This window comes from Bos grunniens, chromosome 15 (genome assembly GCF_055505025.1).
Source record: "Bos grunniens cultivar Pamir isolate PY7600 chromosome 15, Bosgru_T2T1.0, whole genome shotgun sequence".
Lineage (NCBI taxonomy): Eukaryota > Metazoa > Chordata > Mammalia > Artiodactyla > Bovidae > Bos > Bos grunniens.
Window position 1 is genome coordinate 15,069,225 of NC_141179.1, and position 72,089 is coordinate 15,141,313.

Consider the following 72,089-nt stretch of genomic DNA (forward strand, 5'->3'; position numbering starts at 1 on the left):
ACTAGCTTCGTTCATAGTGATGCTTCCTAAGGTACACTTGACTTCGCACTCCAGGATGTCTGGCTCTAGGTGAGTGATCACACCATCATTGTTATCTGGGTCATTAAGATCTTTTTTGTGTAGTCCAATGCTGTAAAGAACAACATTGCATAGGAACCTGGAATTGACAAACCTAGACAGTGTATTAAAAAGCAGAGGCATTACTTTGCTGACAAAGGTCCATATAGCCAAAGCTATGGTTTTTCCAGTAGTCATGTATAGATGTGAGAGTTGGACCATAAAGAAGGCTGAGTGCCAAAGAATTGATACTTTTGAATTATGATGTTGGATAAAACTCTTGAGAGTCCCTTGGACAACAAGGAGATCAGACCAGTCAATCCTAAAGGAAATCAACCCTGAATATTCATTGGAAGGACTGATGCTGACATTGAAGCTCCAGTGCTTTGGCCACCTGATGCAAAGAGCTGACTCACTGGAAAAGACCCTGATGCTGGGAAAGATTGAAGGTAAAAGGAGAAGAGGGCAACAGAGGATGAGATGGTTAGATAGTACCACCGACTCAATGGACTAGAACTGAGCAGACTCTGGCAGTAGGAGGCAGTATAGGACAGGGAAGCCTGGCATGCTGCAGTCCTTGGGGTCACAGAGAGTCAGAGATGACTTAGTGACTGAACAACAGCAACAAAAGTATATATGCATATATTTTTATCTCCATATGAATATATATATATTTATGGAGAAAGAGAAAAATACAAAATATGACATATGTGAGCGTCTAATATGTACAACTTCCTTATATGGTTTCTCACAGTAAACTGTGAGATTATAGCTTTACTTACAGATGAGGAAGCATGCTCAATAAATCTTAGAAACTTCTTTGAGATCACGCAGGTAGTTAATGGTAGATAAAGATTGATTTTAGTCTATTTGATTTTAATCCCATGCTCTTTGCACACTGCTGTGTCATCCCCTTTCTGAAAACCCACTAAGGAAGCAAGACAAATCTATAAAAGAAATGAATAAGTGATTATTTGTTTTACAAATGAATTCTCACTCTGGATTTTTTTTTTCAGTGATGGGTGTTTAAAATAGCATTTGCTTGTATATGCAATTCACTGCATAGAGTTTTCAGGAATGTAGGTATTACATGTATTATATGAAGTATTTTTTTAATACAAATTTATTTAATTGAAGGCTAATTACTTTACAATATTGTGTTGGTTTTGCCATATATCAATATGCATCTGCCACGGATGTACACGTGTTCCCCATCCTGAATCCCCTCCCTCCTCCCTCCCCATACCATCCCTCTGGGTCATCCCAGTGCACCAGCCCTGAGCATCCTGTATCATGCATTGAACCTGGACTGGCGATTTGTTTCACATATGATATTATACATGTTTCAATGCCATTCTCCCAAATCATCCCACCCTCTCCCTCTCCCACAGAGTCCAAAAGACTATTCTGTACATCTGTGTCTCTTTTGCTGTCTCACATACAGGGTTATCGTTACCATCTTTCTAAATTCCATATATATGCATTAGTATACTGTGTTGGTATTTTTCTTTCTGGCTTACTTCACTCTGTATAATAGGCTCCAGTTTCATCCACCTCATTAGAACTGTTTCAAATGTATTCTTTTTAATGGCTGAGTAATACTCCATTGTGTATATGTACCACAGCTTTCTTATCCATTCATCTGCTGATGGACATCTAGGTTGCTTCCATGTCCTGGCTATTATAAACAGTGCTGCGATGAACATTGGGGTACCTCTGTCTCTTTCCATTCTGGTTTCCTTGGTGTGTATGCCCAGCAGTGGGATTGCTGGGTCATATGGCAGTTCTATTTCCATTTTTTTATGGAATCTCCACACTGTTCTCCATGGTGGCTGTACTAGTTTGCATTCCCACCAGCAGTGTAAGAGGGTTCCCTTTCCTCCACACCCTCTCCAGCATTTATTGCTTGTAGACTTTTGGATTGCAGCCATTCCAACTGGCGTGAAATGGTACCTTATTGTGGTTTTGATTTGTTTTTTCTCTGATGATGAGTGATGTTGAGTATCTTGATGAAAGTGAAAGAGGAAAGTGAAAAAGTTGGCTTAAAACTCAACACTCAACTATATGAAGTATTACAAGTATTGTCAGCCCACAAGTAAAACTACTGAACCCGCATGCCACAACTACTGAAGTCTGAGCACCCTGGAACCCATGCTCTACTAAAGAGAAGCCACCAGTAAGAGCAGCCCGCACACAACACCTAGGTCGCAACTAGAGGAAGCCTGCACGCAGCAATGAAGACCAAGGGCAGCCAAAAGGAATCCTTTAATTAATTAATAAAATGAATGTAATAGACGTGTTCTGGGTTTCAAAAGATCTATGTTGCTGTACTCCATACGTATTACTTACTGACATCTTGACCAATCCTTTGAAGAGAACAGAAATGACCCTGAAAGGAGACCATATATGTGAGGCATCAGGCTTGTCGTAAACACCAAAGTTTATCAAATCCTTAAAGTGTGTCAAATAGTGCTCAGGCCAGGGCAGACAAATGTACAAAACAGTTTTTCTACCGTCAAGTCCCATGAATAGTATGGCTCCAGGGTAATAATCAGAGATTTCTATAGATACAGAGATAGAGAGATACAGTCACAGATTTCTAGTGATGTATTATACATCAGGTTTCCCAAGCCACATTGGGTAAGAGGTAAAAGAAGAGGATCAGAAAATCAGTACAAATTATTATTTCCTTCACTCTGCCTATTCACTCGACTCCTTTAAAACCGTTACAGATTATTTCTGAGCTGTCCTTAGAGAGAGTCTCACTATAATAGACATGCACAAACACCATTCTACTTTTTTCCAGCCACAGCTTCTCTGCCCAGGGTAGAGTCTGCTGCCAACTTTCCCAATGCCAAAGAGCAGATGCTACTGCCCACGGCACTTGGCTTGGCTCCCTCCTACTTCCTGGCCCCAGCTTTTCCCCGTACTAAAGCCATTTCATTGTGCCAAAGTCACCAATGGGGACAGCTTTGGTGCAGAAACCTCATGCTGTGTTCTTCACTGGTCTGTGGAGAATCCCTCTCCCTCTTTTGTATCTCATTCCTAGTCTCTGTGTAACTCATGTCCTCAGGCTTCTTCTGTGGATAGAAATAAAGCTACCTTAGCGTGTGCTTCGCTCAGTCACATCTGACTCTTTGCAACCCCATGTACTGTAGCCCGCCAGGCCCCTCTGTCCATGGGATTCTCCAGGCAAGAAAATTGGAGTGGGTTGCCATGCCCTCCTCCAGGGGATCTTCCTGACCCAGGGATCGAACCCAGGTCTCCCGCATGGCAGGCAGATTCTTTACCATCTGAGCTAAGAATGTCCAAAATTTTCCTTTGTCTTCATTTATTGAACTTCAGTAAATTAGTAGTCCCCACCCATGTCTGCGTATCTTAAGTACGGGAATCTGAGAGTGTTTCTGTACATGCAGAAACAAGTCTGTTCAGATTTTTCTACCGTTTGAGTCCTCTCTAGACCTGCTTTTCTATTCTCCAGTCTCTTCCCTCCAGGCAAAGAATGCTTAAAAATAGAGCCTTCAGAATCATGAGCCCCAAACACACAATACTGGATTCTGTACAGCACCGAGTCCTTGTAATAAAAATGTCCATGTTTGGCTTAAACAAAACTAAGTTAGTGTCTCTTACTTTCAACAAAAAGAATCTCAGCTGAAACAAGCGTGGAAGGAGGGAGTGGTTTGTTTCTCTCTGAACACGGTTACTTTTTCTGTTCTGAACCCTTTCATTTCTTCAGAATTCCCAAGATTATTCCCAAGCTCTCCATTGCTAGTTATATCCTACAAAATGAGTCTCTCTCAGATGAATTAACGTTGAGGGCTTAACTCGTTTTTCTGATGTGATTTGTTGTCAGCATTAATTAACAGAACAGATTGTTGGGTAATTTCCTTTTCCTCTGATACTACGAAGTTTAACATTCTCAGTCTCATTAATATATTTATGTGTTTTATAAACAGTTAAATTGAAAAATGTTCTTTTAATATACAACTCTCAGTGCAGCTGTACTGCAAATAATATGGACTTCTAAAGGTCTAGTCCTGGCTATACACTGAGAGACCTGTAATTTGGTCCCAGGCAAGGAGGCCCATCATTTATTTGTTGCAAGACATTAAGTCAGGCATTTAGTATCCCTAAAATTATTGCACCACCTTTAAAACAGATGACAGATGTTGTGAAAAGGGCACTGTTATGAAAAGGCAAAGTGCAGGGTATTAATAACAGAAACAGTAAACAGAAGACATCGAGAGTACTTTCTCAGTTTCTTTGTAGAAGATGTGTACAACTTTTTCTTGAGAGCTTTTCATAATACGTTTGAAAGTACTACAAGAAAAATATTTCAAATAGTATTAAAGCTAAAATTAGTAGAGAAATAATGATGTATTTGAATGAATAAATATCTCTGGCAGTTGTTCAGTCACTAAATCATGTCTGACTGTGCAACCTCATGAACTGCAGCACGCCAGGCTTCTCTGTCTTTCACTATCTCCCTGAGTTTGTGCAAACTCACATCCACTGAGTCAGTGATGCCGTCCAACCATCTCATCCTCTGTTGTCCCCTTCTCCTCTAGCCCTCAATCTTTCCCAGCTTCAGGGTCTTTTCCAATGAGTCAGTTTTTCTCATCAGGTGGCCAAAGTATTGGAGCTTCAACTTCAACACCAGTCCTTCCAGTGAGTATTCAGGGTTGATTTACTTTAAGATTGATTGGTCTGATCTCCTTGCTGTCCAAGGGTCTCTCTAGAGTCTTCTCCAGCTTCCAGAGGGAAGCTGGAAGGCACAAGCTGGAAGGCAGAGGAACCAGAGATCAAATTGCCAGCACATGCTGGATCCTAGAAAAACCAAGGGAATTCCAAAAGAACATTTAGTTCTGATTCATTGACTACACTAAAGCCTTTGACTTGTGTGGATCACACCAAACTATGAAATATTCTTAAAGAGATGTATTTTAATGAATAAATATTTTTGGCAGTATATAATATATATTTAGGGCTTCTCAGGTGGCACTAGTGGTAATGAAACCACCTGCCAATGCAGGAGTCATAAGAGAACTGGGTTTGTTCCCTGGGTTGGGAACATCCCTTGGAAGAGGGCATGGCAATCCACTCCAGTCTTCTTGCCTGGAGAATCCCATGGACTGAGGAGCCTGGCGGGCTACAGTCCATAGGGTCACAAAGAGTCGAACATGACTGAAGTGAATTAGCACACATGCACGCAATGCATATTTATGAATTCATTAGAATGAACTAAGAATATGTATTTGTCAAAATCTTCTTTGTAGGCTTTTTAGTGCTTGTTGCAGGTGATATCTTCTCTAGATTTATTATAATCAACCTATCTAAACAGTTGCTAACTCAGTCACATTTTAGGATGGGGAGAGGGGAGGCAGGGATAAAGTTTAATTCTGTGTTTGCTTCAGGGCTGCTGATATTAATATGCTCAATTTTTCAATAGGTGCTAGACACCATCATCTGAATTACATTAAAAATTAAGATTAACCAGGCAATGGATTTGGGACTTCTGATGATTGTTCACCTGAGAACATTTTCTTATTTGACATTCCAAGTATTGCTTTCTCCTTTCACTCCTATACTAACAACACCTTTTTTTTTAATCATCATCTTACACACAGCTATTGTATGTTTGTTGAGCCCTTTGGTTCGGTTTTAGTATCCTTGGAATTACTAATGAAACACAACATCACATATCCAGAATATGATTGTGACTCAGTTATCTAATACATGTAAAATGACTAGAAGAGTGTGCTCATATAACATCAACGTAATTTAGTATGGGTTTGTTTCTATCAAGTCAATTAATTTAAATAGAATATACCACTAAACATATTACACTGCAACTACTAGCCTGTATTTTTATTCAGTAGAAATACATGGATTCTTCTAATTATCAAAAAGTCTGAGTTAGTGGTATACAAGTCAATGAGGTAATGTCTCCTACATGCAGTTGTGTCCTCTAATTTTTTCTCTTTCTCTGTAACATCTTCCATGCTTCCAGAAATAAATCAGAAGAAACTTCCTTTTGCCCTCTGCAAGATAAATTGAGCTTCCTTGTGTGAAAGCAAAGCAAGTAGAAAAAATGATTTTTTCCATTTTGGGCAGCTCTGCTGAGTTGTAGTGTCATTGCACAGCAGGCTTTTATAGATAAGAAAGTCAGGTGTGGAGGGACAAGAGTTCTCAAGGAGAAAGAAGCATATTTGGGGAGAAAGGAGAAAGCATACCTGGCAAGACTGTGATCTGTGATCTACTTGAGAAAAAGGAAGACAGCATTATGGGATAGAACATGGACTAAGGGAGCTGACTTGTGCAAGGTTTTAGCTGAGCCTGAAAATAGACATTAAGTGTGCCTTGCAGTTTATAAAATCACACTTAATCTTCATACCAACTCTGAAAAGTAGGTATTATACTCGTGAGGAAATTGTAGTTCAGGGAATTAAATGACTAATAAGGGACAGGATGAGGAATTTGATGCCAGATCATCTGATTCTATTAGATCCATTCAAGTCCTGCCTACCCCACCTTTCACAGAGTCTTCTTTGTCATCAACAGAAAGTGTTTGCTAGCTGAATTAAAAGTCAGCCTGTGGTTGTGGGGCCAGAGTAAAGGATAAAGGGCATGGCAGCCCACCCCAATATTCTTGCCTGGAAAATTCCATGGACGGAAGATGTTGCTTCCTCCTTTGGGATCAGTCTTAGGACATCTTTACACATCTGTAACCATTAGACTTTATAAAATCCTCACAGCATAGTCTCTCTCTCACTCTTTCAGTATTTGCTGAATGTCATCACTTCAAATTAGGTAAGTTCCTGAGGGCATGAAGCAGGTTTGTTTTGCTCACCACTTTATAGGCAACAGCCCAATACAATGCAGGAGCATAGTAACATTTGGATAAATTTAAAATTATCCAATTATCCAACTATGGATAATTTTAAAAATAAATGTTCTTTTTAGAACAGTTTTATTGATATACAGAATTATTGTGAAGATGGTACGGTCTTTCCGTATATTACACTTTCAGTTTCCACTATTATTAATGTCTTACATTAGTGTGGAACATCTGTCACAATTAGTGAACCAATATTGATACTATGCGGAGAAGGCAATGGCACCCCATTTCAGTACTCTTGCCTGGAAAATTCCAGGGATGGAGGAGCCTGGTAGGCTGCAGTCCACGGGGTCGCTAAGAGTCGGACACGATTGAGCAACTTCACTTTCATTTTCACTTTCATGCATTGGAGAAGGAAATGGCAACCCATTCCAGTGTTCTTGCCTGGAGAATCCACGGATGGGGGAGCCTGGTGGGCTACTGTCTATGGGGTCGCACAGAGTCGGACACGACTGAAGTGACTTAGCAGGAGTATTGATACTATGAGCCTCCCTGGTGGCTCAGATGATAAAGAAATTGCCTTCAATGCTGGAGACCTGGGTTCGGTCTCTGGGTCAGGAAGATCCCCTGCAGAAGGGAATGGTATCCCACTCCAGTATTCTTGCCTGGAGAATTCCATGGACAGAGGAACCTGGTGGGCTACAGTCCATGGAGTCACAAAGAGTAGGACATGACTGAGTGACTAACATTTTCACTTTCAGTTTTCAATGATTTCATTCAGAAATCCTTTGAACTCTAGTTTTCTTAAAATCCAATATCCTTTTAATTTCCAGAATCTCATCTGAAAACTGCATGCTGTAGTCCACGGGGTTGCAAAGAGTCAAACATGACTGAACGACTGAACAACAACATCTAGGATACAATATTACACTCAATAGTCAAGTCTCTTTATGGCTGTGACAACTTCTCAGACATCTCTGCTTTGAGGACTTGAAAATTTTGTGGAACACTAGTCATATATTTTGTAGAATGTCCCTCAGTTGAGATTTGTCTGATTTTTTTTTTTTCTCTCTCATGTTTGGATTGGGTAATGTGTTTTGGGGAGGATGACCACTTAGGTAGAGTGTCATTCTCACTATATCATATCAAGGGTACATACTAGCCATGTGACTTATCACTGTTTGCCGGGAGCCGGCATATTGCATATTGAGTGCATATTGCATATTGAGTGCAGCACTTTCCACAGCATCATCTTTCAGGATCTGGAATAGCTCAACTGGAATTCTATCACTGCCGGGAGCCAGCGTGAGGAGCTCCACCCATGACAAAGGTCATGAGGAAGGAGGCTCGGCATATGCAAAGCGGGGACCGAGCCTCAGGAGTCCCCCTGGAAATTCTCGAGCATCTACTCCCAAAACCAGAGTCTGCCTACTTTCTGTTTTGTGCTTTCACCTGCACCTCTGACTTTATGGGGGGCTGTCCCCCACTACCTCTCTCTGAAAAAAAGAGTTAGCTTACAGCTCCAGTTAATAATTCCTGGGTGTGACAGTGTTCAACCTACAAACTCCTTTGGAAATCCTCTAGCCTGCCTGAATAGGTTTTTCTGGCCACATGTGATTGTTCAGAGCCTCCCAACTGTGAGAGGCAGAAGATGTTCTAAACTGTCTAAACACAGATTCATTTGAGTAGTTAAAAGATTGATTAGAAATTGTATTGGTGAAGGGTTTTTCACTTATTGGGCCAATGTTTGCTGCTAAGTCTCCATACTCCTTACCTACTGTGTCCTTGGCAGTGTATTGATTGATATAATGGGTGTATAGAAATGTAAGTAGTAGCCTTAATGTTTGTAACCTTGGACCCTTGAGTTAATTCTTTTCTTGATTGAGCCCACCACACCTTTGCCCTATAGGAATGCAGCTTTGTCCAATGCTTTTTTGGAGGCTTGTGCCTGACTTTGGAATAATCACCTTTAGAGAAAGATAAGTTTCTTAAAATGTTAACAGGCCTCCTGGCCAGAAGATGATGTAATTCACCTGAACTTTTGCATATGATAAGTTTGAAAGCCTGGCTTCAATTAGGACCAGGAACTGCTGTCGCTGCATGACTCCACCTCTTCCCCCATTATCCTCTATGCACAACTTAAGGTATAAAAACTACTTTGGAAAATAAAGTGCGGGCCTTGTTCACCGAAACTTGGTCTCCCCATGTTGCTCTCTCTCCCAAATTCTGGCTGAGTCTCCATCTGGAGCGTGGAACCCGCCATGCTTGCTAATTATGCCTGGGCTTCTAAGATCCGACCGGGGAGGCCTCAGTGTCTCCTCTCCTTTGGGAGAACGGAGGGATGCCTGCGGCCTGCGTAAGTGGTGCAAACTTCTTGTCTTGAAGTTTCATTGGTATCCCACGTAAACCAAGCTACTCAGCCTCTTTTCTCCACTGAATTTCCTCACTAAGCTATCCTCATTCTATTACTCTTTATATCCTTAACGTTTAATTAAGCAGTTGTTTCCTGATCCTCGCCTACGCCGTCTCTCCTTCGAATACCCTGGATCAGCCGGGGCTGGACCCCGGCAACTGTTGATGTTAACTTCGATCACCTGGCTTGAGGCAGTGTTTTTCAGGTTTCTTCACTATAATGTTACTCTTTTGTTTCTCCCCTTCCATTGTACTATTTGGAAGAAAATCATTATGTGAAGCCCATCTTTAAGTACTGGGGATAAGTTGCATTTTCTTTAGGGTGGAATATGTACAAACATTATTTAGAATTTTTCTGCTCAGGAGATTTATTTCTACTCTACTTACTTATTTATCTAATCATTTACATCAGTGTGAACTCATGGATACTTACTTTATGCTTTGGGTTAGAATCCAATGCAACGTTGTTGTTTTTTTTCTGAAATTATTCCAAAGTTTGTCACTAGGAACTGTTTCAGTTGGCTCCTGTATACCTTTGACACTCCCCCATCCCTCATCAGTGCAGGGTTTTGTTTTGTTTTGCTTGCATGCTTTCTGACACTACAAGTTGCTCTAGGTTCATTTTTCTTATTTTATGTGGAAGTCCTAGAATCATCTATTTCTGCAAGGAATTCTCATTCCTTTTCTTGGAGAATGGTGGTAGGAACCAAGATCTGGGCACTAGAAATGCTCATTGCTGTTGAAGTGTCATTGCTTCTGAGTCCTCTCAGATGACAAAGCAAGGAGATATGCGTGTGTATTCTTACCAGTATTTATACACATATCTATAAATATTTTTATATGAAACCATTTGTATCTATGTTGAGATAAATATTAGCTTATACTGATGCCTCCAACTCTAACTTGTTACCACATGGACTGTTCTAGACTCTTCCCATTGCTTGTCTGTAATCTCCCACTCCAATAGTGGGAAACCTGGCTTCCATCATTTGCTATCATTTATGTACTGATTCATTTCCAATATCCATTAGTGGTTTTAGAATTATTAACCTATATTTCACAGGAAACAAGTTTATCAACTATAGAACATGTAGAACCCTTTTAGACTTATAGACTCCACTGATTTCCAATGTTTTTTGGGACAGCACCCTAATTCTTTGCTGTCTTCATTGTGGTTGTTTCATAAATCTGTAATATATTTAGATTCCTTTGTCACAGTCTAAATTCAATGCTGGGATCCTCTGACCTCCAAAACGATTTTTAAAATATTTGCATACATTAAGGTTGCACGTTGTGTTGTAATGTTCTGTGGGCTTTGACAAATGTGTAATGTCACATATCCACTATTTCAGTATCATAGAGAATAGTTTCATCACCCTAAAAATCTTTTGCATTTCACCTATTCAACCCTACCCACTCACCTCCCACCTGAATATCTGGCAACCACTGATCTGTTTAATGTCTCCATAGTTTAGCCTTTCCAAAAAGTCATATAATTGGAAGTACACAGCATTTTTTTTTTAAACTTTACATAATTGTATTAGTTTTGCCAAATATCAAAATGAATCCGCCACAGGTATACATGTGTTCCCCATCCTGAACCCTCTGCCCTCCTCCCTCCCCATACCATCCCTCTGGGTTGTCCCAGTGCACTAGCCCCAAGCATCCAGTATCGTGCATCGAACCTGGACTGGCAACTCGTTTCTTACATGATATTTTACATGTTTCAATGTCATTCTTCCAAATCTTCCCACCCTCTCCCTCTCCCACAGAGTCCATAAGACTGTTCTATACATCAGTGTCTCTTTTGCTGTCTCGTACACTGGGTTATTGTTACCATCTTTCTAAATTCCATATATATGCATTAGTATACTGTATTGCTGTTTTTCCTTCTGGCTTACTTCACTCTGTATAATAGGCTCCAGTTTCACCCACCTCATTAGAACTGATTCAAATGTATTCTTTTTAATGGCTGAGTAGTACTCCATTGTGTATATGTACCATAGCTTTCTCATCCATTCATCTGCTGATGGACATCTAGATTGCTTCCATGTCCTGGCTATTATAAACAGTGCTGCGATGAACATTGGGGTACACGTGTCTCTTTCCCTTCTGGTTTCCTCAGTGTGTATGCCCAGCAGTGGGATTGCTGGATCATAAGGCAGTTCTATTTCCAGTTTTTAAAGGAATCTCCACACTGTTCTCCATAGTGGCTGTACTAGTTTGCATTCCCACCAACAGTGTAAGAGGGTTCCCTTTTCTCCATACCCTCTCCAGCATTTATTATTTGTAGACTTTTGGATCACAGCCATTCTGACTGGTGTGAAATGGTACCTCATAGTGGTTTTGATTTGCATTTCTCTGATAATGAGGGATGTTGAGCATCTTTTCATGTGTTTGTTAGCCATCTGTATGTCTTCTTTGGAGAAATGTCTATTTAGATCTTTGGCCCATTTTTTGATTGGGTCATTTATTTTTCTGGAGTTGAGCTGTAGGAGTTGCTTGTATATTTTTGAGATTAGTTGTTTGTCAGTTGCTTCATTTGCTATTATTTTCTCCCATTCTGAAGGCTGTCTTTTCACCTTGCTAATAGTTTCCTTTGATGTGCAGAAGCTTTTAAGGTTAATTAGGTCTCATTTGTTTATTTTTGCTTATATTTCCAATATTCTGGGAGGTGGGTCATAGAGGATCCTGCTGTGATGTATGTCAGAGAGTGTTTTGCCTATGTTCTCCTCTAGGAGTTTTATAGTTTCTGGTCTTACGTTTAGATCTTTAATCCATTTTGAGTTTATTTTTGTGTATGGTGTTAGAAACTGTTCTAGTTTCAAAGGAAAAAAATCTTAAAAATTAGGGCAGAAGTAAATGCAAAAGAAACAAAAGAGACCATAGCAAAAATCAACAAAACCAAAAGCTGGTTCTTTGAAAGGATAAATAAAATTGACAAACCATGAGCCAGACTCATCAAGAAACAAAGGGAGAAAAATCAAATCAATAAAACTAGAAACGAAAATGGAGAGATCACAACAGACAACACAGAAATACAAAGGATCAAAAGAGACTACTATCAACAATTATATGCCAATAAAATGGACAACGTGGAAGAAATGGACAAATTCCTAGAAAAGTACAACTTTCCAAAACTGGACCAGGAAGAAATAGAAAATCTTAACAGACCCATCACAAGCATGGAAATTGAAACTGTAATCAAAAATCTTCCAGCAAACAAAAGCCCAGGTCCAGACGGCTTCACAGCTGAATTCTACCAAAAATTTAGAGAAGAGCTAACACCTATCCTGCTCAAACTCTTCCAGAAAATTGCAGAGGAAGGTAAACTTCCAAACTCATTCTATGAGGCCACCATCACCCTAATACCAAAACCTGACAAAGATCCCACAAAAAAAGAAAACTACAGGCCAATATCACTGATGAACATAAATGCAAAAATCCTTAACAAAATTCTAGCAATCAGAATCCAACAACACATTAAAAAGATCATACACCATGACCAAGTGGGCTTTATCCCAGGGATGCAAGGATTCTTCAATATCCGCAAATCAATCAATGTAATACACCACATTAACAAATTGAAAAATAAAAACCATGATTATCTCAATAGATGCAGAGAAAGCCTTTGACAAAATTCAACATCCATTTATGATAAAAACTCTCCAGAAAGCAGGAATAGAAGGAACATACCTCAACATAATAAAAGCTATATATGACAAACCCACAGCAAACATTATCCTCAATGGTGAAAAATTGAAAGCATTTCCTCTAAAGTCAGGAACAAGAAAAGGGTGCCCACTTTCACCATTACTATTCAGCATAGTTTTGGAAGTTTTGGCCACAGCAATCAGAGCAGAAAAAGAAATAAAAGGAATCCAAATTGGAAAAGAAGAAGTAAAACTCTCACTATTTGCAGATGACATGATCCTCTACATAGAAAACCCTAAAGACTCCACTAGAAAATTACTAGAACTAATCAATGACTACAGTAAAGTTGCAGGATATAAAATCAACACACAGAAATCCCTTGCATTCCTATACACTAATAATGAGAAAACAGAAAGAGAAATTAAGGAAACAATTCCATTCACCATTGCAACGGAAAGAATAAAATACTTAGGAATATATCTACCTAAAGAAACTAAAGACCTGTATATAGAAAACTATAAAACACTGGTGAAAGAAATCAAAGAGGACACTAATGGAGAAATATACCATGTTCATGGATTGGAAGAATCAATATAGTGAAAATGAGTATACTACCCAAAGCAATTTATAGATTCAATGCAATCCCTATCAAGCTACCAATGGTATTCTTCACAGAGCTAGAACAAATAATTTCACAATTTGTATGGAAATACAAAAAACCTCGAATAGCCAAAGCGATCTTGTGAAAGAAGAATGGGACTGGAGGAGTCAACCTACCTGACTTCAGGCTCTAATACAAAGCCACAGTTATCAAGACAGTATGGTACTGGCACAAAGACAGAAATATAGATCAATGGAACAAAATAGAAAGCCCAGAGATAAATCCACCCACATATGGACACCTTATCTTTGACAAAGGAGGCAAGAATATACAATGGATTAAAGACAATCTCTTTAACAAGTGGTGCTGGGAAATCTGGTCAACCACTTGTAAAAGCATTTTTTTTTTTTTAAACCACTGAATGATATTTCATTGTATCAACGTAGTAATGTTTGTTTATCCGTTCCTATTGAAGAGCATTTTTGTTGCTTGCAGTTTTGGGCAACTATGAATAGAGCTGATATAAACATTCACATGCAGCTTCTTATGGAGAAGGCAATGGCACCCCACTCCAGTACTCTTGCCTGGAAAATTCCATGGACAGAGGAGCCTGGTAGGCTTCAGTCCATGGGGTCGAGAAGAGTCAGACACTTACTGAGCGACTTCACTTTCACTTTTCACTTTCCTGCATTGGAGCAGGAAATGGCAACCCACTCCAGTGTTCTTGCCTGGAGAATCCCTGGGATGGGGGAGCCTGGTGGGCTGCTGTCTATGGGGTCGCACAGAGTTGGACACGACTGAAGTGACTCAGCAGCAGCAGCTTTTTATGGACATTGTTTGCAAATAAGTTGGGCAAACACCTAGAAGCACAACCGCTAGTAAGACTATTAGTTTTATAAGCAACTGTCTTCCAAACTGTATGTACCATTTTGTATTCCCGCCAGCTTTAAATGAGAGTTCCTATTGCCTCACCTACCTCTGTGCACTTAGTATTGTCAGTATGTTGCATTTTAGCTGTTTGAATAGGTATGCAGTGTTATCTCTTTGTTGTTAAATTAACGAAATTTTCACAGGGAAGAGTACCATTTACTCATGTTTCCTCTAAATATGCAATTTACAAATTACCTTCTGGACCAAACCCTCGTTTTACAAATCAGCAAATTGAGGACCAGTTACTTTTCAAAGTCCCAGTGGCATCTGATAGAAGGGAAATCATACCAAGGCTGTTAGTGGGGCCATTTTCTACAATCAAAAAACAAACAAAACAAAAATAATAATATGGTTAAGTTTGTTGGATAGAGTTTGAAGAAGTCACATGGCAAGAGATGTTTTTTGAGAAACAGAGACACGAACTGTGAGCATGAGCTGATCCCTTGTGCCAGGCATTACATGGGCTCAGGTGATGGGGCCGTGTTTCTGAGGCTATGATGGAAAGTCATTGAGTATGCGATCCTGTTAGCTTTATACTGAGAACATTTCTACTTCCTGACTCTATGATTGCATCTTTTTTAAAACCTACAAGGATTAGAGTAAATCCATGGGACACTGGAAGGGGAAATATATCCCTCAGTCCTTTGTGTTTCCTGTTTGTAAAACAAAAATATGGACTAAGTACACTTGCTGTTTACCTAGAATTTTTGTCTGGATATAAGAATCTTGACTGCAGAGTTCACTGAAGTTTCATTATAGTCCAGAAGTCTTGATGTAACAATATATGAGGAAATTCCTTATCTTGGATTTTATTAAGAAAATAGAAGAATTAATCTGTGGTTAGTGAGTCTATATTATAAAATGAAAATTATATGAACTTGACTACACAGCTAATATGAACAAATAGTAGTATATAACAAACTAAAAACCCTGTTCTGGTAGTAATTCTGATTCCTCCATCCCAAAGAACTGTTGAAATCCTCTGCTAGACATGACCAAAGAAAACAAGCATTTTTGTTTTAGTTCTTTATCCAGGGCCTACCTTGCTGTACTGCTGTGCCTCACACTCTTACATCCCAGACTCCATGTGCAGATAGATTACTTTCTTCATCGGTTTTACATCTAATTGCACAGAATTTTCTGTATTTCTATTTGCAATTGCCCAAATTGCAGATGTAGTGTTCTGAGTGAAAGGTGTTTATTATCTCTAGCCATTTTTTTTTTCATGTAATTGCTCAGCCATAATCAAATCTCTACAAGACACTGGATTCAGCTTCCCCTATTGCTTTGCACACGCATGCTCTGATGCGTGCTGTCCTGGTGATTTTTGCTTTGTGGAGGGAAAGAGCTGCTGCTTAAGTAGGGACGACCTGAGAGTGTTCCCCAAAGGTAGAGAATTCGTGGATTCTTTAGACTGATCAAGTGAGCATTAATAATTACCTGGTGTGGCGGTTGGAATGGGAGCTCCCAGTGTTATTTTCCCTACCCAGAACTGGCTGGGGGGTGACCCTGTGTGCCAACCTCCTTTTAACAGCAACACTTCCTAGAGGCAAAGAATGCCAACTGTGTTGAACCATTTTGGGATCTGTAATTTCTGTATACTTGTCTGACCTGAAGGCATGAGATGGATCTCAGGAGCTTGGCTATAAGATTTGTTGATTTTATTCTCTTCTCTTTCAACAGATGGAAGATTGTGGTGGTGGAAGCCTAAGGAGCTCTCCCCCAAGACCTCACTCTTGCTTCAAGATTCTCAGGTCCTTTCTCTTTTATTCCCTGAAAGATCTTCAGAGTTAGGCAATTTAGAGTCACATTGATGTTGCCGCACACCCGCAGTGGTGTAGGATGGATAGAGTGCCAAGAAGAAATTTCCTTAAGGAGGAGGCATTTCTTACTTACAAGGTGTGGATTTAGAGACTCTAAAAATCCTTTTTGACTCCTTTACTCAAGCATTTCCCTTCCTGATCCTGCCAACGTTCTTGGAATGTCCCCAAATCACCTACTCCCTCGGGTTTGGGTGCTAAAGTCTTTTGTGAAGTACGTGTGCTGTGTAGGTGCAGGAACCAAGAAAAATTGAACTCAGATTAATTTATCAGTTGCTATGCTATGCTAAGTCACTTCAGTCATGTCCGACTCTGTGCGACCCCATAGACGGCAGCCCACCAGGCTCCCCCGTCCCTGGGATTCTCCAGGCAAGAACACTGGAGTGAGTTGTCATTTCCTTCTCCAATGCATGAAAGTGAAAAGTGAAAGTGAAGTTGCTCAGTCGTCTCTGACTCTTAGCGACCCCCCATGGACTGCAGCCTAACAGGCTCCTCCGCCTATGGGATTTTCCAAGCAAGAGTACTGGAGTGGGGTGCGAAGCCATAGTAATTTAGCAAGGGGATAGGATACGCCTGAGGGAAAAGGATGTGAGAGAGGTGAGATTTGATATGGGAAGAGAAGTGATTCTTACCTTGGGTGGTTTTAAATTCCTTAGAGAGTATTTCAAAGACCTTCTCCCCAGGAAAAAAAAAAAAAAAAATACACACAATGGAAGTGACTTTTGCACCTGGGCACGTTCAAAAGTAAAAACTTAGAGGCAATGTTTTGTTTGAAAAGCCCTTAGCTAATCTATGAAGAATCGGATAAGTGGTTTAGAGGTATTTTGCTTTTCAGTAGTTTTTACACATATTGGAATTTGATTATCACTGATCTAGACCAAAAGTGGTATAAAAAGAATATATATATTCTGATATCTGGCCCTACACAACATTCCGCCTTTGAAGTACCTATTAAACTTCAGAAGGAGAAAGGGAGTGTCAATTCCTGCCTGCAGGGTATATTCCATTCTGGTTTGGACTATTGAGCCACTATAACCTTAATGCATGCTAATAGGTTTGTTTGTGGTTGAAAGTTAAAAGTAAGTAGTTGCAGGTCTAGATTCTAAAGCCAGAATAGAAGTTAAATTTGCTGTTCCCCTGAAACCTACACAAAAGTGTAAATCAACTAGACTCCAATAAAATTTTTTAAAAAAGGAAAAAGTCTGTATACTCTAGAACCCGTAAAACGAAAACTGATTTGCTAATGTTGCATTCAAAGGGAAACATGAGTACAGTGTCCAATGTTTTAATATAAAATAAAAAGCATTCATCGCCCCCCCAAATTTTTGGACCAAAATGAGGCCCCACTGCACACACACAGGCTAACTCCTGTTTCAGAGCATTTGTTATTTCAGGTGCTTGGGGGGATAGAAAACAGAGCAGCTGGGAAGGGAATGGGAACGGAAGGTGATGAGAACAGGGCAGAGAACAGAGAGCGAGGGGGGAAGAGAGAGAGGTGCAGAGGATTGTGTTAAAGCCCCTCTGCTGACCTTGATTTTTCCTTGGACCAGCCCCAGCTGGAGACATTTCTCCTTTGTAAAATTCCCTTTGCTCTCTCTTTTCTTTGCTTCTCTCCACCCACCCCCACCCCCCCTTCCATATGCCTAGAGTTCTCCCCTGGTCTCTTAGCACTCAGCAAGTGAAGCCCAGAGGAAGTTCCCAGTTGAATAAAGGAAAAGCATCAAGCAGTCTTATCACAACTTCCCTGATTCCTCTGGGTCATCTTGTTATTAATTTTCTTATGCAGTGTTTCTGTGAGACAGCTGTGTTTTCAGCTGGAGAAAAGCTTGTGACCTAAAGGACAGGGAAAAAAAATTGCCATTAAGAAAGGGAGCGGAGAATCTGAAAAGTCAGGATTTCTTTAAATAGCATCAGCTGTAGTCAGTTTCCATATTTTCTACAGCATCTTGCCCAGCTGAATAGAAAGTAGATGGCCATTCTCTCTAGTCCGATGGTTTCCAATTTCTTTTTTTGGCACAGGATCATGAACAACAAATTTCTTAGTATCTGGAGAGACCATTCATTTATTCACTCTTTAAGCAAGTTCATAAATTTATTAGTTGGGAAGTTAATAAGTGATTTAGGAGCTCTAGTCACTGCAAAAGCTATAATCTCTCTACTGATATGTAAAGACACAGCTCTGCTTCTGACCCTATTTCCTCATTATATAGGAAATAAAAGGGAGCCCATATGATTGATTTATTGTTTGTTTATTGTCCAGATTAAATGAGATGATGTAGTATGTGAAAACGTCCATCGTAATTTAGCACCTGCAAATAGCTTGGTACATGTTAGTTTCACCTTCCTTCTCTGGACATATATCTCTGCATTTCACAAGTTTCTATTCCCATCAGAACCTAGGGCCCATTACTCAGAACCCTAATATGTGGCAAGAAACAATAGGACACATGTATTCGTGCTAAAGCCACTGGGGAATATTCTAATGGTACACACGGAAGCATGGCCCTGGCTGGGTTTGATATTCATTACAATACATTTCTATCCGTTTAAGTTATTTCTCAAGTTAAAACTCCCCTGGTTATATGGACACATATCTCCACCCGATCAAGATGGAAAATTTGTGAAATCCTTTGCCACATATGTAATCTGCAAACTTAAGGATTTTGTGGTCAAATTGCTGGATTTTAAAATTTCTATCTCAAATATAGTTATGCTTTCATGCAAGTTCCATGAGTACAAAGTTTTTGTCCCTTTTCTTCTTTTCGTTGTAGAGTCCCAGTCTCCCAATCACTTAGTGAAGAGTCTGACATGTAGTATGAACTAAAAATTATTTGTTGAATAAATGAATGAATGATTTTGTTTAAGCAGCCTAATGAAAGAACCAGTCCAGACTCTGCCTCTCTGGAATGTCTGAGAATATTTAGAGATATTCTCAGGAGTGCTGAGAAAAAATGCTTTTGAGCACCTGCTAAGTGTCTGGCATTGTGTTGGGCCCTTAGGGTTTTAATAAGGCAGCCATATCCCCTGCCATGAAATGAGCATATAGCTTAGCAGAGAAGAGATAGTGTATTACAAACTGAATACTAGAGGACTGGTTTATGAGGAAAAGAAGGTACAGTGTGTGGGGGCACTGTAGAGGGTCACGCTCTGTGAGCAAAGACAAAGTTTCTAAAGCAAGGGTTAGAAAACGTGAAAACATCTTGAAAACTTAAAAACGTATTTCAGGTGAAAGGTACTATTATTCAAGTCCTTGTGATTCTTAGCTATCTGCTCTGTCTATTTCTTGGGATACAGAGGGAGGTACATAGTTGTTCCAATGTATATATGACCCTGAGAGGCAGCTAAAGAACCAAGCCTGAATAGGACTGCAAGCCACTTGTTCTAAAATTCTTCTTTTGAGGAAACATCTGTCTCTCTTTCGGGATGCCAACGATCACGTGGGCCTTCCAGCATTAGCATCTTTTCCAGCCATCTGCAGTGTTTGCCTTGCCCACACACAGGCTTCATCACTGCACACAAACACTCCTCTTTGCCCAAACTTCAGTACCAGGCTTTACCATGAAAAATTCTGCAAAACCTCCTTGAGACCACCTCAAAGTTTCATAGTCCATGCATCTGTTCCCACGACATGGCATTGCAATTACTTTATTTACAATATATCACCTTTTTAGTTCATGTGAACGCAAGGGAAAATACAGGAGAAAGACACTATGGTTTGTAGATGTTTTTATTTTTTGGTTGTCATTGTTTTTCTCTAGAGTCAGAGGCTAGAAGACAGCCTGAGATGACATTTGGTTTCATTTCCTATTAAGCAATCACATAGGCCCACTTTTAAATCAAATCTCCTACTTTTAAGTCACTTAGAGAGGATGAAATTCTGTAGGTTTCTCTGGTAAATTATTCCAGGGTAAATAAAGCTTGTTTTCAAAAATGTCTTTTATATTTAATTCAAATATTTCCCATCACCTCTGAGGATAAGTGTTAAGTTTCAGAGGTGTAGTACAGAGCTAAGGTCTTGGAATCAGGCAGATCTTGGTTCAAATATGACCCCTGCTTCAGATGAATTGTGTGACTTGAGACAATTACATGACCATTTTGTATCCTGGTTTTCCCATATGTGACCTGAAGAAAATAACACTTAAAGAAATAATGTCTGTATCCTGACATTGGCCTAATTTCTCTCACATAATGAATGTTTGATAAATAGTACTTATCATTTTTTTCTGTGTCAAGTGTCTAATTGTATTTGGGAGCAGGAATCATGACTTGTCTGGGTTTATATGCTGTACAGCCCTTAGACAGCACTGTGGATACAATAGATACTCAGGAATTATATATAAATGATTAAAAAAAGAATGATAGTAAGTGGAAGAAACAACTTGCTCTTCTCTTAACTAGGTCCATGACAGGGCAAATCATTTGTACTTTCTGAATCCTAATTTCTTCATTTGTAAAATTGTTGCTTCATAAAGGACCTTTTGCAGTTGAATATTTCTGAGGAGTATTTATTCTGCTTTATCAGCACTCCAGAGAAGGATTGCCGGGGACCAGCCCCGACTGATCCAGGGTATTCGAAGGAGAGACGGCGTAGGCGAAGATCAGGAAACAATTGCTTAATTAAACGTTAATTAAGGATATAAAGAGTAATAGAATGAGGATAGCTCAGTGAGGAAATTCAGTGGAGAAAAGAGGCTGAAATAAGGATAGCTCAGTGAGGAAATTCAGTAGAGAAAAGAGGCTGAATAATTCAGCCAGAAGGTAAGAGAAAGAACGACATGGTGAGACCAAGTTTCGGTGAACTAGGCCCGCACTTTATTTTCCAAAGTAGTTTTTATACCTTAAGTTATGCATAGAGGATAATGGGGGAAGGGGTAGAGTCATGCAGCAAGCCAGGCTTTCTTCCTGCAAACTTATCATATGCAAAAGCTTAGGTGATTTGCATCATCTTCTGGCCCGGATGCCTGTTAACACTTTAAGACCCTTTCTTCAGAAAACTTATTTTTCTCTAAAGGTGATTGGTCAGGAGCCACCCTCCAAAAGCATTAGATTAAGTTGCATTCCTACAGAGCAAAGGTGTGGTGGGCTATAACAAGAAAAAGAATTAACTCAAGGGTCCCAGGTTACAAACATTAAAGCTACTACTTACACCAATTATATTAATCAATACACTGCCAGGGACACAGCAGGTAAGGGGATATGGAAACTTAGCAGCAAACATTGGCCCAATAAGTGAAAATCCCTTCACCAATACAATTTCTAATCAATCTTTTAACTACTCAAAAGAATCTGTGTTTAGACAGTTTAGAACATCTCCTGCCTCTCACAATTGGGAGGCTCTGAACAATCACATGTGGCCAGAAAAACCTATTCAGGCAGGCTAGAGGATTTCCAAAGGAGTTTGTAGGTTAAACACTGTCACACCCAGGAATTATTAACTGGAACTGTAAGCTAACTCTTTTTTCAGAGAGGTAGTGGGGGACAGCCCCCCGTAAAGTCAGAGGTGTAGGTGAAAGCACAAGCAGAAAGTAGGCAGACTCTGGTTTGGGGGCTAGATGCTCGAGAATTTCCAGGGGGACTCCTGAAGCTCGATCCCGCCTTTGCGTATGCCGAGCCTCCTTCCTCATGACCTTTGTCATGGGCGGAGTTCCTCATGCTGGCTCCCGGCAGTGATAGAATTCCAGTTGAGCTATTCCAGATCCTGAAAGATGATGCTGTGGAAAGTGCTGCACTCAATATGCAATATGCTGGCTCCTGGCAAAGGATGTTGTTTAGGCAAAATTTCTGAGCCTAAGAATGAATTTTTATTACTAATATGATTTTTAAATACTTTCATGTATTTTATATAGCTACATTTTAAAACATCTTTCAGGGGAAGTGTTAGAAATTTTGTCATATTTTCTTGATTAGATTTGAGATAAATGGAGGTAAATGTTGAGTTCCTGTTCCCTTCAGTATTATTTCACGAACAGAGTAGAACCAGTATTTAATACTGGTTGCCAAAATGAACGGAGAAGGCAATGGCAACACACTCCAGTACTCTTGCCTGGAAAATCCCATGGATGGAGGAACCTGGTAGGCTGCAGTCCCTGGGGTCATGAAGAGTTGGACCCTTACTGAGTGACTTCACTTTCACTTTTCACTTTCATGCATTGGAGAAGGAAATGGCAACCCACTCCAGTGTTCTTGCCTGGAGAATCCCAGGGACGGGGGAACCTGGTGGGCTGCTGTCTATGGGGTTGCATAGTGTCGGACACGACTGAAACATCTTAGCAGCAGCAACAGCAGCCAAAATGAAAGTGGAGGTGGGGGAAGGAGGTCTAGGAGCAAATTCTAGAACAATCAACTTTATCTGTTGTTCCAGTGACTAATGGCTTCAGCTTTCTCCCTAGAGTGTTTCCAAAGCTCTTTGCAGGATGTTCACCTTGACTCTGCCCAATATTCTCAACCTCAGCTAAATGAAACTACATTTTATGACAGCTTAGAAGGTGCAGAATGTAGCTTGTAAAGCCTGGGTACAGTTCTTAGACAATGATAAATTCACACATATTCATTTAACTGTATTGATTTCTCAATATTTTAGATGGACAGAGGATCGAGGTGTGTGATGGGGAGAAAGAGGAAAATTCCTCCCCATTGCTTCTTAAATAGCCTTTGGAGTTTCTTTCTACACTTGACTCTTTTCTTAAATGTTGAAGGTTCTAAGATGAATATTAACTACATCACAAAATTCTAAGAAAATGAATTATTTTGTCAGTTTTACCTAGAACTCTTATGGATTCCCAAAGAAAATGGTAACCTTCATTTAAGTGGATAAACCATTAGGTGAAGAAAGGAGCATGTTGGTCTCAGCATAATCTTCTTATCTGATCCACCAAACTGCGAATCTCATGGAGTTCCCAGTATATACACCCATGTTGACTGAAAGTGAAAAGTGAAAGTGAAGTTGCTCAGTTGTGTCCGACTCTTCGCAACCCCATGGACTGCAGCCTACCAGGCTCCTCTGTCCATGGGATTTTCCGGGCAAGACTACTGGAGTGCGTTGCCATTGCCTTCTCAGACAGAAATACTAGTGATACATAAATAGGAACAGGTAAATAAGGCTTTATCCTTATGCGTGTAGACTTATATAAATCTAGTTTTGTGATATTCTACAATGGAATTATGCTAGTATTTATTTCTTTGACAGGTAGGTGGCATTTCATAGACTTTTGGATGGACTAACTTGTAATCTGGGAAAATTATTTGTCCAACTTCACATTAATTGATAACACCAATGAGAATAAAATGTAGGTTACTTGATAGAATTTCACAGCTTTGTTCCATAAACACTAGATTCATATCTTTATATTCAGCAGTTTGATTTTATGCCAATGAAATCAACAGAAAGAAATCCAAACTTAAGGAAATTTCCATGTTGAATCAAATAATTGTAAACAAGTTATTTTTTCTTAACTTTCTAAATACTATGCCAGTGATTTCATTGGATATAGAGGAGAGTCTTTCCTTTGAGAACTTCCTTTCCCACAAATTGATTAAAAATGTACAATCCAGGAAATCCTTCTGGTACAAACCGGGGGAAGTTGATATAAATGAAAATAGGTAAAATGAAAACAGTGGGTAGAATATGACATATTTATTGATAAAATATCATAAACAGTCATGAAAGGCACAATATAATTCAGAGTCCACTAACATTTATTTTGATATCATTATTGCATATATTATCTTATTTAATGTTTACATTAAACTAGTAAAGTAGCTTTGACTACCCCTCAATGCTCTTTTTTGAAGACAAGGAAATGGATTCAGGGAGAAGTTACTTAATAGCCCTAAACAAGTATCTGGTATGTGTGGGAACCCAAATTCACTTCTTGTTCCATCCAACTCAGTGGTTTTCCTCTTTTTGCTGATGACTGCCAACCTTTTCTCAGTTAACACACCTGATGACTTCTGTCCATCCACAGCAGTCTTCCTCTCTGAGCTGGGAAGGGAAAAGTTTTCCCTTGAGATTCCATCAGAAACTATGTATGGGTAGATGTGTGTAGCTTGCAAAAGATGCCAGAGATAATTCTACTTCCCTACCGCACACTTCAATGGACATTCTCTGTGTTATCTCACATGTTATACCATGATGGTTTTATTTAAATCTATTGATTTCAGAATAAAATGTCTTCCAGATCTCTTATTTAATAACTCTGCATTAATTTTTTGTATAAATTTACCAGGCAATAAGTTTCATAGACTGTTTTTGGGTTAACATATTTCTTTCTCCCAGAAGTAAATCTTGAAATATGTGGGGCAAGAAACTCTTAACATATAGTTATGTTAAGGCTTAAATAGGGGAAAAAACTCCATCAATTCAGAGGTTATAATATACAACTGGAAATCTCTGCTTATTTCTCATCTAGTGAGAGTCTTTGACCTTGCCTAGACCAACCTAGATAGCATATTCAAAAGCAGAGACATTACTTTGCCAACGAAGGTCCATCTAGTCAAGGCTATGGTTTTTCCTGTGGTCATGTATGGATGTGAGAGTTGGACTGTGAAGAAGGCTGAGCGCTGAAGAATTGATGCTTTTGAACTGTGGTGTTGGAGAAGACTCTTGAGAGTCCCTTGGACTGAAAGGAGATCCAATCAGTCCATTCTGAAGGAGATCAGCCCTGGGATTTCTTTGGAAGGAATGATGCTAAAGCTGAAACTCCAGTACTTTGGCCACCTCACGCGAAGAGTTGACTCATTGGAAAAGACTCTGATGCTGGGAGGCATTGGGGGCAGGAGGAGAAGGGGACAACAGAGGATGAGATGGCTGGGCATCACTGGCTCGATGGACGTGAGTCTGAGTGAACTCCAGGAGTTGGTGATGGACAGGGAGGCCTGGCGTGCTGTGATTCATGGGGTCGCAAAGAATCGGACACGACTGGCGACTGAACTGAACTGAACTGAACTGAAGATGCATTAATGTAGTAGGAATCATTCCATTGAAGCTCACTCTGATACTCACATGCTCCCTAATATGCTGACAGGATTGGGGTGTAATTCCTTTCCCCATCCCTGTACACACAGGGCCTTTATTTCCTGGCCATGGTCATCATTGGTCCCCCTTGAGGCTCTCCACCCCAGCCACGTGCTGCATCGCCCACAATCCCCTCCCTTCGTCTATGGCATGTTGGCCAAATTACATCCGTACTTAATGTTCTGTTGTGTTTTTTACTGGTTGCCTTGGGATTCCGTCACAGTTTCCTCCATAAGTTGTTGTTGTTGTTTTTTTTCAATTTGTTAGCAAAATGAAGTGGTGAGCTTTATGCTGTTGAACTGGGCATAGGAGGAATACAACATTAGAGGATTAGGACTATGTTGTTCATTGAATGTAGGTGCCCTGAGCCATCTGGAGGGCTTCCCAGGTGGCTCAGTGAGTAAAGAACCCACCTGCAATGCAAGAGATATGGGTTCAATCCCTGGGTGGGAAAGATCTGCTGGAGGAGAGCACGGCAACCCACTCCAGTATTCGTGCCTGGAGAATCCCATGGACAGAGGAGCCTGGTGGGCTACAATCCATGGGGTTGCAGAGTCAGACACAACCGAAGTGACTGAGCATGCACACACGCCAGCCATCCGGAAATAACGTAGTTTGAGTTCTATAGCTTTATCTTCGGTCTTTATGACTCATACTGCCTGCTAAAAAGAACATTTCTACTTTCTCTCCATGTTGGTGGTTTCAGTATCAAAATGATATCCTGTCAAAATCTTTGGCCAATTTGGATTTCACAGAGAGCACAGCCATTTCAGGTTTTACCTGAGGGAAAGGAGCTGTTACTTTTTGTAAAAAAGCTGCTGTTTGTCAGGAGCCAAATCAGGAGAGGCTTTTTCACAGCTGGCCTTGATTGTTCTAAAACTCTTGTTGGAGCAGCTGTGAGTCAATGGCTCTGGTTCTAACCTCAGAAATCAAATGAAAGAAGGGAGTCCTATATTTTATATATTCATCACTATCTTTTTACTATTTACTGTCTGTTCTGTCTGGGCTCTAGTGTTAGCGGGATGATGGAGTGACCGAGCCCACAAATGATGTAATTTTAGGAACCGATGTAATTTCCAACCTTTTTCAAGACATCTGAAATCTTACACTGAGAGCCCTTCTCCTGGGACTTGCCTCAAGAGTTCCATATAAAAGTGCAAATACCACTGGGAGGTATTGTATTTTAAGACTTATACGTCTTTGCACTTAGAACACCTTAAGGCAATGTCAATCCACACCTGAGGGATATTCATTGACAACTAGCTGAAAGCAAAATAACAGGAAAAACAGTGCATCTCACAGTTTGCCAGGAAATGGTGCTAAAACAAACCAAGGACAAACTTTGTCAAGTTCACACATTCTTGGTCTTGCGTATGTGTGCAATAATCATCCTATTGCAAGAGGTTTTGGCACATCACATTTGCAGGACACGTATTTATAGTTTATTGTAAAAATTAACAATGGTAAGCATTAATCTCGAGCAGTAGACAGGCTAATGTACAATGTTAAAATGTGGAATACATTATTTTCCTGCAACTGGTCAAAATGTAATTGAAAAATTGAGAGTGTATTCATCTTTCAAGTAAATGACAGATATTGTTGCTTTTGTTAGTTACTCATTCAGATAATGGTGGCCCATTTCCCTCCCTTGATGAGGTCAGAAGGGATTCCCTGGAAGGATGGGAAGCAGAAGCAACCTTTACGGAGTGGAGAGTATGTGGACCCAGACTATGCTTCTCAGAGGGGTCAAAGAGCATGGGGGTCAGCTCACAGGGGCATGTCCCACTGGGTCATCAGCACAGAAGGGCCAGAAGTAGAAACTGGAAGAAGAGTTCAGAGATTCAGAGGAGACGAGAGCAGAAAGAGAAGACTGTAATAAATGAACTGCTTGGACAAGTACTGGATGCTGAAGACAGGGCCAAGAGTGGATCTTTGTGGATTTGCATCATCTAGTGGAGAAGGTAACGGCACCCCACTCCAGTACTCTTGCATGGAAAATCCCAAGGATGATGGAGCCTGGTAGGTTGCAGTCCATGGGGTCGCTAAGAGTCGGACATGACTGAGTGACTTCACTTTCATTTTTCACTTTCATGCATTGGAGAAGGAAATGGCAACCCACTCCAGTGTTGTTGCCTGGAGAATCCCAGGGACGGCGGAGCCTGGTGGGCTGCTGTCTATGGGGTAGCACAGAGTCGGACACGACTGACGAGACTTAGCAGCAGCAGCAGCAGTGGTTAGTCAGGTGTCTGGGGTACTTGTTCATAGTGTCTGGGATAGGATGAATCTATTCTCTGTTCTATTTACTTAGATGTGTATGTGTGTGTGGTGTGTTGAGTATTTCCTGGGGGCCAGGTTCCTGTTAGACCTTGTGAATATAAATACCATCACCACCAACACTTACTCTTATGCACTGCAATAAGTGATTTATGTATATTACTCATTTAATTCTCATAAAAATCCCATTAGGTGAATGTTATCTTCTTTTACATATGGGGGAACAAGTTCTATGATATCAAAAAATATGTCCAGGGTTACATGGGATGCAACTGATAAGAGCTGGAAATTGAGCTTAGTTTACACATTTTCTAAAATTTATGATCTTAGCTACTATGCTTCAGAGAGGGCTATATACATTAATCTGTTTATAAATATTAATGAAAACAAGGAATTCAAGAATTTACGTAGCATTGGCTGGGTAATTAAAATTAAGCTTGTTAGGTTATTGGGTCATGAGGAACCCCTAAAGCAAAGAAAAAATTATTCAGTCTTCAGCTTTGCAGGTACTTCTTTTCCACTTTTGCCCATCCTCACTCCATCCTCTCATCCACTGTGTTGTGAAGATAAGAGAGTACATGATTAACAACTGGATTCAGAACTCTCTCACAAAGATAAGTTCTTATGAGGAATTATGCAAAGCACAGTGAAATAAGTTCTGAAGAAGAAAGCATAAGATCAAAAGAAAGCGCCTATCTGGTTTAAGGCCCCACTCTGAGTGCTATGTGATATGAATGAATATCTTGCATCACCACTGCCCTCCAGGAGCAGTTACCCCAAAGCACACGATACCTAGTGAACCAGCAAAGAATTAAATAAAAAAACCTCCAAGAGATGTCACTAAGCAGTTTAATTGAGAAATAATTTCTCTTTGTGTATGGTATGAGGAATCATAGAGACTGGAAAGAAAGCTTGCATTGAAGTTAAAAAAAATTAGTAATCGAAAGATGCACAGGGTTTGACTTGGAGGTGAGGCTGAGGGAGTAGGAATGGAATGAATGAAGCCATGGAAAACAATGTAAGAGATGAGGAGGAATTCAGTTTCATGCAGACTTGGATCCAAGGACTGGTGGCAGGTAAGGCCAAGAAAGTGGGCTGGTGCAGAGGGGGTCAGACTGGGTGTGTGGGCGGTAAGAAGAAATCTAAAACTGTCCCTCCACACTCCAAAATACTCCTCTTTCTAATCTTCAGAGCTGGCCCTTCCTTCCTCTTTCTTTATTCTACAGTCCAGGACACATGTGTCCCCCTGATGCTTATAAATATTAGCGTTGGCCCTGGGCTTTCAAAGCCTTGGGTATTTGGGATGCTGACCAAGAAGGGCCTTTGTGAGCAGTGTAGTGGGGTAGATACACTAGGTGGAGCTCTCCAACCAAGGCAGGAAGAGCCTCCACTGACTAGGCAAAGTCTGACTGAGGTCTGCTGCTGCTGCTGTTAAGTCGCTTCAGTCGTGTCCGACTCTGTGCGACCCCATAGACAGCAGCCTACTAGGCACCTCCATCCCTGGGATTCTCCAGGCAAGAACGCTGGAGTGGGTTGGTCTACCCTCCCCTAAATCTGAAGTGAGTCACTTTCCTACTCAGTAAAGGAATTACCATGACTTGTTTTAGTGAATCCCTCATCGCTTTAATTTTAACTATTTAGCTTTTTCATGATATTGTTGAGGTGTGGGGCCTGGGAGATTTATTTCTTAAAGACGTTTTTGAAGCTTATTTTGGCAGAGGGAATTGAGAGCTGCATTAAGAGCTGGTGCTATTCTGCCTGGATATCAGGTAGACGATGATCTTTTAAATGCAAAAAACTTTCTTGCCATTGAGTGTCTGCTTTGTTTCTTTCCTAGTACTTAAAGTTTTCATATTATTGCTAAGCTTTATGGCAATAAATAACTAATCAGTAAGTACAACCCTTTTTCAGAAGTGTGAAGGAAACTCTATTTCTGCTTGAGATAAGCCTTGAGAATATTTAGAACAGAAGCTCAGTGTAAGTGGGGCAAGAGGCGTTTTCAGTGGTGGGTCACTAAGGGAACACGCATTCCACCACCTGGTCCTTGGCCCCGTGGGGAGAGTCAGGGGTTGGCCCAGCGTAGGGACTCAGGAAACCATGAATTGAGCACCCATTCTATCCATATTTATCTTTGTCCACTTTTACTTCTTCTTTCCCTAAAGACTAAAGCAAAAATTTCAAGGGCTAAGTGGAAACATTAGGGCCACTCAGAGCTGCCCTGTGACTTCATCTTTTCAGAGCTGGTGATTCCCGTTCCTTTCCCATTCTCCCATTCCTCTTGTGACTGCTGTGATCTTCTCTGGGACTGATGGCCCCACACTCTTCCATTCCACCTGGACCTATTGCATGTCTTTCTCTTACTCAGTTAAAATGACCCTATTCCATGCTTGTGATGACTTAATAGCTTAGTCCTTACAGTACAGTTATGATTTCAAAAAATTTAAAGTTCACAACTACACTTATACTTTTGTAACCCCTTGACCCAGCTTTAGACTTGTAAAAATATGCTCACTGTATTTGAGATCCCTTGCTAGTTAATCTGAAACAATGGCCTTAGCAGTGCCTGAGTAGAAGCAAAGCATGTCAATCACCCCTTCCCCTCAACTACATGTTAACATCATGCTTGCCTCAACAAAAGGAGTGAAGAATTTCAGGCACATGTCAGGCTGATGAAGGAGATGGCTTGTGGGTGACCAGGTCATCAATTTCTGTCAAATCACACCTCTATGGGGAGAATTTTATATTACACAAAATCTCTTGGATCCCTTCTTCTGCAGCTCTGTACCCTGCCAGTATGTTGGTATGGCACATCCAGATAGGAATAATCTTGCTGGAGCAACATTCTGGAAGGCTTGTTACTAATGTCTGCTCACTCAAATCACCAGAATCTGATTATAATTGTCCACTGGGCACAGACATTCCAGGTAATTATTTATTATGATATTTTCTGTGGAGTTTCACACTGGGTCTAGTAATGAAGACAAGAAGAATTAAATGAGGATAATTAAACAACATATACTAGGTCCCACTTACTAAGTAAACAAGCAAATATACACACACATAGGTACACACCAAATTACCAAATCTTACACATTCAAGCAATCACAAGATTTCCCATCTTAACTCCTTAGAGAACTGGTAAAGATTTGGTCAGGAATGCCTAAGGGAAATATCTATGCCCAGTTCCCCTCCCCATTTTCATCTCGTTCTAGGATGTGATTTTGTTATCTTCTGTATGCCACACTATTCCTTATTCCTCACAGGTCTGTGTTGGAATGATTTACTTCTTGAATCAGAGCTCTTATTCTACTTTAGAATTCTCAGGCTCTCTGCAACTGCTCAGAATTCACACTTTGAGTTTCTATCAGCTGTATTTCAGCAGTTAAAGAATCTGCCTGCCAGTGCAGGAGACACAGGAACTGCAGGTTCGATCCCCGTGTCGGGAAGATCCCCTGGAGGAAGAAATGGCAACCCACTCCAGTATTCTTGCCTGGAGAATCCCATGGACAGAGGAGCCTGGTGGGTTACAGTCCATAGCGTTGCATAGAGTCTAGTGTTGCACACAGTCGAACACGACTGAAGTGACTGAGCATGCATTCATGCACTCATGTGTTTCTTTAATGACCCTGCTTCCAAAGTACTACTGCCCAGGTCTGTGTAGTGTTGGAACTTCTGGAGATTTTCCTTTTTTTTTTTTCCATCAGTGTATAGTGCTGGAAATGATGTAACACTCTCCTATGCTTCACTTTTTTTTCTTCAGCCCTCTCATTTAGTGGAGGCATTATGAGTAGCTGTAGACATAACTGGCTGTTAATTGAAAAGAGAACAACTTGTAGACCAACTAATACCTTTTATAATGATCAAACCAAAGTCTTAACTGTTATAAAAGTATCATTAATTTTAGACTACTTCCCCCATCAATCTGAAATATGTGGAGGTCTTTAACGATTTTTTTTGCCTATTCAGTTATGAAAACCTAAGTCTGATACTTGGGTTCTCATCTTCATTCCTGTCTTAGGGCCAAGACAGCAAGCAGTGCAGCCCGTGGCACTTCTGCTGAATGTCTCCAGCCTTCTTCCACAGCGAAACCAGTCCAAAGAAAAAAGACAGTGTTACTAAAATCCTCAAACTGTGATTGGTGGGGCAGGTCATGGGAAGGAGAACAGCTTTGGTGCTCCTCCTCTCCAGCAGAAAGGATGCAAGCCCTGAGACTCTCCTAGCCTTATAAACCCTTCACTACCTTAATGGCTAGTTGCTGGGTGCCCTGGTTGTAGAGCCTGGCGGGCTTTCAGTAACCAAGCTACACCCAGTCTTCCTACTTTCTCTCTCTCAAGACAGCGGCAGAAACCTCAGTGGTCAGTACTGTGTTGGTTAGGAGGTAAAATTCTAGACTGAACTGGGGATCACAGAGACTTTTTCATATTCTTTTCCATGATGGTTTATCACTAGATATTAAATATAGTTCTCTGCTAAACAGTAGGACTTTGTTGTTTGTCCATTCTCTATATAACAGTTTGCATCGACTAGCCCCAGACTCCCAATCCATCCCTTCCCTTCCCACTCCACATGGGCAACCACACAGGTGTTCCTTATGGATAGAATGTAAGTTTTTAATTGAACTATAAAACACCTTTATCATTTGAACACTATTGGTTAGAAAATGGCATGATTCAAGCTGATGTGAAAATTGTGTGTGTGTATATTTGTGTGTGTGTATTTGTGTGTGTGTATTCACATGACTCCTTTCCCAGATCCTAAAGTCTTACAGTGACTCACTGCTTTCTTTCCTCCCAACAAATAATTATCATTATGGATTGAATTAACTGGAAATGACATAGCGCAATGTTTGATTTTATGATTACTATAAATCAGTAGTACCAGAAAAATATTGGCTTGATAGATCTGGACTCTTTAGTCTGAGTTCCCTGAAGGTCAGAGTTTCTTCAGCATCAGTAGGGTATGTAGCCTGTCTTCAAGTTGCTTTTCTGTTTGGAGCAGAATAGACAAGGGAGAATACTTTTAAAGCCCTCTTATAAAAATGCTTCTCCTGGTTACTGCCTGAATAAGTGGCTTAACCATTTGGGTTCTTTTTATGGGGAAGTGTTTCTTTATTGGAGTAAAGAAAGTTAACATGCTTTGAGAACAGAGGCTGCTTTATGCAACTCTTAACACAGTAGTAAGACGGTACTCAGGTTGCATTTGCTGATTAAGTGATTGCAAAGTCAACTCTAATCTGCTGCTCGACTCCTCTATTAATGAAAACAAATGTAATCCTGGCACACAAACTTTAATCTGGAAATGGCTTTTAGAAATCCACTCTACTGAATAAATGGTCCATTAGAGCCCATCAATATTAAGGTTAAGAAGGTACATTAGACTAGATGGAAGTGGGAGTCAAAGGGGGTGAGGTATATTTATTTCAAGATATTAATAGAGAAAAAGTTGACATCTAAATTTTTACTTGTTTTCTATTCTTACTGTCAGTCTAAAATATTATAATGTCTGGAAATTATTAAGAGCTCAAAAGGGTTAAGGTTTTACTCTACCTGTAATTTAATACATTAGTCTGCTACAGTTCAATCCCTGGGATGGGAAGATCTCCTGGAGAAGGGCATGGCAACCCACTCTAGTATTCTTGCCTGGAGAATTCCATGGACAGAGGAGCCTGGTGGGCTACAGTCCATGGGGTTGCAGAGAGTTGGACGTGACTGAAGCATCTTAGCACACAGTGTCATAGATATCGGCAGAAGACACAAGACTTCTGGGCCAGAGGCAAAAGACTTTATTACTCAGTGACATAGAAGTAGAGTATCAGGATTTTCTTGTGGCAGTTCCTTGAGTCCTGGTTCTCACAGGGTGATACAAAGAGGTCTAGATGACAGCTGCACATGCAGAGTGTTTCATGACAGGACAGCTACCCTCAGCTTGGAGAACTCAAATCCATTACAGTGATCAATGAGGAAGCCTGCCCTTTGCTCCAGAGGAAAATGCTCTATCTTCCAAGGCTGCTTTCTATACAGACATCCTTGAAAAGCTACTTCAAAACTGAGGAAGTCAGTGCCTTTGCTAACGAGATGTGCAGAAAAATGAGTCCAATGGAGAAACTGTCCTGAAAGAACGTGATCTCTATCTATCGATCTAACGTGATCGCTCTCTGCAGTGCAGAGAGCCCACTGCAGCTCTCTATCCCTTTTGCACTGCTATCTTTAGGCTGCCGTCTTAACTGGAATGTAGCGGTCCTCACTGCCTCTAGTTTCTACTCTCAAACTGGCCTTGGAATGATGCTGGGTATTTTTATTTTCCTTGGTTCTGAACACCTGAGGATTCCCAGGGATCTTTGTAATCCATAAAGATGATTGAAACACACACATTACCATATGTTGAACAGATAGCCAGGGGAAATTTGTTGTATGATGCAGAGAACCCAAAGCGGATGCTCTGTGACAACCTAGAGGGGTGGGATGGGGTGGGAGGTGGGAGGGAGGTTCAAGAGGGAGGAGACATATATATCCCTATGGCTGATTCGTGTTGATGTGTGGTGGAAACCAACACTATATTGTAATTATCCTCCAAAGATAAAATTTTAAAAATTAATAAAACTAAAATTAAAACATTGAAAATAAGGTGATAAGTCCACTAAACCTCTGGCAGGAGGCAGTAATGTTTCTGGGGCCAATGCTGATACCTGCTTGGCCTAGGCATAAGGAAGGAAGAAAAAATGAAAAGGAGAGGAGAGAGATACAGTGCAGGAGAGAACGGACAAATGAAGACTAACAGGGAGATAAAGAAGAGGACTAGAGATGCCCCCCTACCCCCATTTTAATTAAAGGGGCTATGCATTCAGGGGAATGAGAGATAACGAGAGCAGACTTATCTGACAGGATTTGACAGCCACAGATTATGACAGGCTGATGAGTAGAAAACCCAAGAGAAGGAGAGAAAAGAGGAGAGAGCGCAGAATCCATGGCATAGTTCAAATCTAACTGCATTCGTTGAGCTTTTTTCTTTGAGTATTTTTATCTGCCATTTCCAATAGAACCAGGGACAGTATTTAGCATCTATTTATGAAAAGTAAAGCAGTGAGTCATAGAATGATGGTAAGGCTAAGGCCCCAGAGGAAACTGTGGGTAGCAAAGAAATTAAGCTTTCACATATTGAACTTGCTGCAAAAGATAAAGATGCTTTTTAAAAAAGTTCCTCTCTTTGGTAGAGTGAAAAATTTAAGGGAAATTTGAAGAAAACATGTTATGTAAGTTAGAGGCAAATGGTTACATTTTACAGAGAAACTTAAATTAATCCAGAGTTCTCTAAAGCTGGGAATGTGGACTCCACTAGTACCAACAGCCTTTGATGGTGAAGTGTGCCTCTGCCTGTAAGGTACCATCTTGACTGAGCTTCTTAATCTCCTCAACAACCATCCATGACTTTACTAAATCTCTTTGATAGCAGATGAAACACTGGCACAAAGCTTAAATGACCTGCCCATTAGTGGGCCAAAAACATGGACTGAGTCACCTGACTCCAAGCCCAGACTTTGGTCCATGGTGTTAGACTGTAATGGAAACTAATAAAGAGAAAAAGCAAGGGAGAAAGCATGCCATTTCTTCCTCTTTCCTTTTGCTTAAAGTTGATCCTCCTCTCTAAGACAGACAATATGGCAGGCTACTTTGCCACACTCTGCTCATGCAATGAACAGCAGCAGCAGCAGCAAACAGATGCCTGAATCATGGCATGTGCTGGTCCAGTGGGCAGAGATGAGCAGCTGCCTCCTGGGACCGTTCGTGCAGAAGGGCCTTAGTTTCTAAAAGGTAGAGAAGGAGAGCTTTCCAGAGCAGCTGCCATCAACAACAATGTTTTTGGGTTCTTATGTTCTGATTTTTTTTTTTTTTTTCAGAAAGTAGTTGAATTTCCTCATGAAATACTGTGGTCTTTCTCATCATCATTAAAGTGGTTCAACCTGCTGGGCTGGAAATTTGTTTTGTTCGAGCCCAGCTTTTTTTGGAACTGCTGTCCTGCACAAGTCCTGGAATCCATGGAAACGAGGAGTTAATGGGTACAAAGTGTTAAGTCCTGGGTGAATGAAAATTACAACTATCATCCAAGCAGCATCCTAAATCGATGCTTCTTTCCTAAGGAGATGATGACTTATGTTAGCCTTATCCAGAAAAGAAATTCTAGCCAGTTTTCTCTTTTACCTCCCCACCAGTTTCCTACCTGGTCTTGTCTAGCCCAGTGCCCTTCTGCTTCCCTTATTTCCTCCTGTAGAGCATGAATACTACTTTTAATCTCAGGGAGGTATTGTTCAATGATCACTACTCTATTCTGTGTGTTATCTATGCATTGATCCTATAAAATATTGTCTGTCATAGCGCAAAATTGTCTCAAGGGCATGGAGTTTGTTATGGTGAACTCTGTCTATAAAAGTGACAAACACAAATATGTGTTGAATAACACTTCATGTTAACTTGAAGACAAAGTTAACAATGATAAGGGTGACAAGCTTTTTCACGGTTTACTGAAAGTGTGTAAAGTGAAATCGCTCAGTCGTGTTCTACTCTTTGCAACCCCGTGGACTGTAGCCCACCAGGCTCCTCCATCCATGGGATTCTCCAGGCAAGAGTACTGGAGTGCATTGTCATTTCCTTCTCCAGGGGATCTTCCAGACCCAGGGATTGAACCCAGGTCTCCCACATTGCAGGCAGGCGCTTTACCACCTAAGCCACCAGGGAAACCCAAGGAAAGTGCTAAATGTATTCCCAAAAGTCTTCAGAAAAAGAGCCTCAGATGCACTCAAAATCATGGAGAGTGAACAAAAAAGGAGGAAGAAGGAGAAGGAGGAGGAGGAGAAGGCAAGAAAGAAGGGGAAAAGAAAAGTAAGAATGTTACTCTAGTCTTGCCCTTTCAAATCTGTGGAGAGCATTTCCACTTACACATTCTGTCATGATGTGAAATTCAACTCGCCTTCACCCAAACTCTCTGTCTTCCCTCTCAAAGCAGCCCTCTTGATTAGCATCGCCATTTCAGATTTATTCTCATAGCTTCCAAGCTCAAAACCCCTGAGTCCTTTTTTATTGCCGCCTCTCTCATACACTCATGTCCAATCAGTAATCAAGTCCTGTTGTTTCTGCCTTCAAAATAATTTCCCTATCTTTCCCTTTCTGTTTCCATGGATACCATCAAATCTCCCTTTTCGCTTCATGCCTGGACAACTACAGTAACTTCCTGAGTCTCTTGGCTCCAATCTACCGTGAATACAGCTGCTATGGAATAATTTGTTTGGTCATATCACACCACTGTCCAGAAACTCTCAGTGGCTGATCATCCTTCAAGTCTAAATCCTTTAAAGTAGCTTGCATGGTCTTCTGTAATCTGACCATATTTCAAGGATTTCTGCTCATTTACGTGATGCTTTTGTGCAAAACTGAGGAGGCACCCACTGCAGGCATAGAAAGCCTGGTGATGTAAGCTTACAAAGAGAAGCAAGTGTTTGTGTGAACACCCTCTGAAGGGTGGTTGCATCTCAGGAAGCATGCCTTTTGCTGTGGGGTACACAGAAACCCTTGGAAAGTAAAGGACATGCAGTGTTTCAACCCTCAACCTCTCCAAGTCCCTTGCAGGTACAATCTCCACAACCATTGGCAGAGCAGCCTTGCAGTCTACTTGTTCCAGCTGACTTCCTTTGCTCCTGACTTCACACAACTTTGATTTCCTTGAGCAAGCTGTACTTAGTTTGACCAAAGTACCCTGACTCGTGTTTTTTGCATTTCCTGAAATACACTTCTGCTTCCTCATAGCTGGGTCATTCTTGATTGCCCTTCAAAATTCTCCTTTAGATGTTATTCTTCTGGGAAGCGTTTTCTAATTCCACAGTCTGAAAAAAACTCTGACCTCCTAGATTCCCAGGCCATGATGCATAATCAATCATAGTGCAGAGAGGTCAAGAGTGATGACCCACAACTCAGATTGTGGGCCAAAGCAAACACTTTTCAATTCTATGATAACTGACTTTATCTTGCCCTGGACTTCTCATTTCTGGAATGTTGGAAATCTTTAAACTTGCTCCTGAAGTAATTCTGTCCCTTTTGCGTAATCAGACAATGCAAATGTTCTAACCCCCTTCTCAAGGGAGTTGGTGTGCGAGTGGGAGAATATTTGCATGGACCAGTCTATCCAGGAAGAGGTGAATGGTTTCTGTGTTGTCCTTTCTGCTTCCTTCTGATTCTCTGTTAAGCTCATCTCACCTCATATTTGGGAGGCAGCCTCTATGTACATTAAAGCTGCTACTGAGCATCTGACTGTTGGAACTCAGAGTCTGTTATCCCAAGGTGAGTGATGTACGGTGATCCCTCCTGAAGAGCTCAGCTGTTACCTCCTGCCAGTTGGTGACCATGTGGTGCTTCAGATTCCCAGGGACTCCATTTCATATCCTGTTTGGCTTGCCTTTGCCTCTAGTCAGTTCACAGCCAGCATGCATGGTTCACATCCCAGGAGGCATCCAGGAGCTTCAGGGTTCCTTCCACATCTGGTAAGTACCAAGGCAGAGTCAAGTGCATCACAACAGTCCTGTCTCTGCAGACACCTCCTCCACTCTTTGCTGCTTCAAGGTCAGTTTGGATAGCCTGGGAGAACATAGCGCTAACAGGGATGCTCTAAATTTCTCCCTCAATCTGTCTGGGGTTTTTGTGGCAAACTCTCTTACCAAAAACCCCTCCCATTTCCCTGTTCTGGGGATAGACTCAGGGACCCACGACCATGCTCTCTGTGCCCTGACCTCCTTAATTTTTTTTTCAGTTGAGAAAAATGTTAATCAAGCACTTTTAGCTGAACCACAGGTTGGTAAAATTTACTTTCTCATTAAGACCTCTCAAGAAATACTTTCTCTCAAAACACGTGTCCTCATAGCACAATCTCTAACTAAAAAAGAGAAATTAAGTGTGAAAAACACCAGCATCTCTCATACACAGAAAGTCTTCTTTGAAAACTCCCATATATGACAATAAGGAGTATTTTCTGTGGGCTCTGACCTCCTTCAAATCTCCTTATCTGACCTCTGTTTCTCAAGTCAGGAGTTCTTTCTTTCCCTTTCCTACTCCTTAGGTGAATGGTAATTTCCCTCTAGTTATAAGCTTAAATTTATCTCTATTTAGAGCTTATAATAAAGTCATATGTTTAACACTTCCCCTTTTTTTTTTTTTTTTGCTCCTGGTATGGAAAGGTCAAGTTACTGAACTTTAGAGATACCTTTATTTTTTAGCAAGCTCTGGCTTATGTCACTACAATCTTGCCATGAGCTTCAAGATCCTCTCTTACAAATCAAAAGCTGAACAGTAACTCTTTCTTTGTATTCAGCTATAACAACAACAAAAAAGATCCTCCCAGAAGTAACAATGCATCTGGTTTTGTAGAGAAGAGTTTCACACAAGGAAGAATGAAAAAGGAAATTAGTATATTGCAGAAATGTTATCTACTGCTGTACAAACACCTATACTGTAATCACAGTTTCCCTGGTCTGTCTTCCCTTCAGTACTAAAAATCTACCATGGAATGTGTCCTATTCAATTTTGCATCCTACTATAAATAAAACAAAAGCAAGGTTTAAGACTACCTCCTAGCCATCCCTGGTCCACTGGGAATTACAGGGGAGAATCTCAAAGGAAAATAAATTATTACAATTTCAACTCTCAAGCATGGAGTAGCACATGTATGGTGGAGAAGATGAATAAGCATCATTCTGGAAGTTTTTGGGCTCTTAACCAACTATATCCTACATTGATTGGTTGGTCACATGAGAATTTTGAAATCTTGTCAATGGGTCTTCATAGGGGAAAAAACCATAGATATATGCTGTGTTGTTTTAGGCTTCTTTTAAGAGAATACCATAGGTGGCTCAGACAGTAAAGAATCTGCCTGCAATGTGGGATACCTGGGCTCGATCTCTGGGTTGGGAAGATCCCTTGGAGAAGAGTGTGGCAACCCACTCCAGTATTCTTGCCTGGAGAATCCCATGGAAGAGGAGCCTCGTGGGTTACAGTTCACGAGGTCACAAAGGGTTGGACATGACAGAGAAACTGAGAATATTTTATATTTTAGGCTTACACTCTTCAACAAAGGTAGAGGAGAATCTGTTGACCAAAAGGAGGAAGATTTGTTTCAAGTAGAAGATGTGCAAACATCATCCAAAAGGAAATTCTCCCAAAGGAAAATTTCCTGGGGAAATCCACTAACACAGAGTCAAAGAAAATTTACTTTCATAATCTAAATGTTTTTCAAACTTTATTTAATGTAAAACATTTGTTTTCCAAATAAAGTCTACAAGTCTAATAAGTAAGATAAATCAAAGTGAAGTAACAAAGTTTGCATTATCTCAGAGACTTAAATCCTCATCGGTCTTCAGCATTTCTCCCACGGCTCTTCTTTCACCTGCACACTATGCTGAGGACAGATGGAGCTTGGTAGAGGATCTGACAAATTCACCATACCCCTTCCATGTAGCAGGAGCTTTGTTACCTTCTGCTGCAAGCTTTTATAAACCCAAATGTGGTTAAAAGAAAGAACTACTTTTCACAATACATCTAGTCAATCTGCAACTTGCTTTCTGATGAGCTATTTGAAAACACACATGTGTTAGAAGGGCTGTGAGGTTAGCTATTTGCTTACATGACCAGGTATGCGCATCAAATTTGGTTGGGGAAAAAAAGAAAAAAAAAATATTGACTTCATTTTTTATTATGGCTTTGTTTTCATATATTCACTGTATACAGATAGCATGACTGAATTTTCTGAACTAGAATTTGGATTTGGTATCTATTTCTGCTTTATTGACTATGCCAAAGCCTTTGACTGTGTGGATCACCATAAACTGTGGAAAATTCTTCAAGAGATGGGAATACCAGACCACCTGACCTGCCTCTTGAGAAACCTGTATGTAGGTCAGGAAGCAACAGTTAGAACTGGAAGTGGAACAACAGACTGGTTCCAAATAGGAAAAGGAGTACGTCAAGGCTGTATATTGTCACCCTGCTTACTTAACTTCTATGTAGAGTACATCATGAGAAATGCTGGGCTGGAGGAAGGACAAGCTGAAATCAAGATTGCTGGGAGAAATATCAATAACCTCAGATATACAGATGACACCACCCTTATGGCAGAAAGGGAAGAAGGACTAAAGAGCCTCCTGATGACAGTGAAAGAGGAGAGTGAAAAAGTTGGCTTAAAGCTCAACATTCAGAAAACGAAGATCATGGCATCTGGTCCCATCACTTCATGGCAAATAGATGGGGAAACAGTGGAAACAGTGGCTGACTTTATTTTTCTGGGCTCCAAAATCACTGCAGATGGTGATTGCGCCATGAAATTAAAAGATGCTTACTCCTTGGAAGGAAAGTTATGATCAACCTAGACAGCATATTCAAAAGCAGAGACATTACTTTGCCAACAAAGGTCTATCTAGTCAAGGCTATGGTTTTTCCAGTGGTCATGTACAGATGTGAGAGTTGAACTATAAAGCAAGCTGAGCACCAAAGAATTGATGCTTTCGAACACTGGTGTTGGAGAAGACTCTTGAGAGTCCCCTGGACTACAAGGAGATCCAACCAGTGCATCTTAAAGGAAATCAGTCCTGTGTGTTCATTAGTAGGAATGATGTTAAAGCTGAAACTCCTATATTTTGGCCACCTGATGCGAAGAGCTGCCTTGTTTGAAAAGATCCTGATGCTGGGAAAGATTGAGGGCAAGAGGCGAAGGGGATGACAGAGGATGAGATGGTTGGATGGCATCACCAACTCAATGGGCATGGGTTTGGGTGGACTCTGGGAGTTGGTGATGGACAGGGAGGCCTGGCGTACTGTGGTTCATGGGGTTGCAAAGAGTTGGACATGACTGAGTGACTGAACTGAACATTGTCTGACAATGGGAATGAGTCTTTCAAAATCTAGGTTATCTATATAGTTCATTATAAGGTGGCAGTTTAGTGTAGTCAGGTCAGAAAGGCCTGGTTTTGAATCCTGATTTCATATATTTTGAGCACATCTCTTGACTTCCCTATGCCTCCATTCCCTCACCTAAATATGGGATAACTGTACTATGTACAACTCTTAAAGATGTTCTCAGTGCAAATAAAATCACAAAGGTAAAGTGGCATAGTACCCTGCATGTAGTAAATGTTGGCTATTATTACTATTACCGGGCTGGCAAAAATATTTTCGTGTTGGTATCATTTTTTGAATATGGTCAGCTCTTAATGAGTAATGAGCAAAGGACAATTCCTTCCTGTATACATCTGTATATTAAGATATACTTGTACTGGTTGGCGCTAGAAGCTGTGGTAGACACTAGGAGTACAAGGCTAGTAAGACTCATCCTCCATCCTCAAGGAGTGTGCCTTCTCATGGTGGAGCCAGAGAAGGCCAATGACCACTCTCAGTAGACCTGTGGAAAACATAGTTCTACTGATTTACACAGGGTGTGATATAGATGGATAAAAGGAAGACACCTCAATGCAAGTGTGTCATTAAAACAGGTTTTCAAGAAGGTTGGAAGTGAGCCAAGATTTGAAGAATGAGTTGCAAAATTGTGGACACAAGGAACAACATGTCCAAAAGGACTAGAGATGAGAAACATCTTGACATATTACTCAACTTGTAATAATTTAGTATGATCCAAACGGAAGGTACGGAGAAGAGAGGATGAGTTGGGGAGTTGAGTTAAGCAATTGCAAGATCTTGTGGGGTGTTGCACGCTAAGAAAAAGAATTTGGACTTTATCAAGAAAAATGAAGAGTTGTTAAAGGAGTGTAATCAAGGGAAACAATATCAGCTTTGCCTTTTAAGAAGTCATTCTGGGGTGGAGAATGACTTGTATGGGGATGAACTGATAAAAGGATGATCAGTTAGGATAGGAAAGCAATTAGGAAGCTATTGCTATAATTAAATATGAGGAGGTCGAAGAAAGAACTAAGGACTGAGAGTAGGTATAGAGAAAGTTGTGTGGTGGGGCAGATTCAAGAGATATTTAGGAGGTAGAATCTACTAGGACCAGGTGAGTGTTTGGACTGGGGCCCTGTTGGCAAGGGAGGAAAGAAAGTATAGACAACGTCTATCCTATTCTACTTTGGGTGATATTTATCTAGATGGCAACTGTAAGAAAAAGGCACTGATTTGGTAATGAAAGAATGAGTGGACGTAATGAATGTGAAGACTTTTTGGGTTTTAAAGACTAGCTGTTCCATAAGCAGTTGGATTTGGGATCTCAAGTTTAACCAAGAGGTACAAGCTGGAGAAATGGGCTTCCCAGGTGGCACTATCAGAAAAGAACCTGCCTGCAATGCAGGAGATAACGAGATGTGGGTTTGATCCCCAGGTTGGGAAGATTCTCTGGAGGAGGGCCTGGAAACCCACTTCAGTATTCTTGCCTGGAGAATCCCATGAAGGGACGAGCCTGGTGGGCTACAGTCCATAGGGTCTCAAAAAGTCAGACACAACTCAAAACACCTAGCATACATGCACAGGCCAGAGAAATATGTTTGGAGTCAATGATACATGCATAAGAAAGAGGTGATATTCTCAAGGAGAGTACACAGAGTAGAAAAGCTAGGGTAAAAATAGAACCCCAGGAGGCAATAAATGTAAGATTTAATTAGAGACAGTAAATTCTACACAGGAGATTGGAAAGAAGCAAAAACAGGGAAACCAAGCAAGGACAGGGTTATAGAATCCATAGGAGGAAATGGTTTCATTAAAGAGAAAGTAAGTGCATCAAAACCCACAAAAGTCAAGAGAGAAAACTTTGGAATGTCCACTGAAACTTGGAACCAAGGGAAGTCACTGGCATTTTGCAGGAAAGTAGAGTCAGTGGAAAAGTCAAGTAGACATTGAATGTCTAATTGTATGGCTGTAAAGGAAAGGAGACAGAGTGGGATCTTATGGAAGTGGGAGCTTGAGGTTAAAAAAGTAATTTTGGGGGGCATTTAAACCAGTCATTCACTTTCTCCCAGATTTGTATTTGAGAAGTCTGGCGTGACTCAATGGATCCTCTGTTTGGGGGTCTCAAAAAAACAACAACAACAACAACAACAAAGTGTCAACAAGGCTGGCTCTTATAAAGAGGATCTGGGGAAGAATCCAATTTCAAGTTCTTTCAAGCTGTTGGCAGAATTCAGTTCCTTATGGTTATAGGACTTAGGTTTCTATTTTCTGGCTGAGTCCTTCCAGTAGAGGCTACCTGAATTCCTCATTAAGTGGTCTTCTCCAGCTTCAAAGTGACAACAAATTGAATCATTTTCATGCTTTATATATCTTTTTATTTTCTTACCACTAGCTTAAATTTCTTAAAATTCTTAATTGTAAAATACACACAGTATAAAATTTACCATTGTAAACATTTTTAAGTGTACAATTCAGTAATGTTGAGTATATTCACAGGGTGCAACGAATCTCCAGAACTTTTTCATCTTGCAAAACTGAAACTGTACCAATTAAACAGAAACTCATTTCCCCCTCTCTCAGCCCCTGGAAACCACCATTCTACTTTCTGTTTCTATGAATTTGGCTATTCTAGATATTTCATGAAGTAGAACTATACAATATTTGTCTTTTTGTGACTGGCTTACTTTGCTTAGCATGATAGTTTCTTTTCTTTTTTTTTTGTTTTGTTTTTTTTTCTTTTTTAAATTTTATTTTAGTTTTAAACTTTACAATATTGTATTAGTTTTGCCCAACATCGAAATGAATCCGCCACAGGTATACCCGTGCTCCCCATCCTGAACCCTCCTCCCTCCTCCCTCCCCATACTCGCCCTCTGGGCCATCCCAGTGCACCAGTTTCAAAGTTCATCCATGTCATAACATGTGTCAGAATTTCATGGAGAAAGAAAATTTTAAGATGGAAAATATGAGACAATAAATGGATGGAACAGGCCTTAGGAAAGGAAACAACCCATGTATTAAGATTGGAGAAATCCTGCTTGAATTCCTACCACTTGAGAGTTATTGCTTGTTCTTCAAGATCTTTCATTCTTTCAATCTCCCAGGTAAAAATCAAATATATCTGGAGATGAGTAAGCCATTAAATAGCCGATAATTGATCAGTTGGCAATTGGTTGAAATCTAGACACTACAAGAAATGAGAAGACAGTGTCCAAGGATCAGACTGGTGGTCAAAAGTCATCCTTCCTAAGAATCCTACAAAAGTCTTGTAGATTGTCTTGGAATGGAAATTATGGCTTTACCAAAGAAGATTTGCAATTTCATTTAGTTTGGTTTAGGTGGGTATTATTCTGTTTTTGAACAAGAAGTGATTGTTGACAAAGGAACAGAGACCAGAAAGACCTCAGTGAGTGGGAAATCAGACTGAAACTAGAATTTCCATAGAGAATCACTTTTTCAGAGCAAATCAATTGTACCTGGAGCCTTGGAAATGACTATATTGCAAAGGGTTCAGCTCTCAGGGGCCTTATGAGACACTTTATATCTCCAGCTATGGCCCCCTCCTCTGACCTCTTGTATACTCAGCTACTACTTGACAAATGGACTGGAGCCTGCCAGATTCCTCTGTCAATGGAATTTTCCATGCAAGAATACTGGAACAGTTTGCCATTTTCTACTACAGGGCATCTTCATAGCCCAGGGATTGAACCTGCATCTCTCGTGTGTCCTGCATTGGCAGGAAGATACTTTACCACTAGCACCACCAGGGAAGACCTTAGATGACTAAGGAATCTCAAAGTTAACATGTCCAGCACTGTACCCTGGATTTCCTACTTCTCTCCCAATTCTGTGCCTCTCCTATTTTCCCCCAGTTCAGAAAATGTCTTCAGTATCAATCCATTTGTTTAGGCAAAATTCTGGAGGTTTTTCCCATTTCTTTCATGCAATCTATCAGCAAATTCTGGCAGTTCTATTCCAAGAAACTTTTACTTCTTTCCATCTTCCTTGAATCATCCAGTTCAAGCATCAGTACTTCTCATCTATACTGAAAGACCTGTTAGGTCTATTGCAGTTGACGTAACAGGTCTTTCTGCCCCATTTCTGCCAGCCTTAAATCAATTCTCCAAACAGCAACCTCAAAATCTCTAGATGTTTTTTCACTGCACTTGGAGTGAGATCTTAAGTTTTCTATCATGGGCCCTGGAGCCTGTTAACATGCTGATCTCATCTACTATTTTCTCTTTTCTAACCACTCTGCAGCTGCTTCTGCCTCCTTTCTATTCCTCAAACTCTCAAGTTTTGTTCTCCTCTGAAGGCTCTTCTTTCCACCTGGAAACACTCTTCCTCCAAATCATGTCATCACTGTCTCCTTATGGGTATTCTGCTCTCAGGTCAAATGTTGCCTCCTTAGTAAGTCTATCTAAATCTACAGAAACCTTTCACTCAGTCACTCTGTGGCACACCACCCTCTTCATAGATATTTTCTGTGTCTGGAAAGATCACTTTTATCTATATGCTTATCATGAGCGTACAACCACCAAGGAGAAAAGATCTAGTCTGTCTAACCACCGCCTTCCCAGAATGTAGAACAATTTCTGGTACAAGGTAGGTGTTCAATAAATGTGCATTGATTGAATAGGTGAATCCTTTGCAATCCTTTACAAAAATTCTTTGAAAATGCTGGTGGATTAAACAGATGGCAAGCAGGGCACCTTGTTTTCACAATGGATTTCTGTTCTTGTGAAAGATGAAACAAGAACATATTATTCAACGAATTAACAATAACAGTTCTGGATTCTTCCGGTTACAGGGTAAATGTGTTTGAAGGTGAAAACAATGTGGTGTTGATCTCCTTTCCTGGCTTTGCAGAGAACCAGGAAGATGAAATCAGTGATTTCAAAATGAGTCACTGGAAACAGCGGTTTTCAAAGAACACACCTTGAAGTTTAAACCAGGTGACACAGAGGGAGGAAGAAAAACATGACAATCATTTAGACTTTGTAACTTTTCAGCAGTTCAGTATAGGTTCATCTGTTAAAATATGTGCACTAAAGCATGGGCTTTGGCACCCTCAAGCAATGAGTTATCCTGGGTCCTCATGGGTGGCTGTTTTCCTGATAGTTGATGGTTAACTTGTAATTGCTGTAACTGATCTTTAAAAAAAAGGGAAACATTCTAAAATTTTCCCCTAATTAAGGGAGGCAATGGAAAAAAACATGGGCTTTAGAAAAGCAGGATAGACTTGGTCTCTGTCCAAGTTCTGCAACTAAAAAATTCTGTGACGTTGGCACTTAACCCTGAGCTGCAGATTCTTTATCTGGAAGATGAAACTAACAATCTCTCATGGATATGTTATGTGGATGAAATGAAGCAATGGTTATAAATATGTCCTTATTCAAGATAGGAACTTCAGAAATGATAAACAGTTTGAAGACTGTTAGTAAAACATATTCTTTAAAGATATCCAACAACCTGTATTCTTTTCTAATGCCTTTGTTAATACTATGAGCAGAATATTTGTGATGTTAACATAACTAGAAATGTATGTGGTGTGAAATATGAACACAAATATATGTCAATACCTCCTGCAGCATTAAAATTCTCCTTTTCTGAAGATGTTCCTGATTTCAGATTACTTTGACTTGTTTGACCCCATCTCATGAAACAAATGAAATAGGGCAAATTTGTAAGTTCCAGGGAAGACTAAGATGGCCACTTTCCTGCAAAATGAATTAGTTCAGTAAAGGCTACTCTCCCACAGGTGGACCTCAGATCTTCCAGAAGCCCTCCCTTCTTGGGCTTTAAGGCAGTGTTTTCTAAGTTCCTTCCATAAGACTCTGAACCCAGGAGATGTCCCTCTGAAAAAGGTTCTGCGGTGAAATACATTTGGGCTGTAAGGCAGTGTTTTCTAAGTTCCTTCCATAAGACTCTGAACCCAAGAGATGTCCCTCTGAAAAAGGTTCTGAGGTGAAATACACAGTGATTATCTCCAAGACTGTAGAGGAAGAAAGTGTCCTAGGGGAAGAAAAAAGCATTCAAATCTATTTAAACTATTGTTTGTTAAACTATTGGACTATACTTTTTTTCTTTAAATAACATAACACTAATTAACAGGAAGTTTGCTTGCTATAGAATACATTGGTAGTAATACTGCTTTAGGAAAGGGCTATGTTTATTAATAAAATAAAACTGCCAAGACCGTCATGATTGTCCCTGTAGGGAAAGAAGAGACATCATTCCCACCCCGAAGTTTTACCACTTTTCATGGTAACAGTTGCCTGGGGAACATTTTGAAAATGTGGGGGCACTTTTGTCTTCCAATGTGATCATACTTGAGCACTTACCTGGGAAAAACATTATCCTTACTTTATTTTTCTTTTATATTATAGTTTGAGGATTATAAATTTATATATGCAGATCAGTTATATTATCTCTGAATTGTATTTTAAGGTAGCAAAGAGAGGACTACAAAAATTTGTTCTAGAAAGATGTCACTGGTTTGATAGCTATGGGAAACATTCACTGAGGATTTCTCACTAATTTTGATTGTCATCTCCATTTAGGTGTAGAAGTGTCAGAACGTCCTTTCCTCAGTTTTGTCCCAAGCATGGATAAAGATACTTGCCTCCATTCCCTCTGAGCCTGAAAAGTCTCAAATGAAAAGGAACAAAACAAAGCAAAACTCTGATAGCAGGGAAATAAGCAAAGAAAGTTGGGAGGATCCAAAGTAGGAGAAATCTACACAATCTGGCTTATAAGATATAACTGTGCAGGGTCTTGCAGACTCTGTCCCAACCCTTTGGTGGGCTAGGGATAAAGAAATGACTGACCTGAGTCTTTATCTTTTTAGCACTTCAGCTCCATGATGGACGGGTCATGGTGGAGAATTCTAACAAAATGTGGTCCACTGGAGAAGGGAATGGCAAATGGTATTCTTGCCTTGAGAACCCCATGAACAGTATGAAAAGGCAAAAAGATAGGCACTGAAAGATGAACTCCCCAAGTCGGTAGGTGTCCAATATGCTACTGGAGAAGACTGGAGAGATAACTTTGGAAAGAATGAAGAGATGGAGCCCAAGCGAAAACAATGCCCAATTGTGGATATGATTGGTGATGGAAGTAAAGTCCAATGCTGTAAAGAACAATATTGCATAGGAACCTGGAATGTTAGATCCATGAATCAAGGTAAGTTAGAAGTGGTCACACAGGAGATGGCAAGAGTGAGCATCGACATTTTAGGAATCAGTGAACTAAAAGGGATTGGAATGGGCACATTTAATTCAGATGACCATTATATCTACTACTGTGGGCAAGAATCCCTTGGAAGAAATGGAGTTGACTCATAGTTAACAAAAGCATCTGAAATGCAGCACTTGTGTGCAATCTCAAAAATGACAGAATGATCTCTGTCCATTTCCAGGGAAACCATTCAGTATCACAGTAATCCAAGTCTATACCCCAACCAGTAATGCTGAAGAAGCTGAAGTTGAATGGTTCTATGAAGAACTCCAAGACCTTCCAGAACTAACACTCCCAAAAGATGTCCTTTTCATCATAGGTGACTGGAATGCAAAAGTAGGAAGTCAAGAGATACCTGGAGTAACAGGCAAATTTGGCCTTAGAGTACAAAATGAATCAGGGCAAAGGCTAACAGAGTTTTGTAATGAGAATGCACTGGTCATAGCAAACACCCTCTTCCAACAACACAAGAGAAGACTCTATTTGTGGACATCACCAGATAGTCAATATTGAAATCAGATTGATTATATTCTTTGCAGCCAAAGATGGAGAAGCTCTATAAAATCAGCAAAAATAAGACTGGGAGCTGACTATGGCTCAGATCATGAACTCCTTATTGGCAAATTCAGTCTTAAATTGAAAAAAGTAGGGAAAACCACTAGATCATTCAGATAAAACCTAAATCAAATTCCTTATGATTATACAGTGGAAGTGAGAAATAGACTCAAGGGATTAGATCTGATAGATAGAGTGCCTGACGAACTATGGACATTGTACAGGAGACAGTGATCAAGACCATTTCCAAGAAAAAGAAATGCAAAAAGGCAAAATGGTTGTCTGAGGAGGCCTTACAAATAGCTGAAAAAAAGGGGAGTTAAAGGCAAAGGAGAAAAGGAAAGATATAAGAATCTGAATGCAGAGTTCCAAAGAATAGCAAGGAGAGATAAGAAAGCCTTCCTCAGTGATCAATGCAAAGAAATAGAGGAAAATAATAGAATGGGAGAGATCTCGTCAAGAAAATTAGAGATACCAAGGGACCATTTCATGCAAGGATGGGCACAATAAAGGACATAAATGGTATGGACCTGACAGAAGCAGAAAATATTAAGAAAAGGTGTCAAGAATACACAGAAGAACTGTACAAAAAAGATCTTCATGACCCAGATAACCACAATGGTGTGATCACTCACCTAGAGCCAGACATTCTGGAAGGTGAAGTCAAGTAGACCTTAGGAAGCATCACTACGAGCAAAGCTGGTGGAGGTGATGAAATTCCAGTTGAGCTATTTCAAATCCTGGAAGATGAACCTGTGGAAGTGTTGCACTCAATATGCCAGCAAATTTGGAAAACTTAGCAGTGGCCACAGGACTGGAAAAGGTCAGTTTTCATTCCAATCCCAAAGAAAGTCAATGCCAAAGAATGCTCAAACTACCACACAGTTGCACTCATCTCACATGCTAGCAAAGTAATGCTCAAAATTCTCCAAGCCAGGCTTCAACAGTACATGAACCAGGAACTTCCAGATATTCAAGCTGGATTTAGAAAAGACAGAGGAACCAGAGATAATTGCCAACATCTGTTGGATCATCAAAAAAGCAAGAGAGTTCCAGAAAAAACATCTCCTTCTGCTTTATTGACTATGCCAAAGCCTTTGACTGTGGAACACAACAAACTGTGGAGAATTCTTCAAGATATGGGAATACCAGACCACATTGTCTGCCTTCTGAGAAATCTGTATGCAGGTCAAGAAGCAACAGTTAGAACTGGACATGGGAAAACAGACTGGTTCAAAATCGGGAAAGGAGAATGTCAAGGCTGTATATTGTCACCCTGCTCATTTAACTTCTATGCAGAATACTTCATGTGAAATGCTGGGCTGAATGAAGCATAAGCTGGAATCAATATTTCTGGGAGAAATATCCACAACCTCAGATACTCAGATGACACCACCATTATGGCAGAAAGCGAAGACAAACTAAAGAGTCTCTTGATGAAGGTGAAAGAGGAGAGTGAAAAAGCTGGATTAAAACTCAACATTCAAAAAAATAAGATCATGGCATCCGGTCCCATCACTTCATGGCAAACAGGTGGGAAAACAATGGAAACAGTGACAGACTTAATTTTCTTGGGCTCCGAAATGGCTGCATATGGTGACTGCAGCCATGAAATTAAAAGACTCTTGCTCCTTGGAATAAAATTTATGACCAACCTAGACAGCATATTAAAAAGCAGAGACATTAGTTTGCTGACAAAGGTCCATCTAGTCAAAGTTATGGTTTTTCCAGTAGTCATGTATGGATATGAGAGTTGGACTATAAAGAAAGCTGACCTCCAAAGAACTGGTGCTTTTGAACTGTGGTGTTGGAAAAGACTCTTGAGGGTCCCTTGAACTGCAAGGAGACCCAACCAGTCCATCCCAAAGGAAATAAGTCCTGAATATTCATTGGAAGGACTGATGCTGAAGCTGAAACTCCAATACTTTGGCCACCTGATGCGAAGAACTGACTCATTTGAAAAGACCCTGGTGCTGGGAAAGATTGCAGGTGGGAGGAGAAGGGGACAACCGAGAACGAGATGGTTGGATAGCATCACCGGCTCAATGGACATGAGTTTGAGTAAGCTCTGGGAGTTGGTGATGGACAGGGAAGCCTGGCGTGCTGCAGTCAGTGGGGTTGCAAAGAGTCAGACAAAATTGAGTGACTGAACTCTCTCAGCTCCACGAGTTTACTAGCAGTTATTAAACTTGTGACTCAATAAACACTTTCTTAGGAATCTACATGCTACAAAGCCCAGGTTACAAAAGAAAGTAATTTAGTTTTCCTCTTGAATTTGTTGGAACCCTGTTCAGTGTCTTGTGGCAGAAAAACCAAACTTGTGTTAACCCAGAATGTTTCATTACCTCATGTAACCACACTAGATGTTTTTTACTCTAGAGGTCAGCATCCAGGGTTGACATGAATTTGTCAGGAATGTGGCATCCTCCAGCTTTCTTCTCTGCTGTCTCTCAGGAGCACTGAGTGTTATCTATGATGGCTACCAAAGTCCCAGTTATTTGCCCACATCAGCCATCAGAAAGGAGAAAAGAAAGAAGAATCACATTTTATCCCTGTTAGGATATTTTCTAGAGTTGTGCACGCCATTTCCATTTCCATCCCATTGGCAGGAACTTGGTCATATGGTTGCATATTGCTGCAAAAGTGACTAGGAAATAGAATCTTCATTAGGAAACCCCTGCCTAGCTAAAATCAGTGGATTCTTCATTAGTTATTAATGACATCATACACGTTGGGTGTGACCTTAGGAATGATATCATATACTTTGAGTGTGACCAGCTACATTTACAGATCTCACAGTCATGCATCTCTTATTTTAATACAACAATGATATTCATATGATAGAAAATTTTCACATGCATTAGCGGGGAAATGTTTTCTATGAGGAAATGTTTTCTCAGGTGTGTACAATTACTTTTCTTCTCTGATTGCTGCATCACTGGTAGCTAAAACACCTTCAAAATACTTTTCTTCCATATTTGTTATGAGGTGTAATTTAATGATTCTCTTTTTCCAACTATATTTAGCTTTCTGATACCAGTTTGGTCTGAAATATCAAAATTATCCCTTATAGAAATGCACATGATGCAGTCAGCTTCAATTATTTGCATGACATTATGATTTGTCATTGAGCCAGAAAAATGATAATTATGATGTTGCATGGTTGAGAACTAGAGAAAGTAGTGTAAATTCTTCAGTTTATGGAAGGGGCATCTTATTCTATCTCTGTAGGCTTATATGAAACCTGTTCATCTGTATCACAGAGAGTAGATAAATAATTTTGTCCAGATTAACTGGTATGCTTCCCCTTGCTTTTCTTTCTTTTTTTTTTAGGTTTGGTGTGGGACCTGGGATCCTGAATTTCTAAACTCACAGGTGGGTGTCAGGGGCACTGATGCACCTCATGTTGAGCAGAAAAATATCAGAGGTACTATTTCTGAGCTTGTTTTTTTCCTTACTTTTTTTTTTACCACTTTATTTACCTTTTATTACTGAATTTTGTTGTTTTCTTTTCAACACCAACAAGAATCAGCTGGGTGAGATGAACAGGGAGAGTAACATGGAAACTTACAATATTATATGTAAAATAGACAGCCAGTGGGAATTTGCTGTATGACTCAGGGAACTCAAACAGGGGCTCTGTGACAATCTATGTTTAGATTTTTCAATTTAATTTTTAATTTTATATTGGCATATGGATGATTTAAAACATTATATTCATTTCGAGCGTATGGCAAAGTGATTCAGTTATACATGTACACGTACCCATTCTTTTTTAGTTCCTTTGCTTTTCAATGTAAACTTTGGGTCCTCATGTTCTACAGCCTTTAGGAGCCCCTTACTCTAAATAATAATAATAATTAGAGAGGAAGAAGAGGCAGAGAGGGAGGGGAAGGGGCAGAAAGAGGGGGATGAATAATGTAAGAGTTCTTTCCATGTGCACAGAAAATGCAGTATTTTATTTTAAATTTTTGTAACTTTAAACTTTTTATTTTGTATTGGGGTATAGCCAATTAGCAATATTGTGGGAGTTTCAGGTGAACAGTGAAGGGACTCAGCCATACATATGCATGTATTCATTCTCCCCCAAACCCCACTCCCATCCAGGCTGGCACATAACATTGAACAGGGTTGCATGTGCTATACAATAGGTCTTTGTCAGTTACCCATTGAAAATGCAGTATTTTGTTGTAACCCCTCCCCATGTGTTACTGAGAATCCCCAAGGAATGCTCACATGCCCCACAAATCTATCCTGTTTGTGACTTGTCCCCTTAGCTGCTCATTCTGTTCCAGATGACTCCTCTGTGCTCTGGGCATCCCTTGCTAGCTCATAACCAACCTCTCAAAGCAGCTACTGCTTTCGTTGCACTGATTGGAGAAGGAAATGACTACCCAGTCCAGCATTCTTGCCTGGAGAATCCCATGGACAGAGGAACCTGGCAGGCTACAGTCCCTGGGGTCCCAAGAGTTGGACACAACTGAGTGACTTAGCACACAAGCCCATTCCTTAATTCCCAAAAGCACTGGTGGGGCTGAGCTGTAATGGTTAACAAAAGTGACTCTTGGCTTGGGAAAGCAAAGGAAAGGCAAAAAGGGTGAGCTTAAGCTTTTTCACCAGCTGCTGATAACTCCTGGAGCCTCCTGCTCATTGCCAATCCAGAGGGGAAATCCCGTCTTGAGTCACTTTCTCAACAGAACTTCAGGAGTTCTTTCTTTCCCACAACAGTGCCTTTGCCCACGTTCCTCCCCGCCTCCCTCCTCCCATAGCAAACCATGAGGTCCAGCGCTGGTTAAGGCAACTGAGAACATGGAGTCTATTTATTTTCTCTTTTTGTAAGATTATCAACTACATTTTACATTTGTAGACTTTTGCCTTTCATTTAAAAATAAGGAAATTTAAATCAAGGAATGGCTTCACTGAGATGCCACACTTCTGTTTACAATCCAGTGCCAGCAAAGTGAGTGTTAAGGCTGGTTTTGTCTCGATGCAGTGAACAGAGAACACCTCCACTTCCTGCTAAACTATATGCCAGGTGTCATGGCTTCGATGGAGCCCCTGGGTGTTTCAGTGAGAACGGGGCACAGTGCAGGATGGGGCACAGAGCTGGTGGCTGTTGGTGTCTCCTCTCTGCCCACTCCCTGTAGATAAGGCTCTGCTGTGTCCTCTCCCACGGTGCCAGGGCAGCTGCTGCTCACCACTGCTGGTCCAACCCCTGAAACGCAACTCCACCACCTTCATGTTGACTTACATTTGTCATTCTCTTCCTTTGTTCCCACTTTCCATCTTTCCAGCCTCTTAAATTTCCTATCCTTTTACTCATGTATCTTACATTTTGCCATCTAATGAGAATTTTTTCCTTCCATCTCACAGCCAGGTGGCGCTAGTGGTAAAGAACCCGCTTGCCAATGCAGGAGACACAAGAAACTCAGGTTCCATCCCTAGGTTGGGAAGATCCCCTGGAGGAAGAAATGGCAACCCCTGGAGGATTCTTGCCTGGAAAATTTCAGAGACAGGGGAATCTGGAAGGCTTACAGTCGATGGGGGTCACAAAGAGTGGGACATGACTGAGCAACTTAGCACACATGCATAGCACAGAAAGTCAGCATCCTGTGTCTCCCTCATTGGGTGCTGGGTGTTCTCAGAAACTGCTTCTCTATTGCTGAGAGCTGTTCACCTTTTGTTCAAGTTTCTCAGGCATTTTTGCACCTGTTCCACAAGTCTAATGGCTCCCAAGGACTTCAGGTATGACAGCCAGCGTGTCCTGTTCATGGATTATTGAAATGTTCCTCAGAATTCCCCATGCACTGCATACTAGAATGTACAGACCTAAAACAGAGACTGTATTTTCCAGGAAGGCCCATTTCAGCCTTGGTATGTTTTCCGGTTCTTGATGCTCTAGAAAGATACAGTTCTATTCTACCCATTATAGGTTTGAAGGGATTGTGAGTTGCTTAAAAGATGATTTGGGTTTCAAAATTAGCTGTAAAGGAGAAATTGCTCCAGGATGATATAATATGGATATGGGGCTCCCCAGGTGGCTCTGTGGTAAAGAATCTGCCTACCAATGCAGGAGATGCAGGAGACATGGGTTGATCCCTGGGTCAGGAAGATGCCCTGGAGAAGGAAATGGCAATCCACTCCAGTATTCTTGCCTAGGAAATCCTGTGGACAGAGGAGCCTTGAGGGCTATAGTCCCTGGGATCGCAAAGAGTTGGACATGACTGAGCAACTGGGCACACACACAATATGGATATATGAGAAAACAAAAAGGGGGGGAGAATAGGATTCTATTAGTTGGGCACTTTTTGATTGTAAGTAACAAAAACCCTACTAAAATTAACTTAAAGAAACAGGGAATTCATTGGTCTATGCGATTAGAAAGAATGGGGTGGAATTGGCCTTCAGGGCAGCTGGTATCAGGGCTCGCTCTACTTCTCTGCATCTGTGCTCCCTTTTGCCTGGTGATGCTCTTCTCTTCTGTTTCAGAGAGATTTTTTCCCCATACAGCATGGCTAAGGGGGCACACTTGATTTATTCATCACTCCAGGTTCTTGGCTTGAAGAAATTCTTCCTAGCTCAGTGACCGTAGAGGATCAGGTGGACCTTTCTCCCCCTGCTTCAGTGCATATAAACCACAGGGAAAGATTTTGTGCAGCTCAGTCACAGTCTTGGGCCTGCCACATTGCTGTAACTGGCTCTACCTGCCCTGTTCCTAGTCCCTTGCCCAGGCCTGCGACAAGTGGTGTGTGTGTGTGTGTGTGGTGCATCAGGGTGGTGGGGGCTGTAATTGGCAACCCCCTCCCAGTATCATGTTAATTTTTGAGGGCAGTAGCAACAGTTACTCCCAAAGAAGCAGTTACCTGAAAAAGGAATAACTATCAGACAAAACAATTGACATTTACTACAGGGATGAAGAAAGTAATTAAGATTTTCCAACTTTGGAGAGAAAGTAAACAGAAAGTAGAATACTAATAGAAAAAATATGGAGGAAAAAGGACAAATTTGTAGAGAGAATATGAAATAAAAACTATTATGACAATGATAAAATATTTGACAGTAAATATTTGAAGTTTTTAGGCATTGTAGGATAGTTAACAGTAGGATGTATGATTTTGCTGTGCAGTTGCTCAGTTGTGTTGACTCTTTGTGACCCCATGGACTGCAGCACACCAGGCTTCCTTGTCCTTCACCATCTCCTGGAGCTTGCTCAAACTCATGTCCATGGAGTCAGTAATGCCATCCAACCATCTCATCTCTGTCTTCCCCTTCTCCTCCTGCCTTCCCAGCATCAGGGTCTTTCCCAGTGAGTCAGCTCTTCCAGCAGGTGGCCAAAGTATTGGAGCTTCAGCTTCAGCATCAGTCCTTCCAATGAATATTCAGGGCTGATTTCCTATAGGATTGACTGGTTGGATCTTGCTGTCCAAGGGACTCTCAAGAGTCTTCTCCAGTACCACAGTTCAAAGGCATCAATTCTTTGGCTCTCAGCCTTTTTTATTGTCCAGCTCTCACATCTTTATTGCAAAATTCAGACTCAAGTTAAAGAATGTGGGAAAAACCACTAAGCCATTCAGGTATGACCTAAATCAAATCCCTTATGATTATACAGTGGATGTGACAAATAGATTCATGGGATTAGATCTGATAGAGTGCATGAAGAACTATGGATGGAGGTTTGTAACACTGTACAGGAGGTGGTGATCAAAATCACCCCCAACAAAAAAGAAATACAAAAAGATTGTCTGAGGAAGCCTTACAAATAGCTGAGAAAAGAAGAGACACAAAGGCAAAGGAGAAAAGGAAAGACATACCCATCTGAATGCAGAGTTCCAGAGAATAGCAAGGAGAGATAAGAAAGCCTTCCTAAGAGAACAATGCAAAGAAATAGAGGAAAACATGGAATGGGAAAAACTAGAGATCTCTTCAAGAAAATTAGAGATACCAAGGGAACATGTCATGCAAGGATGTATGATTAAAAGTAAGATAAACTAAAGTTTGGAAATGATTTGAGGACTAGAATAATGTCTATTGGTAGAAAGATCAGTGGACTCAGTTACTTGGCTTACGTTTCATATACTTGTTGGTTTAGAAAGGCACTGGGTGAATTCCCTGGAAGACTTGGACTTCAAAGTGGATTTGTAGTGAGGAAGAAAGAAGGAACAGAGGGGGGAAATTTCTCTGGAGTGAGAGGTGAGTGTGTTTCAAAGCTTGAAAGAGCAGGAAAGTGTAATAGTGACCTTAGCCAGAATTCCCATCTGTGAACCAACACGGCCAAGCACAGGCAGCCTGAGCACCAGAGGAAATTTCCAGCGAGAACACGAAACAGTCTCATCTGGATGGAGGCTTGTGCCAATGTCAGGAGGGACAGAAACAGTACAATACTGGGAAGTGTGGCCTGTGTTTGGCCCTGTAAGGTCCACGAGTTCATGAATTATTCTTTCCTTAGGAAATAAACAGTTGGAAATCAAATGAGGTAAAAGGAAAATTACTCGGTAAGAGCAAAGCGTCACCTCCTTAGGGTTCCTGATTAAGTAAATCCACACACGTAATCTCAGGAGAAACACTGTTACAAATACCTAGTTCTTCCAATCCTTTTATCAGCTGTATGATGCTGATCAGAAACCTCGTATAGTAAAAACACCCTGTGTCTAGGTTGATGATTTGGTGTACTACCAGGAGAAGAGTAGGTTTCGATCCCTAGCTTTACCACTTGGGTATGACAGTCACTCAACTGTCTGAGTTTTGATTTGCCCACTTGGAAATGGGGAATCTGGAACTAAGAACCTTGACCTTTTATTTCTAATTTAGTACAGCACTTTCCCCTAAAAATCAACATTTTCCCCCTCAAAGCGTGTAGTTGTGCAAACTGAATGAAAAGAGAATACATAAAAGCACTGTACAAAGTGGATGTACAGAGAGGATGATGAATGTTGATTGAGCACAGACTATGATCTGGGAATTTGGGATACACAGATGACTGAGGCATAGACTTGCCCTTGAAGGGTGAGGTAGAGAGAATAAAAGCCGACCCCAAATTCCACATCCTGATCTTCCCAGTCTGTGAATATGCTACCTTCCTTGGGAAAAGAGATTTTGCAGATGTGGTTAAGTTAAAGATCTTAGAAAGGTTACCCAAATTATCTGGCAGGTCTAGTGTAATTGCAAGGGTCTTTATAATGGGTCTTCCCTTATAATGGTGGCTTAGATGGTAAATGATCTGCCTGCAATGCAGGAGACCCTTGAGTTTGATCCCTGGGTTGGGAAGATCCCCTGGAGAAGGAATGGCTACCCACTTCAGTATTCTTGCCTGGAGAATTCCATGGGAAGTCCACGGGGCTGCAAAGGGTCAGACACCACTGAGTGACTAACACTTTCAATTTTTTTTTAATAATGGAAAGATGCAGCAGTAAAATCAGAATCTGAGGAGAGGAGATGTGATAATGGAAGCAGAGATCCAGGTGATGTGAAGACCAAGTGTCAAAGTCGAAGTCAAGGAGTGCGGACAGCCTCTAGAAGCTGAAAAGCAATGATATGGATTCTCCCCTAGATCCTCCAGAAGAACCGTTTTGCCAACAACTTGATTTTAGCCCTTAAGACCTATTTGGGCTTCTGATGCTCAGAACTGTAAGATAATAAAGTTTTGTTTTAAGCCACTAATTTTGTGATCACTTATAATAGCAGCAAGAGCCTTACAGTGTATGTGATGAGAAGATCCATAAACAAAGACTTTCAATCTAGAAAGATTGTTGCTGTGATAGGGGTGTGCACAGTGTCCTGTGTGACACGCAATGCCCTCTCACCTAGTTTGAGCATGTGTGGAGGGTTGCTCAAAGAGGGATTTCTCATGTAGATGAGCTTGGTCTTAAAGATGGCATATCCCTTGCCTATACTGTCAGTGTCTCAATTTTTTTTTTTTCCTATCAAACACTATCCTAAATATTTAACTTCCTAAAAACTTTCATTGTTTATTTTGGCTTTCTCTTGAAAGTCAAAGTATTGCTTCTTTTCATCTAATGATTAAGTTACTCGACAGTTGTCTGCTGAGCTGTCTCTGCTCTCCATTTCTGCTTCATTCGTCTATGCTATCAGAATTCTTTGAGCTTCTGCCCCCATAATTCTTTGAACTGTTCTCTTTGAGGTCACTGGTGCGCCCTAGCTATCAAAGCATTAAAAAGAAAAAAAAAAAAAGGTATTTCTTGGCTCTACTGAGCACTTCCTCAATTTGACATACTCTTTTTTTCTGTTTCCTTCTGTTAGCCCCCTCTCTCCTTTTTCTCCTTGTACTTCATGATGTATTTAGGGAGAATCACAAATGGGCTGGGGTTGCTAAAACACTCTTTATGGGGGAGAAGCAGTGGGTAAGAGGCTGAGTGGGTGGTAGTAAGGTTTTCCAGGCCATGATAAGGTACTTGGGCTTTATTTTTGTAAGCAACAGGGGCCACTGGAAGTTTTGGGTAAGAGATAGATGTAGGTATCCCTTGGACTTTTCTCAGTATGCCAGGGCTTCTCAGGCTGTTTTGCTCAGGTGGTAAAGAACCCGCCTGCCAATACATGCTAGATGTGAGATGTAGGTTCGATCACTGAGTTGGAAAGACCACCTAGAGGAGGGCATGGCAACTCATTCCAGTATTATTGCTAGGAAAATCCCATGGACAGAAGAGCCTGGTGGGCTACAGTCCAAGGGGTTGGAAACAGTTGGACATGATGGAAGCAATTTAGCTCATAAGATTTTTGTTGTTCACTCACTCAGTCACGTTTGACTTTTTGTGACCCCCCCCATGGACTGCAGCATGCCAGGCTTCCCTGTCCTTCAGCAAGAGATAATGATGGAGTGGAGGGAGACTCCATCGTCAAAGATTTGGGGAACATAAGGAAAGAAAATGAAAAAAATTGAGAAAATGCAAAATGTTGTATTTTACTTTTTGTGTGCTTTGGCATCTTAAAGTTCCTAGGAAATCCTGGAGTAGAGAAATTTGTTGACCTTTGTTAACTTACTATTTCTCAAATTTATTTGACCATTGGAAACCCCCTCTTCATTTCCATATAAGATCTATTGGTAGGTTCTAGTGTTACTCTTTGGGTAATCCCTTCTTCCCTTCCTCACTCTTTGGGTAATCCCTTCTTCCCTTCCTCCATGATTTCTTAATCTTCTCTCTTTTTTCTCTTTCATTCTTTATAATTGTTTATCCACATAATTCCCAATGAGAATTATGATTCTGTAATTTGTTCTTCAAAGAACCTAAGTGAGGAAGATACGCGTCTACTTATAATGTTTATTAATCTCATTTTACTAATGTGATCTTTAGCTCTAGTTTATTTAAAAAAAAATCAGTGTTGATTATTCTCACTTTTCTCTCTTCAGGCACAGTGCAGAATTTTCTCCATTGATCAATTAACTGGAAAAACACCAGTCAGAAACTGATACTCTTAAGAATCAAATTGGACAACTTTTTCAAGTCATACACAGAAATAAATTAAAAATGGATTAAAGACTTAACTGTAAGACCTGGAATCATAAAACTGCTAGAAGAAACCACAGGCAGTATTTGACATCTGTCTTGAACAGGTTTCCTCAGGCAAAGGAAACAAAAGCAAAAATAAACAAATAGGAAGGACTACATCAAACTAAAAAGTTTTACCATGACATAGTAAATTGTCTACAAAATGGAAAAGTCATCTTCTGAACGGGACAAAATATTTGAAAACAATGTATGTGATAAAGGGTTAAAATAAAAAATACACAAAGAACTCATACAACTCAACATCAAAAACCAAAAAACCCAACTGAAAAATGGGCAGAGGACCTGAATAGATATTTTTCTAAAAAAGACATGGAGATGGCCATCAAGCACATGAAAACATGTTCAATCAAGGAAATGCAACTCAAAACCGTAATGAGATATCACCTTGTGCCTGTCAGAATGTCTATTACCAAAAAGACAACAAATAAGTACTAGCAAGGATGTGGAGAAAAAAGAAACCCTCTGGCACTGCTGGCAGGAATGTAAACTAGTGCAGCATTTTGGAAAAGAGTTTGGAGCTTCCACAAAAAGCTAAAAATAGAACTACCATAGGATACAGCAACTCTACTCCTGGGTATTTATTGGAAGAAAATAAGAACACTAATTACAAAAGATGCATGCTAAAATCTTTGACTGTGTGGATCACAACAAACTGTGGGAAATTCTTAAAGAGATAGAAATACCAGACTACCTTACCTGCCTCCTGAGAAATCTGTATGCAGGTCAAGAAGCAACAGTTATAACTGGACATGGAACAACAGACTGGTTCCAAATTGGGAAAGGAGTACATCAAGGCTGTATATTGTCACCCTGCTTATTTAACTTAAATGCAGAGTACATCATGCAAAATGCTGGGCTGGATGAAGCACAAACTAGAATCAAGATTGCTGGGAGAAATATCAATAACCTCAGATATGCAGGTAACACCACCCTTATGGCAGAAAGTGAAGAGGAACTAAAGAGCCTCTTGATGAAGATGAAAGAGGACAGTGAAAAAACTGGCTTAAAACTCGACATTCAAAAAACAAAGATCATGGCATCCTGTCCCATCACTTCATGGCAAATAGATGGGGAAACCATGGAAACAGTGAGAGACTTTTTTTGGGGGGGTGGGGCTCCAAAATGACTGTAGATGGTGACTGCTGCCATGAAATTAAATGACCCTTGCTCCTTGAAAGAAAAGCTATGACCAACCTAGACAGCATATTAAAAAGCTGAGGCATTACTTGGCTGAAAAAGGTCTGTCTAGTCAAAGCTATGGTTTTTCCAGTAGTCATGTAGGGATGTGAGAGTTGAACCATAAAGAAAGCTGAGCACTGGAGAACTGTTTCTTTTGAACTGTGGTGTTGGAGAAGACTCTTGAGAGTCCCTTGGACTGCAAGGAGATCAAACCAGTCAATCCTAAAGGAAATCAGTCCTGAATATTCATTGCAAGGACTGATGCTGAAGCTCCAATACTTTGGCCACCTGATGTGAAGATCTGACTCACTGGAAAAGACCCTGATGCTGGGAAAGATTGAAGGCAGGAGGAGAAGGGGCTGACAGAGGATGAGGTGGTTAGATGGCATCATCGACTTGATGGACATGAGTTTGAGTGGACTCTGGGAGTTGGTGGTGGACAGTGAAGCCTAGTGTGCTGCCATTCATGGGTTCACAAAGAGTCGGGTACAGCTGAGCTACTGAACTGATTTTTGTTTTTTTTTTAATTTTATTTTATTTTTAAACTTTACATAATTGTATTAGTTTTGCCAAATATCAAAATGAATCTGCCACAGGTGTACATGTGTTCCCTATCCTGAACTGATTTGAACTGAACATGCATACTTGTGTTCATTGCAGCATTTTTTGCAATAACTAATGGAAACAACACAAGTGCCTAGCAATAAATGCATGGATAAAGAAGATGTCATAAATATAATATAACATAATATAATATAATATGGTATAGTATAAAAGATATATATTTGCCATACGATTTTGCTCATTTCACATCCTTGCAAGGTTATGATCAAAATCCTTCAAGTTAGGCTTCAAGAGTGAATCAAGAACTTCTAGATGTACAAGCTGGGCTTATAAGAGGTAGAGGAACCAGAGATCAAATTGCCAACATTCCTTGCATCATGGAGAAAGCAAAGGCGTTTCAGAAAAACATCTACTTCTGCTTCCTTGACTACGCTAAAACCTTTGACTGTGTGGATTATAGCAAACTGTTGAAAATTCTTAAAGAGATGGGAATACCAGACCACTTTACCTGTCTCCTGAGAAACCTGTATTTGGGTCAAGAGGCAACAATTAGAACTGGAGATGGAAAAATGGACTGGTTCCAAATTGGGAAAAGAGTACATCAAGGCTGTATACTGTCATCTGTTTATTTAACTTCTTTGCAGAGTACATCATGCAAAATGCCAGGATGGGTGAATCACAAGCTGTAATTAAGATTGCTGGGAGAAATATCAACAACCTCAGACATGCAGATGATGCCATTCTAATGGCAGAAAGCAAAGAGGAACTAAAGAGCCTCTTGATTAGGTGAAAGAGGAACATGAATAAGCTGACTTGAAAATCAACGTTAAAAAACTAAGATCGTGGCATCCAGTCCCTTCACTCCATGGCAAAGAGAAGGGAAAAAAATGGAAGCATTGACAGACTATATTTTCTTGAGCTCCCAAATCGCTGTGGACATAGACTTCAGCCATGAAGTTAAAATATGCTTGTCCTCAGAAGAAAAGCTATGACAAACCTAGACAGCATATTAAAAAGCAGAGACATCACTTTTCCCACAAAGGTCTTTATAGTCAAAGCTATGGTTTTTCCAGTAGTCATGTATGGGTGGGTTGCCTGGTGGCTCAGATGGCAAAGAATCTGCCTGCAGTGCAGGAGACCCATGTTTGATTACTGGTTCAGGAAGATCCCCTGGAGAAGGGAATGGCAACCCACTCCACTATGCTTACCTGGAGAAATCCATGGACAGAGTAGCCTTCCAGGCTACAGTCCATGGGGTCGCAAACAATCAGACACAACTGAGTGACTAACACTTTCACGTACAGATGTGAGAGTAGGACCACAAAAGAAGGCTATATGCTGAAGAACCAGTGCTTTCAAATTGTGCTGGAGAAGACTCCTGAGAGTCCCTTGGACTGCAAGAAGATCAAACCAGTCAGTCCTAAAGGAAATCAGCCTTAATATTCATTGGAAGGACTGTTGCTGAAGCTGGAACTCTAAGACTCTGGCTACCTGATGTGAAGGGCCAGCTCATTAGAAAAAGCTCTGACTCCTCAATCTTTTGAGGGTAGGAAAAGAAGCGGGTGACAGAAGATGAGATGATTAGATAGCATCACTGATTCAATGGACATGACTATGAGAAAACTCCGGAAGTAGTGGAGGACAGAGGGGCCTGGGGTTACTGCAGTCCATGGGGTCACCAAGAGTCATACACAAGTTAGCAACTAAAGAACAACAGCATAGTATACAGTATGTATAATATAATACAAGATCCCATTGCATATATGTGTATGTATATGTGTGCACATGGATGGACCTATATGGTATTATGCTAAGTGAAGTGTCAGAGGAAAACAAATGCTGTATGACTGCAATTAAATGTGGAATCTAAAGAACAAAGCAAATAGACTAGTATATCAAAATAGAAATCAGGGGTGTAAATACAGAGAACAAACAGGTGGTTGCCAGAGGGGAGAGGGGTGAGAGTAGGTAAGAAATAGATAAAGAAGATTGAGAAGGACAAAATTCTAGTTTCAAAATCAATGAATCACTGGTATGAACTGTATGTGTTGGGAAATATAGTCAATAATTGTGTAGTATCTTTGTATGGTGACATTTCATAACTAGACTTATCGTAGTGATCATTTTGAAATGTGTATCAAGTTATGAGGTTGTGTGAGAGGAGCTAACATAGGGTTGTAGGTTACTTATACTTCAAAAACAACCAACTCATGGAAAAAGAAATCAGATTTGTACTTACTAGAGGTGAGGGGTTGTGGGGAGAGGGAACGGGAGGAAGACAGTCAAAAGGTACAAACTTCCAGTTATAAGATAAGTATGTACCAGGGATGTGATGTACACCATGATGATACACACATGCATACATGATACAACTCTTTCAAACTAGACCAACTGGTGTATCTGCTAACGGCTGGAGTTTTGCTCTTTCCAAGTATAGAACTAGAAGAGGGGAAGACATAGGTGAAGAGTGAATTGAGCAGAGAGAGGCTTCTCATTATGAAAGCTTGGTTCAGAGTAGTCTACCAGATCTTTTATTTCAAAGAGGCCAAGTCTTTCCCAGGAAGACTGATTACAACCCAGTCTTAAAGACCGTCAGAGCCGGATTAGACCCTACTGTTCTCTAGTTTTGCTCCTTCAGCAGAAAGACAGAGGGTGAGGGGACTGGGCCCTAAGCCAAGGGCCTGTCTGTAGAAAGTTCTGAGAGAAGGAATTAGGTCTTCTAAGTCATTATTCAAGGCAGCAAATTTTAAAATGCCTTTATAAAAGGCTGAATTCCTTGGGCTCTTAAATGACATTCTCAGGCTGGGGACTTACCTGCCATTCAGCCCAGTCAGGCAGACATCAGTGGAAGGTGAGCCATTAGAGGTCTTTAGTTAATTAGTATTTGAATGAACAACAATGTCTTCAGTTAGAAGAGCAGTGAGAGGCAGGGGGTTTAGGGAAATGTTTGGGTGAACCGTATTTTGGATTCAGGCTAAGATGAGATTTTCCTTTAAATGTCTAATTATTTTACCAGAATCATATTTCATGTGGCAATTTAAAATGTCACTAAATAGTAGCTAAACTGAAATGTTCATAGTTGAGGAGTTAAGGAAGGAGTGATTATAAGTCCAGATATGATTTTTAGTGATATCTGGAGTGAAAAAATACTTTAAAAAACTTACCACAAACAAATATCTTTGACTTCTTTAACTCTATCTTGTATCACTTAGCAATATTGGTTTTCTTTCCTTCCTGCCTCCCTTCTTTCCTTTTTAAAATTTTTTGAACACACCTAACCTGCTCCCACTTTAGATTCTCTGTACACGCTTTCTCCTTTGCCTAGAACCCACTTCTGACTTCTTTTCATTCTCCAGAACTTGGCTAAAATATCACCTCCATCCTCTCTAACTTATTAATAGATTCCAACCTGTTATTCTCCTTGATGCCATCCACTGATGTGATCTCATCACAACTTGTAATTATATGTTTGTTGTCTGTCCCCTCCTGCTAATCACTAAGCCCCAAGAAGAGATACTCCATCAGTCAGAGTCCCAAGGGGAAAAGATGGCAAGCTGTCAAAGGACACTTTGAGCAGGGCTTGCAATTGAGGCTAGTTGCGTTGGTCAGGGCAGGATGTAGAAAAACCACAGGGGATAGTTCAGTACCCCAGAGCTAAGGGCAGGGTCATGGACATCCTCAGCCTGAAGGGGTAAGAGAGAAGGGAGCAGCCACTGGAGCTGGGGGGAGAGAAAGCTGCAAACACCTGGAGTGGAGTGATGTCTTTTAATTGAGGGAGACAGCCAACCCAAGCTGACTCCACAGAAAGGGAGCCAGGGTCATAGATACTCCCTGCTTCACTCTCCTTTCCCCTCCAAATCTACTGAGAAGCCAGGGTCAGGGATGTTCACTGATGTCATCTGGCAGAGAAGAACATGGAGAAAGATGGAGATCAGATTAGATGTGGAAGATATCCAGTCCAGGAGCCAGGTCTGCCTAATTCGTCTCAATCCCCAGCACCCAGAACAGAGCCCATGAATAATAAACAAAGTGAATTTGTTACTAAGCATCTTTTTATTCCACTCTCCTCTGACTCTCTTTCTTTTTAAATGGATGATATGGAGATCTGCCTAATTCAGATGAGTACGAGCACCTTTAAGTAGGTGAGAGTTCCAGTCATCCCTTGAGGAATGAGAATTTGATGAGGCAGAGGGAAGTGACAATACATCAGATATGTGTGTGTGTGTGTGTGTGTGTGCCCAGTCATGTCCAACTCTTTGCAACTCCATGGACTGGAGCCCGCCTGGCTCTTCTGTCTGTGGAATTCTCCATGCAAAAATACTGGAATCAGTCGACATGTCCTCTTCCAGCTGATCTTTCTGACCCAGAGTTCAAATCTGGGTCTCCTGCATTGCAAGCAGATTCTTTACCGTCTAAGCCCCCAGGGAAGCCCAATACATCAGGGGGCAAGGGTAAAGTAGCATCTTCCCCTTCAGAGAACAATAGCTGGCTTTGAACTCTTATGGTGTTACATTAGCTAGGGAAGGAATCTGCCAGACTGGATACAGAGTCAGGAGGCACAAGCTTTGTGTGGAAGGAGGTAAGGAAACAGCAGCCAGCACTCCACTCACACCTCCCAACCCATTTCCTCCTTCCCAGTGGTGAGGAGATGGTGAGAACTGAAGCAATCTCCTGTCCCAGATATGAACCCAAGTGTTCAGGTTGGCAATTCTGCTTTCTCTGGACTATTTCATGACAGAAATCAACTTTTGACTTCTCTAGCCATTGTTTGTCTCTTTGAAACAGCAGCTCAACTTCATCCTAACTGAAGCAGAGAGATTTCCAGAGGATGAGGAGATAGGCTCCTAGAGGTGTATTTTTTTGGATGAGTCTGACAGTCTTTGGAGGAAGGACTCAAAATAAAGAGTGAATGACATAATAACTGTGTCAATGGGAGCTTTAATATGAAGTGAAAAGAATGCAATAACTCTTGCTCTGTGGTCTCAAATATACAGGGAGGAAGCGTTTCATAGTGAAGGTGGCATGTGGATCTTCCATGCAAAATCTAAACATCATCAGAGCAGTCTGGGATATCACCTTGGTGACCTGGCATCAGGAGCTGGGTTGGGGGTTGGGATATAGAAAAAGGTAGCATGGTGGGATATTGGAGGTGATTTATTTTGAGTAGGAAGCTCTGTTTGAATGTTCAATGAGCAGTTTTGAATTTAAAAATGACTATAATCACTATACTATTGATTTTCTGACCCCTCTGTGCCCCAGAGAGGTAGCCCTGGGAAATAATTATTATTTTGCTTACTTATGATAGTAGAGTTTGAAGTTAAAATTGAAATGATCATGATTTGGTTAGAGAAGGGTGACATGCAGGGAGAAAGAAGGAAGCTTGGATGCCCAGAGAGGACTTAACTGCTAGGTGGGGAAAGCAGAGTATATGTTACTAGGAACTCAATGTTCTCAGTGCCTCAGAATTGACCAGCTCTTGGGGGCTTAATCAAGATAATAGAACTCATAGGATCTGGGTATGTAAATTAGAATTTGAAGTATTCATTTATAAAGTAGCTTTTCTTTGCAGTGTCTGAATTTTATAGAACTAACATCTATGCCCTCTGCTTCTAGTGTTAGCATATGTAAGAAGTGAGTTACTATTGCATTTAAAACATTCAGTTCAGTTCAGTTCAGTCGCTATCATGTCTAACTCTTTTGAACCCATTGACTGCAGCACGCCAGGCTTCCCTGTCCATCGCCAATTCCCAGAGTTTGCTCAAACTCATGTCCACGGTGATGCCATCCAAACATCTCATCCTCTGTCATCCCCTTGTCTTCCCGCCTTCAATCTTTCCCAGCATCAGGGTCTTTGCCAATGAGTCAGTTCTTCACATCAGGTGGCCAAAGTATTGGAGTTTCCTCTTCAGCATCAGTCCTTCCAACAAATATTCAGGACTGATTTCCTTTAGGATTGACTGATTTTATCTCCTTGCAGTCCAAGGGACTCTCAAGAGTCTTTTCCAACACCACAGTTCAAAAGCATCAATTCGTTGGTGCTCAGATCCATACATGACTACTGGAAAAACCATAGTTTTGATGAGACAGACCTTTGTTGGCAAAGTAATGTCTCTGCTTTTGAATATGCTGTCTAGGTTCGTCATAGTTTTTCTTTTAATTTCATGGCTGCAGTCACCATCTGCAGTGATTTTGGAGCCCAAAAAAGTAAAGTCTGTCACTGTTTCCATTGTTTCCCCATCTATTTGCCATGAAGTGATGGGACCAGATGACATGATCTTTGTTTTTTGAATGTTGAGTCAATTAAGACAGCTTTTTCACTCACCTCTTTCACTTTCATTAAGAGGCTATTTAGTTCCTCTTCACTCTCTGCCATGAAGGTGGTGTCATCTGCGTATCTGAGGTTGTTGATATTTCTCCCAGCAATCTTGATTCCAGCTTGTGCTTCATCCAGCCCAGCATTTTGCATGATGTACTCTGCATTTAAGTTAAATGAGCAGGGTGAAGGCCTTGACATTCTCCTTTCCTGATTTGGAACCAGTCTGTTGTTCCATGTCCACTTCTAACTGTTGCTTCTTGACCTGCATACAGGTTTCTCAGGAGGCAGATAAAGTGGCCCAGTATTCCCATTTCTTTCAGAATTTTCTACAGTTTGTTGTCCTCCACACAGTCAAAGGCTTTGGCATACTCAATAAAGTAGAAGTAGATATTTTTCTGGAACTCTCTTGCCTATTCAATGATCCAACAGATGTTGGCAATTTGACCTCTGGTTCCTCTGCCTTTTCTAAATCCAGCTTGAACATCTGGAAGCTCCTGGTTAACGTACTGTTGAAGCCTGTCTCAGAGGATTTTGAGCATCACTTTGCTAGTACATGAGATGAATGCAATTGTGTGGTAGTTTTAACATTCTTTGGCATTGCCTTTCTTTGGGATTGGAATAAAAACTGACCTTTTCCATCCCTGTGGCCACTGCTGAGTTTTCCAAATTTGCTGTCATATTGCGTGCAGCACTCTCACAACATCATCTTTTAGGATTTGAAATAGCTCAACTGGAATTCCATCACCTCCTCTAGCTTCTTTCATAGTGATGCCTCCTAAAGCCCACTTGACTTCACATTCCAGGATGTCTGGCTCTAGGTGAGTGATCACACCATCATGGTTATCTGGGTCATGAAGATCTCTGTGTAGTCTTGCCACCTTTTCTTAGTATCTTCTGCTTCTATTAGGTATCTTCTGCTTAGTATCTTAGTATCTTCTTAGATACTAAGATATCTTAGTGTCTTCTGCTTCTGTCCTTTATTGTGCCCATCTTTGCATGCAAATATTACTGATATGTGCCTATATTTGCATTTAACATATTACTGATAAGTAATCATACTATTTTGGGGGGCTCCAAAGTCACTGCAGATGGTGATTGCAACCATGAAATTAAAAGATGCTTACCCCTTGGAAGGAAAGTTATGACCAACATAGGCAGCATATTAAAAAGCAGAGACATTATTTTGTCAACAAAGGTCTGTCTAGTCAAGGCTGTGGTTTTTGCAGTAGTCATGTATGGATGTGAGAATTAGACTATAAAGAAAGCTGAGTGCTGAAGAATTGATGCTTTTGAACTATGGTGTTGGAGAAGACTCTTGAGAGTCCCTTGGATGGCAAGGAGATACAACCAGCCCATCCTAAAGGAGATCAATCCTGAGTGTTCATTGGAAGGACTGATGTCAAAGCTTAAACTCCTATACTTTGGCCACCTGATATGAAGAGCTGACTCATTGGAAAAGACCCTGATGTTGGGAAAGATTAAAGACAGGAGGAGAATGGGATGACAGAGGATGAGATGGTTGGATGGCATCACCAACTCAATGGAGATGAGTTTGGGTGAACTCTGGGAGTTGGTGATGGACAGGGAGGCCTGGCGTGCTGCGGTTCATGGGGTTGGAAAGAGTTGGATATACTGAGCAACTGAACTGAACTGAATCATACTAAGTGAAATAAGTCAGACAGAAAAAGGCAAATATCATATGATATCATTTATATGTTCAGTTCAGTTCAGTCACTCTGTCATGTCTGACTCTTTTTGACCCCATGGACTGCAGCATGCCAGGCTTCCCTGTCCATCATCAACTCCCGGAGCTTACTCAAACTCATGTCCATCAAGTCGGTGATGCCATCCAACCATCTCGTCCTCTGTCTTCCCCTTCCCTTCCTACCTTCAATCTCCCAGCATCAGCGTCTTTTCCACTGAGTCAGTTCTTCACATCAAGTGGCCAAAGTATTGGAGCTTCAGCTTCAGCATCAGTCCTTCCAATGAATATTCAGCACTGATTTCCTTTAGGATTGACTGGTTTGATCTCTTTGCAGTCCAAGGGAGTCTCAAGAGTCTTCTCCAACACCACAGTTCCACATTTATATGTGGAACAACAATATATATATATATATAATAATACAAACAAACTCATTTATAAAGCAGTAACAAGACTCACAGACATAGAAAACAAGCTTATGGTTACCAAAGGGGAAAGTACCTGGAGGGATAAATTAGGAGCTTGGGATTAACATATACACTCTACTGTATATAAAACAGTTAAAAAAACAAGGTCCCACTCCATAGCACAGGGACTATATTCCTTATGTTATAATAGCATATAATGGAAAAAAATCTGAAAAAGAATATATATGTATGTATATATGGGTTTCTCTGGTGGCTCAGATGGTAAAGAATCTGCCTGCAGTGCAGGAGACCTAGCTTCGAAATCTGGGTCAGGAAGATCCCCTGGAAAAGGGAATGGCAACCAGCTCCAGTATTGTTAACTGGAGAATTCCATGGACAGAGGAGCCTGCCATGCTACAGTCCATGGGGTCTTAAAGAGTCAGATACAACTGAGCAACTAACACTTTTCATATATATATATATATATATATATACACATATATCTGAATCACTTTGCTGTACACCTAAAACTAATACAACATTATAAATCAATTCAGTTCAGTTCAGTTGCTCAGTTGTGTCCGACTCTTTGCAACCCCATGAATCGCAACATGCCAGGCTTCCCTGTCCATCACAAACTCCCGGAGTTCACTGAGATTCATGTACATCGAGTCAGTGATGCCATCCAGCCATCTCATCCTCTGTTGTCCCCTTCTCCTCCTGCCCCCAATCCCTCCCAGCATCAGAGTCTTTTCCAATGAGTCAACTCTTCACATGAGGTGGCCAAAGTACTGCAGTTTCAGCTTTAGCATCATTCCTTCTGAAGAAATCCCAGGGCTGATCTCCTTCAGAATGGACTGGTTGGATCTCCTTGCAGTCCAAGGGACTCTCAAGAGTCTTCTCCAACACCACAGTTCAAAAGCATCAATTCTTCGGCACTCAGCTTTCTTCACAGTGCAACTCTCACATCCATACATGACCACAGGAAAAACCATAGCCTTGACTAGATGGACCTTTGTTGGCAAAGCAATGTCTCTGCTTTTGAATATATATCAGCAAAAAACCTAAAAAATAAAACATTACTG

The 72,089-nt window shown here is 40.7% G+C and overlaps 1 long non-coding RNA gene across 6 annotated transcripts; it reads left to right on the plus strand.

The window, feature by feature from the left end:
- Positions 1-8,968: 8,968 nt before the first annotated feature.
- On the plus strand, positions 8,969-58,966 carry LOC147357343 (uncharacterized). 6 transcript variants are annotated; one of them, XR_015141780.1, is made up of 5 exons: positions 8,969-9,039; positions 16,176-16,391; positions 52,648-52,689; positions 57,404-57,504; positions 58,713-58,966. It is a non-coding gene; the product is annotated as an uncharacterized LOC147357343 (long non-coding RNA). The 6 variants fall into 6 exon arrangements; XR_015141784.1 differs by having other exon boundaries at positions 8,972-9,039; positions 16,176-16,246; XR_015141779.1 differs by having other exon boundaries at positions 8,978-9,251.
- The last annotated feature ends 13,123 nt before the right edge of the window (positions 58,967-72,089 follow it).